Here is a 72,089-nt window from a genome sequence, read left to right as displayed (position 1 = left end):
GGCAACACAATGTCAATAAGCCTCTATGTAACTCCTTCTGTCACAACTTTCACAAAGAGATTAACAGTTGTGTTTCAAATAGATTATTGCTTTTGTTACATTTTGTTAAATGTTTTTCTTTTATATGGGGAGGCAATGGTCTAGTGGTATTATTGATGGACTGTTAATCCAGAGACCCAGATAATGTTCTGGGGACCTGGGTTCAAGTCCCGCCATGGCAGATGATGGAATTTGAATTGAATAAATATCTGGAATTAAGAGTCTAATGACGACCATGAATTCATTGTCGATTGTCAGGAAAAACCCATCAGGTTCACTAATGTCGTTCAGGGAAGCAAACTGCCATCCTTACCTGGTCTGGCCTGCATGTAACTCCAGACCCACAGCAATGTGGTTGACTCTTAACTGCCCTCTGGGCAGTTGGGGATGGGCAATAAATGCAACCTAGTCAGCAACGCTCTCGTCCTGTGAATGAATAAAGAGCGTTATTGTGTAGAAATTAGGAGTTCTCCTTTGAGGACAGAAATGAACAAGAGTTTTTTGTCTCAAAGGATTTTAGAATCGCTGCCTCAGAAGATGATGGACATAAAGTCTTTGCATGTTTTTAAGACAGATATGGATAGATTCATATGAGGTAGCGCAATTAAACATTATGGAGTAGATGGGAACATAGCAGTTAAACCACACACAGATCAGTCAAGGTGTTATTGAACAGTGGTGTAGGCTTCAGGGCCTGAATGATCGAGTTCTGTGCCTAGTTAGAGTGCTCATAAAGCAAACCTTCTGAGTTCCATAGTTAAATCGCACTCAAATGGCATTCTGGGTATGCCTACAGCAAGTGGGCTGCAGCAGTTCAAGAGGTCAGCTCACTGTCACATTCTCAAGGGCAACTAGAGGTGGGCAAGAAATGCTGGCCTGGGCAGCGAAGCCCACATCCCACCCATGAATAAAACATCTAAAACAAAACCTCTGTTTTTCTCTCCACAGATGTTGTCAGACCTGCTGAGTTTCTCCAGCAATTTCTGTTTTATTTATGCTCCTGCACTGTTGGGACCATAAATGTATTTTAGCCATGGTTGATTAATCTGATGCTTTGCAGATACTTTGACTTAATTAGCTGTTCAAGGACGTGTGGGCACGCTGCCTGATGACATTCCTGTCTACAGTATTAAAGGCAACAAACCAGGATGGCTGGGAAGCCAGGGCAAAAATGTTTTGTTCTTCAAGCAGCCAGCCATCTTCAAGTACAGTGGCAGCAGACTCATTAAAAACCACCGCAGAGAGTAGAAATAATAAATGAGTGGCCATTAGGTCAACAGCGTGTAACCAATAGTCTAACACAGAGATCAATGCTTCAGTCTCAGCTATTTATTAACCATATCATTCACTTTGACAAAGGGTACTTTATCCATGCTAGCACAATCCTGGGAAGATTCCCAAGTTTTGTCATGGTCCATTTAGGAATGAATAACTTTTTGTACAAAGTAGATGAAGTTGGGTAATTCCACATCCTTCATATTAGAACAAAACCACAAGTTTTCCTGAGTTTTAGCAATCAAACATTAACTTTATTACACCAAATCAGGAATGTAAAATAGCCTTCTGACATTATACTTTAATACCCAGATCAGCATAGGGTAAGTGTGAAGGTAAGAGAACTATCTATCAATATGAGGCATTCATAAATTAATCCACAAATTACCTTGCATATTAAATAGCAGATGCGAACTAGACAAATCCGACGCAACCCACCCAGATGTCAGTAATTACTAAAAGATACAAAAGTGTTATTAAAATTCGGATCTTCCTCCACAGAGATTTCAGCCTGGAGTTTCTCATCTTGACTCTTCTTCCTACCTCCCTAAAGGCTGTTCTGATTTCAGTTCCTGAAAACTTGCTCACATTCCAGTGGTGCAATCCTGTCTTCTGGATGCTGCTGGCTGGCTAGCATTCAGCTTCCTCTCCAGGGTGTCCCATAGCCCTGTTCCTGTGGAGCATGTCTACAGCACCAAATTACTGCCTGGAACCTCCTTCTCAGTTCCTCCATCTCCGGTTTCCTCTTGGTGGTTCCTGCCAAGTCACTTATTCTGAATTGCCCATTCCTAATTGCTGCGAGGGAGTTAGAGTCAACTGAATCGCTGTGGTTCTAAAGATACATGTCAGCCAGCCCAGATGGATTCTTACCACAATCAGCTATGTTTCCATGATTGGCATTGGTTAACTTTTTATTGCAGATTTTTGTTGAATTCAAATTTCATCATCTGCCATGGTGGGATTCAAACCCATACCCCCAGAACATTAGCTGGGTTTAGGCATGTTTTACCAGTGACATTAAAACTGCATCACTGTCTCCTCATTTGTAATGTAAAACTTTGGTCTTCTCACTGAAGGAAGGTGATATTTAGTTTAGAGAGAGCGCAAGGAAGGTTCACGAAACTTGATTCCTGGGATAGAACATAGAACATAGAACGTTACAGCGCAGTACAGGCCCTTCGGCCCTTGATGTTGCGCCGACCTGTGAAACCAATCTGAAGCCCCATCTAGCCTACACTATTCTATTATCATCCACATATTTATCCAAAGACCATTTAAATACCCTTAAAGCTGTTGAGCCTACTACTGTTACAGGCAGGGCATTCCACGCCCTTACTGCTCTCTGAGTAAAGAACCTACCTCTGGCTTCTGTCCTATATATGTCACCCCTGAACTTAAACCTATGTCCTCTCGTGCTAGCCATCACCATCCAAGGAAAAAGGCTCTCACTGTCCACCCTATCCAATCCTCTGATCATCTTGTATGTCTCTATTAAGTCACCTCTTAAACTTCTGTCTAATAAAAAGAGCCTCAAGTCCCTCAGCCTTTCCTCAGAACGCCTTCCTTCCATACCAGGCAATATCCTGGTAAATCTCCACTGCACTCTTTTCACTGCTTCCACACCCTTCCTATACTGCGGCGACGGAACTGTACGCAATATTCCAAGTGCGGTCGCACCAGAGTTTTGAACAGCCGCAATATGACCTCATGGCCCTGAAACTCAATCCCTCTACCAATAAAACCTAACACATAGTACACCTTCTTAACAACCCTATCAACCTGGGTGGCAACTTTCAGGGATCTATGCACATGGACACCGAGATCTCTCTGCTCATCCACACTACCAGGAATCTTACCATTAGCCCAGTACTCTGTATTCCTGTTACTCCTTCCAAAGTGAATCACCTCACACTTTTCTGCATTAAACTCCATTTGCCACCTCTCTGCCCAGCTCTGCAGCTTATCTATGTCCATCTGTAACCTGCAACATTTTTCCGCACCATCCACAACTTCACTGACTTTAGTGTCATCCGCAAATTTACTAACCCATCCTTCTATGCCCTCATCCAGGTCATTTATAAAAATGACAAACAGCAGTGGCCCCTAAACAGATCCTTGTGGTACACCACTAGTAACTGAACTCCAGGGTGAACATTTCCCATCAACTACCACCCTCTGTCTTCTTACAGCTAGCCAATTTCTGATCCAAATCACTAAATCACCCTTAATCCCACGCCTCTGTATTTTCTACCATGGAGAACCTTATCAAACGCTTTACTGAAATCCATATACACCACATCAACCGCTTTATCCCCATCCACCTGTTTTGTCACCTTCTCAAAGAAATCAATAATGTTTGCGAGGCACGACCTAACCTTCACAAAACCATGTTGACTATCCCTAATCAAATTATTCCTTTCTAGATGATTATAAATCCTATCTCTTATAATCCTCTCCAACACTTTACCCACAACTGAAGTAAGGCTCACTGGTCTATAATTACCAGCGTTGTCTCTACTCCCCTTCTTGAACAAGGGGACAACATTTGCTATCCTCCAGGCTTCTGGCACTATTTCTGTGGACAAAGGCTCTGCAATCTCCTCCCTAGCTTCCCAGAGAATCCTAGGATAGATCCCATCCAGCCCACAGGACTTACCTATTTTCACATTTTCCAGAATTGCTAACACCTCCTCCTTATGAACCTCAATCCCGTCTAGTCTAATAGCCTGTATCTCAGTATTCTCCTCGACAACATTTTCTTTTTCCCGTGTGAATACTGACGAAAAATTCTCATTTAGCGCCTCCTCTATCTCTTCAGACTTCACGCACAACTTCCTACTACTGTCTTTGACTGGCCCTAATCTTACTCCAGTCATTATTTTATTCCTGTAGAAAGCTTTAGGGTTTTCCTTGATCCTACCTGCCAAAGACTTCTCATGTCCCCTCCTGGCTCTTCTTAGCTCTCTCTTTAGGTCCTTCCTGGCTAACTTGTAACTCACAAGCACCCTAACTGAGCCTTCACATCTCATCTTTACACAAGTCTCCTTCCTCTTGATAAGACATTCAGAGATTCACACGGATGATCCCTGGAATGGTAGGTTTAACGTACGATGAACGGCTGAGGATCCTGGGATTGTATTCATTAGAGTTTAGAAGGTTGAGGGGAGATCTAATAGAAATTTACAAGATAATGTATGGCTTAGAAGGGGTGGATGCTGGGAAGTTGTTTCATTAGGCGGGGAAACTAGGGCCCGTGGGCATAGCCTTAAAATTAGAGGGGGTAAATTTAAAACGGAAATGAGACAACATTTCTTCACCCAGAGAGTGGTGGGCTTGTGGAATTCATTGCCACGGAGAACAGTGGAGGCTGGGACGTTAGATGCCTTCAAGGCAGATGTCGACAAATTCTTGATCTCACAAGGAATCAGGGGCTACGGGGAGAGTGCAGGGAAGTGGAGTTGAAATGCCCATCAGCCATGATTTAAATGGCGGAGTGGACTTGATGGGCCGAATGGCCTTACTTCCACTCCTATGTCTTATGGTCTTATGGTCTAAACCACAGTTCCCTCACTCAACCACTTCCTCCCTGCCTGACAGGTACATACTTATCAAGGACACGCAGTAGCTGTTCCTTGAACAAGCTCCACATTTTAATTGTGCCCAGCTCCTGCAGGTTCCTTCCCCATCCTATGCATCCTAAGTCTTGCCTAATCGCCTCATAATTGCCTTTCCCCCAGCTATAACTCTTGCCCTGCGGTATATACCTATCCCTTTCCATCACTAAGGTAAACGTAACCAAATTGTGGTCACTATCACCAAAGTGCTCACCTACCTCCAAATCTAACACCTGGCCTGGTTCATTAGCCAGTACCAAATGCAATGTGGCCTCGCCTCTTGTTGGCCTATCTACAGGAGGATGAGGGGTTTGTCCTATGAGGAGTGATTGAGTAAACTAGGATTATATTTGTTCCCACTTCAAAGAATAAGAGGAAATCTCATTGAATCATATAAAATTGATAAGGGGCTTGATAGAGTCGACACTGAGAAAATGTTTCTAAACAGAGGAATCTAGACCTAGGGCCACAGTCTCAGAATAAGCAGCCATTTCAGTCTGAAAGGATCCTTTTAACTTCTTTATAATCACCAATATAGTCCACCATAATAAGAAGGTGTGGACAGTTTCTCATTGAGTATATTTGAGTCAGAGATCAACAGAATTTTAGATACAAGGGAATTACAGGAAATAGGAAGGAACATGTAGGGATCTGAGAAATGGCAAGATGTGTGGTAGAATGAGGTAACAAAGTGTGGAGCTGGATGAACACAGCAGGCCAAGCAGCATCTCAGGAGCACAAAAGCTGATGTTTTTTCGAGCCTAGACCCTTCATCACCTCTCTGTGTTCATCCAGTTCCACACTTTGTTATCTTGGATTCTCCAGCACCTGCAGTTCCCATTATCACTGGTAGAATGAGGTGACAAGTCCAGCATGGCCTACTTCAACATCAAGAATAACGTGCACTATCTTTTCTGCCTTTCACAAGTGGTAGTGTAGGATTGTCACAGGGCAGTGAATGGATGTACTCAACAGCTTTTTTTGCTCATACAATGCCTCTTTAAGAGCACAACTCACCTCATTAATACTGAGCCTTCCATCTTACCAAATAAGGGACTCTGGGATATCCTCTGAGTGGAAATTTCTCCAGGAATGGCGTATAGGTAACTTGGGTGGAAATCAGTCATGAGAAACGCGATAGGGGCAAGACATACAATTAACGAGCTAAGTTTGGTAAGATACTACAAGAGGTCCAACAGGTTTATTTGAAAACACAAGCTTTTGGAGCCTCACTCCTTCTTCAGGCTCCGAAAGGTTGCATTTTCAAATAAACCTGCTTGTTGGGCTATACCCTGGTGTCGTGTGATTTCTGACCTTGTCCACCCCCAGTCCAACACTGGCATCTCCACATCATGGTTTCAGTTGACACAGGAGCTAAAGAAAAATAACTGATTTATAATAGAAAAAATGGAATCTTCTATGACACAAGCTAATTCCACATTTCTAGTCCCCTGTGGGACATTTTACACGCCCTTAGCCTTTCTCCACCTCTGCAAGGAAGGCTGGAAAACACATGCATTGACCCCCTGCTTGGGTTGATCCTAAGCATTTTACAGCCACCTTCCAAGTGTATTCACTGTTGTAAACTCTCCCATGTTGACAAAGGGCCAAATCTGGTCAGATATATTCCTGGTGTTTTCATCAGAAGGACCTTTAATGGTCAGTCTAACCAAATGGCCATGGTTTATAATCCTTTTTCAGATTCCTAAAGTTATTAAATATAAAAGTTCAATGTAGGAAACACATTTTGGACATCCCTACAATTTATTACAATTACAATTCCCTTATTTGTAGCAATGTCTGGTGGGTTAATTGTTTTTTCCTGGTGACTCCAGGAGAGTTGGCAAACCTACACATGGAGAATGGTGACTCTCTCTCTCCACTCCTCCAGCCACTTAACATGACCTTTACCCTCAAACCGATTCTTTCAATTAAATGTTAATTGTATTGTATTTTTCAAAGCTTCCAGTAGGAACATTCATTGTCACTTTCAAAAAGTTAAATGCTCTATCTTATCACTCTAAAGTAAATGGCAGTCTGACTAAAACAAGATCTGAAAACAATCCCAGTCCAAGTACATGGAACTGGCTGTAGGGCACGTAATATTGTGTTTCTGAGGCAGGAAAAGAAAGAACAAAATTGATGATGGATGTGTTATACCAGGAGGAAATTGCTTTGACCACAAAATGGACTCAATATGAAAGAAAAATCCTGCATTTTTTTGCTGATAATATGTATAAAGAAAAATATATAAATAAATGGTGCCAAATTGTTGAGATTCTTGGATTACTGTGCAAAATGTGATTCCAGATGCATTACTGAGAGGTTCATTTTTTTTTCCTTCCAGTCAGAAAGAAACCATTATAAAGATTTACAAGAACAATGAAATGAATGGAGTTGCAGCAAGGAAGATTAATTTGTTATGAATGATGTCAGCTCAACTAGGAGCTTCTATAGAGTTATGGGAGCCAATAATGAAAAGGAACATGCATCCAGGGGTATTCAATCTCTGTCTTTACAAATGGTTACGAGGGGATATACATATATATTTTGCCTTACATAACATCAGGGTGCCCAAGTGCTTTATGGCATAATGTAGCACTTTTGAACTGAAGGAATAGTTGTAAAGTGGGAAACACAGTGATTAATTTGCGGGCAACAGATTCCACAAACAGCAACGAGATAGTGACCAGGTGATCCATCTTGGTGATATTTCATTGATGACACTTCTGCTCTTCATCAGAAGAGTAGTATTTTTGATCCACCTGAAAGAGCAGATGAGTTCTTAGTTTAACATCTCATCTTCCAGAACTGCGCTGAGACATCAGCTTAAACCACATATCGGAGGTCTCAGTTTAACATCCCCTTCACAGAAACCATGTGTGTCTGGAGCTGTGATAGGACCCACAACCTTGTAACTGAGAGGAACGAATGCTGGGCTGAGGCATGGCTGGCACTAGTGCTCCTTCAACAGAACAGCTCATTCCGTACAAATGTATGCAGCTAATTGCCACAGTTCCTGGCATCATTTAACTTCACGTGGTTATTTTTTTCAACATTGAGACCACTTTGGCAAATAAAGGCACAGAACAGGGCAGTAAATGACAGGCTTGTCTGACAAATCCATGTGTCATGCTATGCTTACGTTGCCCACAGCTTCACATATTTCCTGGTGACATGTACAGTAGATCTTTGTATTGCTGTCAAGGTAGCATATTGTCTGAGGCAAGCCCTTCTTCTACACTGCCCGCACTCCACCAGACCTGTACTTGGAGGTGTCGAATGACAGCACACACAGTACACCCCATTCTGGCTGCCTGGAAAAGTTGTAGTCAAACATTTATACCAACTTTCTAACTCCCAAAACGAATCACTTTGCACGGTCAACACATCTGTGCTAGCCTTGAGGGCGGTGGTTGATCACTGGAGAGTTTGCAGGAAGGATGGTGGTGGGAGGACGAACAGACAATTTCGAGATCATTTGCTGTTGTGCTTATGGCTGCGAGAGAGAAAAATACTTGACTGTGTTGAGACTTGGAACAGCTGCGAGTCAATGTGGCATAGAGACAGAAAGTGTGAAGTACCACCACTTCCTCAATGCAAACAGGCTCTGTGAAAGAAACCCTTTTTTTCTGGTTTGCGCTTAAAACCATTCCAAATTTCATCTTCGTCCACAATGTGAAAATTTAGAAGAAAACAGAAAGTTCTGGAAACGCACAGCAGGTTAGTCAGCATTTAACAGAGAGCTTAATATTTCCATTGCATTGCCTCATCAAAACAGGAGAATTACTGGATTTGCAATAAAACGAAGGATTGTATTTACACAGCACTTTTTATGACCACCAGGCATCGCAAAGAATTTTAAAACCAATCAATTTTTGAAATGCACTCACTGTTTTAATGTAGGAAAAAATGGCAGCTTCTTGGTGCGCAGGAAAGTGATGGCCACATCACTATCAATTCAGAAACTCAGTGAATGTTCTGCAGGCCCAGATTCAAATCCTGCCATGGTAGATGTTACAATTGGAATTCGATAAAAATGATCTGGAATTATGAATCTACTGATGCCCATGAAACTATTGTTGATTGTCAGGGGGAAAATCTCATCTGGCTTACTCGTGTCCTTCAGGAAAGGGAATCTGCCATCCTCAACTGGTTTGATCTATGTGTGGCTCCAGATGCACAGCCACTCATTTGTATCCATCGCTATAAAGTCTCAACAAAGAAGTGAAACCAGATGTATCACCTGGCATCGACGGAGGTACTGAAAAAGACAATGGCAGAACCTGCTTACTAACATCTGGGGGCTAGTGCCAAAATTGGGAGAGTTGTCTCACAGACTGATCAAGAAGTTGCCTGACACAGTTATACTTTTAGAATCGTATCTTACAGACAATGCTCTGGATACCACCATTGCCATCCCTGGATATATCCTGTCCCACCCACAGAATAGATGTACCAGAGGTAACAGAGCAGCGCTACAAAGACACATAGGAGTTACACTGGGAATCCTCAACATTGACTGTGGACACCACAATGTCTCGTGACATCAGGCTGAATGTACAAGAGCAAAGAGACTTCTTGCTGATTATTACCCTGGTACACGCACTGGCCTCCCCTTTCAGCTGATGAATCAGTACTGCTCCATGTTAAACTCTTGGGAGAAGCTTTGAGAAAAGTGAAGGTGCGGGATGAACATTCAGACTTCAACATGCAGCAGCTAGAGTGGCTCGGTAGCATGCCTATTGAACGAGTTGAAAACCAAATCTGACAGATTGATCCATGGATGGGTGGCAAAAAAAAACAACGATTTGAGCAACTTGCTACTGAAAGCAATCTGGACAAAGAGAGACATCCTTCTTTCCTGTGTTATCTTTGAAATGCTAGACAAGCAATGGCAGTCCGGCATTGCCTCTCACCGGCAACATAATGGCACAGCAGCTACAAAGCCATGTCTCCTGGTGCATTGGGAAGGGTCTGAAATTCCCTCACATGTGCAACCCCATTCTCTCACCCTGGTCACTGTTTATCAACCAGGCCACACAGTTTAGCTCCCTATAGTTACAGCCCATCTGGACATCATCTCTAAGTCAATATAACCCTTCACCAGTGCCCGCTGTAAACCCACATCTTGTCATTGTCCAGTGGAAGAATATCACATACAAAAAAGCAACTGGACAAATACAAAGACAAATGTGAGCATTTACTCAGAGAAAGAAAATGGGAACACAAACTAAGCCAACTGAACTTTGCCTCTGTAATACTAAACATCACTTTTTAACATTGACCCCATTTGGCGTTCTCCATATCATAATCCTTAGCCAAGTTAAAAAGTAGGACCTCAAAGGTAGTAATCTCAGGATTGCTACCAGTGCCACGTGCTGGTCAGTGCAGAAATGAAAGAATAGCCAGGATGAATGCGTAGCTTGAGAGATGGTGTAGGAGGGAGGGATTCAGATTTTTGGGACATTGGGACCGGCTATGGGGAAGGTGGGACTATTATAAATTGGACGGTCTACACCTGAGCCAGACTGGAACCAATGTCCTTAGGCGTCCTTTTGCTAATGTTGTGGGGGAGGGTTTAAACTAACGTGGCAGGGGGATGGGAACCAAATATTGGACAGAAAAGAGGTAGTAATGACAGCCTGTAGGGAACTAGATAATGGAGTCAGTGTGACTAAAGGGAATAGAAGTCGGGGAGCAGATGATGAACACAAAGGGACAGGTGGTCTGAGGTGCATTTGTTTTAATGTGAGAAGTGTAGTAAACAAGGCAGATGAGCTTAGGGTTTGGATCGGAACCTGGAGGTATGATGTTATTGCTATTACTGAGACTTGGTTGAGTGAAGGGCACGATTGGCAACTAGTTGTCCCAGGATATCGATGCTTCAGGTGGGATAGAGAGGGAGGTAAAAGGGGTGGAGGAGTTGCAGTACTGGTCAAAGACAATATCACAGCTGTACTGAAGGAGGGCCCCATGGAGGACTCAAGCAGTGAGGCAATATGGGTAGAACTCAGAAATAGGAAGGATGCAGTAACAATGTTGGGGCTGTACTACAGGCCTCCCAACAGCGAGCGTGAGATAGAGGTATCAATATGTAAACAGATAATGGAAAGGTGTAGGAGAAACAGGGTGGTGGTGATGGGAGATTTTAATTTTCCCAACATTGACTGGGATTCACTCAGTGTTAGGGGTCAAGACGGAACAGAATTTGTAAGGTGTGTCCAGGAGTGTTTTCTAGAGCAGTATGTATGTAGCCCAACTCGGGAAGGAGCCATACTGGACCTGGTGCTGGGGAATGAACCCGGCCAGGTGGTTGATATTACAGTAGGGGACTACTTTGGAAATAGTGACCAAAATTCCGTAAGTTTTACAATACTCATGGACAAGGATAGGAGTGGTCCTATAGGAAGAGTACTAAACTGGGCCGACTATACCAAGATTCGGCAGGATCTGAGGAATGTAGATTGGGAGAAACTGTTTGAAGGTAAATCCACATTTGATATGTGGGAGGCTTTTAAGGACAGGTTGATTAGCATGCAGGAGAGACATGCTCCTGTGAAAATGAGGAATAGAAAAGGCAAGATTAGGGAGCCATGGATGACAGGTGAAATTGTGAGACTAGCCAAGAGAAAAAAGGAAGCATACATGAGGTCTAGGCGACTGAAGACAGATGAAGCTTTGCAAGAATATCGGGAATGTAGAGCGAATCTGAAACGAGGTATTAAGAGGGCTAAGAGAGGACATGAGATATTGCTGGCAAACATGGTTAAGGAAAATCCCAAAGCCTTTTATTCATATATAAAGAGCAAGAGGGTAACTAGAGAAAGGATTGGCCCACTTAAGGACAAAGAAGGAAAGTTATGCGCTGATTCAAAGAAAATGGGTGACATTCTTAATGAGTACTTCGCATCAGTGTTCACCAAGGAGAGGGACATGACGGATGTTGAGATTAGGGACAGATGTTTGCTGACTCTAGGTCAAGTTGACATAAGGAAGGAGGAAGTGTTAGGTATCCTAAAAGACATTAAGGTGGACAAGACCCCAGGTCCGGATGGGATCTATCCCAGGTTACTGAGGGAAGCGAGAGATGAAATAGCCGGGGCCTTAGCAGATATCTTTGCAGCTTCCTTAGACACGGGTGAGGTCCCAGAGGACTGGAGACTTGCTAATGTTGTCCCCTTGTTTAAGAAGGGTAACAAGGATAATCCAGGTAACTATTGACCGGTGAGCCTGACGTCAGTGGTAGGGAAGCTACTGGAGAAGATACTGAGGGATAGGATCTATTCCCATTTGGAAGAAAATGGGCTTATCAGTGGCAGGCAACACGGTTTTATGCAGGGAAGGTCATGTCTTACCAACTTAATAGAATCCTTTGAGGACATGACAAAGTTGATTGATGAGGGAAAGGCTATAGATGTCATATACATGGACTTCAGTAAGGCGTTTGATAAGGTTCTCCATGGCAGGTTGATGGAGAAAGTGAAGTCACATGGGGTCCAGGGTGTGCTAGCTAGATGGATAAAAAACTGGCTGGGCAACAGGAGACAGAGAATAGTAGTAGAAGGGAGTTTCTCAAATTGGAGACCTGTGACTAGTGGTGTTCCACAGGGATCTGTGCTGGGACCATTGTTGTTTGTGATATACGTAAATGATTTGGAGGAAGGTGTAGGTGGTCTGATCAGCAAGTTTGCTGATGACACTAAGATTGGTGGAGTAGCAGATAGTGAAGGGGACTGTCAGAGATTACAGCAAAATATAGTTAGACTGGAGAGTTGGGCAGATAAATGGCAGATGGAGTTCAATCCTGGCAAATGCGAGGTGATGCATTTTGTAAGATCTAATTCAAGGGCGAACTATACAGTAAATGGAAAAGTCCTAGGGAAAATTGATGAACAGAGAGATCTGGGTGTTCAGGTCCATCGTTCCCTGAAGGTGACAACGCAGATCAATACGGTGGTCAAAAAGGCATATGGTATGCTTTCCTTCATTGGGCGGGATATTGAGTACAAGAGTTGGCAGGTCATGTTACAGTTGTATAGGACTTTGGTTCGGCCACATTTGGAGTACTGTGTACAGTTCTGGTCATCACATTACCAAAAGGATGTGGATGCTTTGGAGAGGGTGCAGAGGAGGTTCACCAGGATGTTGCCTGGTATGGAGGGTGCTAGCTATGAAGAGAGGTTGAGTAGATTAGAATTATTTTCATTAGAAAGACGATGATTGAGGGAGGACCTGATTGAGGTCTGCAAAATCATGAGGGGCATAGACAGGGTGGATAGCAAAAAGCTTTTTCCCAGAGTGGGGGACTCAATTACTAGGGGTCATGAGTTCAAAGTGAGAGGAGGAAAATTTAAGGGCGATATGCGTGGAAAGTTCTTTACACAGAGGCTGGTGGGTGCCTGGAACGCGTTGCCAGCAGAGGTGATAGACGCAGACACGTTAGCGTCTTTTAAGATATATTTGGACAGGCACATGGATGGGCAGGGAGCAAATGGACACAGACCCTTAGAAAATAGATGACAGGTTAGACAGAGGGTCTTGATCGGCGCAGGCTTGGAGGGCCGAAGGGCCTGTTCCTGTGCTGTAGGTTTCTTTGTTCTTTGTTTGTTTGTTATCTTCACCAATGCTCCTGTTTTCCACACCCTCTTCCAGCCTTGATTCCTCCACCATTCTCTCAACGACTCCTCCACTGTCCACACAGTCCCCTCTCAGACTATCCGAAAAGGTAAAAAGACTGACATCAGGATTGGAAATGCTCTAAACCTCTGAGCAAATTCAATGAACAGAAGGTGTAACACTTGCCCCTTCACCTTCTCCCTGCTCACCATCCAAGGGCCCAAATAGTCTTTCCAGGTGAAGCAGCATTTCACCAGCATCTCTTCAATTGGGTCTATTACATTCACTGCACCCAGTGTGGCCTACAGTGGAGAAAGCAAATGCAGTCTGAGTGATTGATTTGCTGAACACCTCTGGTCGGTGCACAAACATGACCTGACATTCCCAAAGCCGATCACTTGAACATAGTATCTTACTTGCGTGCCCACTGTCTATCCTTGACATGCTGCAATGCTCCAGCAAATCACAGCGTAAACTGGAGAAACAACATCTCATCTTAACACTAGGCAGTTTACAACCCTCTGGGCTCAATATTGTTGGTCTTAACACCTTCAAATTGTGAACCAACTTCCATTCGTTCCCTTTCTTTTAGCTTTACTTGTTACACTAAGTCACCATTCTCTCAGCTTTCTGACCCATAGGCCACAATCAGTAATGACAGGAAACTGCCCCTCTTCCACAATAACACTCAACACTGGAACCCCCCCCCCCCCAAACCAAGGAGCTTCCTCAGCCCTCTACTAGGCTGTACACCTAGGACCATGTTGCCAAATTCCAAACAAATGCCACCCACAAGGTCACTGATGACACCCACCTGGTGGGACAGATATCGAACAATGATGAGTCAAAATACAGAAGGAAGATAAAGAGCTTGGTGACATGGTGCAATGAAAATAATCGATCTCTCAACGTCAGCAAATCTAAAGAACTTAGAAAGAAAGGAGGAGAACACACTCCCATCTATATCAACGGAGTTGCGGTTTAGAGAAGGAGCAGCGTTAAATTCTTCGCAGTGACGATAACTGATGCCCTGCCCTGGGCTTCCCGTGTAGATGTGACAGTCAAGAAGGTCCAACAATGCTTCTTCTTCCTCAGGCAGCTCAGGCAATTTGTCATATCCAAAAGGTTCCTCACCAACTTCTACAGATGTACCATTGAAAGCATACTGTCCGGATGCATAACAGCCTGGTACGGCAACTGCTCTGTACAGGCCTGTAAGAAACTACAGAAGGTGGTGCGCTCAGCCCAGACCATCACAAAGCCAGTGTTCCATCCATGGACTCTGTTTATATGGCTCGCTGCCGCAGAAGGGCTGCCAACATTGTCAAAGACCCATCATACCGTGGTAATGAATTCCTACACCCTCTTCTGTCAGGTAGAAGATACAGAAACCTGAACACACACAAAAGCAGGTTCAGGAACAGCTTCTTCCTGCTGTTATCAGACTGTTGAATGGACTCTAAGCTCAAATAATGTAACCTGCAAAGTAATCACATGCTTCTAAGACTTTTTGATCTGTACATCCTTTGCTTGTTGCCATCTGCCTGTACTGCTCATAAACAAAGCTTTTCATTGTATTTCGGTACATGTGACAATCGATCAATCAACCATGGTCTGTCTCCCCTCCCCCCACCCCAATGGGATTTGTTCTTTCCAGTCTGGAAGTTAGACACACCATTGTTCTGCCATTCTCACATTCCGATCACATAATCTGTACTATCAACACAATTTCTTCCCAACATTAACACTTTTGCATAATGCTGCTCCCTCCACTCTTCAGCTGTAATGAAGAATCACCCAGACTCAAAACATTAGCTTGCTGTGTCTCCGTGGATGCTGCCTGACCTGCTGTGATTTCCAGCAATTTTTGTCATCAGTACAGATTCCAGCATCTGCAATGTTTTGCTCCTTCAATGAGCAGGGCTTAGGCATGATTGATCAGACTCTGGCTGCCTTGTCTGCAGCTCCCCAATTCTTTAGGACCTACCAATGGTCACATGCCCTGGCCCCCTCATTGCTCTGAGGCAGATCTCTAACTGTGTGTGTCCAAAGCAGACCAATGACCGTGGCCAAGCCCCTGGATTGTGTATGAACTGTGACAAATGGAATGGGGACTCTGTGACCCACAGTGCACACCCCACCCCTCACCACCACCTGTCATGCAAGTCTGTACCAAGCAGACTATCAGTACATTGAAGACGTGTCAGAATTGTTGTGATGGATTGTCTGATTCTGGATGTCAATGTGTAGCCATCTGGGGCATTAGTGGAATGTTGAGATGTTGTTGCCCAGCGCCCAACATGAAGGTCCTTTGGAACCAGCGGTGAGCTGTATCTGCCAGCTATTTGCTCTTGTAGCCATGCCAAGTTTTCCCAACGTCAGGCTAGTTTGGCGAATTTGGTAAGATGGGAGGCCAAATTTTTATGAAGTCAGTTGTGCTGTTAACAATTAATAATAATTGTTGAGTGGCAGCTCACTGCTGTCTAGTGAGAATCTTGCCGCTCTTCTTCTCAAAAACTGAGTGGAACAGGGTGCTTTCAATGCTAGGTTGGGCCTAGCCAGACTTGTCACACTCACCACTCACTTCACCATAGCCCTCATTGTTCAGGCCCCTATAAGATTCTGCCCAGAGTCCCATCTTCAACTTAATGATACGAACATTCTAAATGGGATGGATTCAGAAATGATCCTGTAACTCAAAACTTGGCATCCATGAGGCACTGTGGGCCATCAACTGCCAGAGAGACATATTTACTATAATCTGTAATGTCATGGCTCAGCATTTCCCCCAGCTCTATCATTGCCATCAATCCAGGGGATCAAACCAGTTCATTTAAGAGTATAGGACAGCATGCCTGGAGCTGTATTTTTTGAAATGCCTAAAAATGAGTTGTCAACCCAATGATACGACAGTACAGGTTAAACAGCGTTATGAGCATATGAGGTTCCCCAAATTAGCGTGTGACCACGCAGCTATTTCAAAAGTTCAAGCCCCCAAGGTGAGGGAAGAGAACTACTTCCACTTCTTCATTCACCTGCCCTCTCAGTTGTTCACAATAAGGTTTATTTACAAAGGAACCCCTCCTTATGGAAATCTTTCCCAAAAACTGAATGAATTTATACCTTAAAATGAATTAATTAGTCTGTGCTTTCTTGAGTTAACAAATGAATGAGTTTATTAGTTGCTGAGCTTTAGGCAAAATAATAACACAAAACACATTCATGCAGGTTTGAAATGAGCGTAAAAACAGAAAGAATTTAACAGATCGCTCTTTATTGGTGATTAGTGGTGGGTAGACAATAGAATGTTGATCGTCATGCAGTCAATTTTGAGATTCTTGGTTTTGCAGGTTGATTGAAATTCTTTTGCTCTGTTTATTTTGACTGATTTATGGGGTAACTTCTAGCTCTCAGCTCAAGAAGCTTCATTACCTTCAATGAAGGGGTGACCAGAAGATAATTATTTGACTGAGACTTCTGCTGCATGCTAATATTCAAACTCTTGCTTGTACACATGGGTACCTCAGCCCACAGGCAAACACAAACCCCTCAGCTCACAAGCTCACTTCCTTCCACTAGCACACATAGGCCAGGATTAAACTGGCTTTTAACCCCTGTTCTTGTGCATTTTTGAAAGTGGAAGACTCAAAGCATGTCACTTGCATAGACTGTTGACTTTTCTCCCACTATGTTCAGAGTCTTAGATAACACCCAGGAGATTACAGCTCAGTTTGTACTGGATTTCTCCCTTTTAGGTCCATCTCTTTGAAACTTCTTTTACACCTCATTAGGCATGACATTCCAGGATCTTTCTCTTTCCCTACAGAGCCATTAATTTTACATCCACAGTCATTTGCTTGACTGTATTTTTTAAAAAGAAATTCTAGTTAAGATAAACAATAATAAACAAACTAGGTGCTAGGTTGTGTTTTTTTTCTGGCCTCCCACACCAATAGCAAGTACAGAATGCAGCATCACAATGGCAAAGATCTGAAAGTCGAACTGAGGAAGGTTCTAGTCAGATAAGGTGAAGGGTCAGTTCCCTTAGATTCATGACAAGAATTGGAAATTGTTCCCAGTGTAAACATTTCTTGTAACAATTCAGACTACAGCCTAGGTATCAAGCTATTTCTCCATAATGTTGAAATTGTTTGGTTTGATTTGATTTTTTATTGTCACATGCATCTAGGGACAGTGAAATGTTTAGTTTTGTGTGCAGTACAGGCGGCTCATACAAAGTGCTTCAGGATAATAAGTCAGAGCGAGGAATACAATATCATGGCTGCAGATTTATAGAAGTGTGCAGCCCTTCAGTCCAACTCATCCAATGTTGAATTGATCTAGTCCCATTTGCCAGCATTTGGCCTATGTCTCTCTTAACCCTTCCTATTCATGTACCTATCCAGATGCCTTTTAATTGTTATAATTGCACCAGCCTCCACCAGTCCTTCTGGCAGCTCATTCCATAAACACACTCTCTGCATGAAAACATTGTTCCTTAAGCCCCTTTTAAATCTTTCCCCTCTCACTTAAACCTATGCCGTCCAATTTTGGACTCCCTTACCGTTGGAAAAATACTTTGGTTATTCACCCTAACGATGCCCTTCATGATTTTATAAACCTCTATTAGGTCAACCCTCAGCCTTCAATGCTCCAGGGAAAACAGCCCCAAACTTTTCAGCCTCTCCCTATAGCTCAAACCCTTCAACTCTGGTAACATCACGACAAATATTTTCTGAATCCTTTCAAGCTTCATAACATTTTTCCTTTAGCAAGGGAAGATGCACAGGGAGCGAGGTCAACATTAAATTTATAATTTGAGAGTTTCATTTAAAAGTCTGATAACCGCAGGGAAGAAACTGCTCTTAAACCTGTTCGAATGTGTGTACAAAATTTTGTATTTTCTGTCTTGTGGAAAAGGGTGGAGAAGAGTACAACTGTGGTGGGAGGGGTCTTTGATTGCGCTGCTTTCCTGAGGGGGCGGGAAGTATAGATGGAGTCAATGGACGGGAAGGCTGGTTTGCATTTCTGCAGCCTATTACTGCAGAACCACTAATTAGCAGACCACAGCTCAGTTGATTGTTTTCAAAAGTGAACTATAATTCACAGGCAGTGGTTGGACGTTGACTACAGTTGCTGGAAGGTAACAATGAGTTTGAAGAATACATTCTGGGGATCTGTTTCCTACAGGAAACCGCTGAGTCCTTTCTTTATTTGCTTCATGTCCCTCTATGGTGGAAATCCTACAATTCTCAGCCCATGGGGAAAATGAAGTCTGACATTCCCAGCCAGGTCTCACTCTATCAATATATTTTATTTAAGTGATAATACTGCTTCTCTTTTAACTTTTATTTGCCTTGTTTCCACTGGCACTTTCCTTCTGAGTTTATCAAGTTCCTCTTATCTTATAACTGCAACCTCTGAGAAGTTAATTTATCATTTTCATGTGTTACACTCACATAATCTATGGACCAGTCAGCCTAGCATCAAATAATTGATTGCCGTGGCCATTAGATAATGCACACATTGGTTGTTCATCAGTCACCTTGACACTTATGTGCTGTGGGTATTGTGGATTTCAAATGTTGTGCCCCTTTACTGTTCTGAATGTGCAGATGTGCAGAAAAAGGTTAAAGAGATGGAAACGCATTTTTAACATATTAAACAGTAATAAATTCAATTACACACAAGTCTCTGTTGAGAAGGGTGTTCAAAGATTGGGCTTTACCCACATACATGCTTCATGAAGTGCTGTAGAGCATTGTGATTAAGCAAATTACCAACTGACCCTTTGTTAATAATTGACCGTTTGCAGATCAAGGCAAATGAAGGCTGTGGAATTAAGACAGTGGAACTGAGAGAGAAAAAATTAACTTCAAATCATCAATCATTGATTATCACAACAGATGTTGTTAAGGGACGACTGGGTCACTATGACACCAAAGGGAAACTCAGAGAAGTGTATTCCTGGGAACAGACAGGACATTTTCCCTCTTTCACTCCCACATCTGAGTTTACCTACAATGCTAGGAACCCCAGCACTCCGCTAACCTATTCTTGCTAGATAGTAACTAGACAAATATAAGTTGACTACAAACCAAGAAAAACCGAGAGATGTTTATTTGGGAGCTGCAAAGAAAATGCAGAAATTTCAAATATAGTTGGCTTGCAAACAAACTTCTTTCTCCTCCATGACATATGTGTATGCTTTTATAAGAGGCCACAAGGAGATACTGATTACACAGGAGGCCTGCACTATGGGGGTCAGAATACAGATAATACTGAAAACTGGACAGTGACGATCCAACTCAATTCTGAAACTGACCTAAAATTGCCTGTATCAGGTCCTCTTGCTGACTATTTTCAGTTCAAGGTGTTATTACAGGTTTAGCAGGCCAGGCTTTGAGCCGACTGTCTATGATCACTTCAAGAATGCAGACCCAGACACCAAACATCCCATGGCTTTAAATAGCAGTCTGTGTTTTCCATTACTTTGAAATTATAGTGCTGTGATCTCAAAGGGCTGTTGTGTCCTGTACTGTTCTGAACGCAATAACAGATGATGATGAAGCTTTCATTTCCAATGCCCCAATAAGATGCATGTGGCCTCCTGGAAGATCCTGGAGATGAACGATGAGTATATCTAGCTCCTGATAAGTCATTCATATGGCCCTGTGAGACAATCGATATCCCATTCTGAGCAGTTTACAGGGCCAGGATGAGTCTAACTGATTCACAGTATTGCAGTTTGGGAAGCAGGTGCTACAAAGTGAAATGGGCACATTCACACACCCTCTGATAATGGTTGGAACATGAAGAGATTCTGCATTGCGATGCATCCATCTGACCAATGTGGGGTGGCCCATTCCTCCAGGAATCTCCAGTGAGGAAGGATTCATCATCTGGGATGCAGCTATAAAATGCCACCCGAGGACAAAGGTCATATGTTGCGCTCTTTTCATTTATTGGGAACATTTTTGTTAATTGGTTTTAAAAAGTACTGCAAATTGATGCTTGACTGGCTGGAGGCACGAGGTTATGTGATGAAATCTCCGGGGAATTATCCCACTACAGCAACTCCCTACCTACAGCAGAAATACAGTTACATGGGACTTACATCATGAAAATGATTTCCAACATAATGGTGCTGTTGAAACTTGAAAAATAATTCACCATTTTAATAAACATTGATGACAAACACATTTCAAATGATGGACAGCAATGTCAAAATCTTGTAGTCAGCTTTTGCATTTACCTTTGGCGGGTCTGAGTTTTTGACCCTCTGAAGGTGAACTTTGTACCAAACCTGAAAAAACATCAAGCACTGGTCCCCAATTTGGGCAAGATGCTATCACCATGGCTGATTTGCTTCCTTGATGTGTTGTGTAACTTTCCACAGAACTTTGGCTCTTAAACAAACAAGTATCTGTTATAAATAGAATGAGTCAGGATTCTGCGGAAAGGTACATGAAACAGAGCAATAAAAATGAAAGTGAGGTACCAAAGAGTAAACAAAACAAGCAGCGTTACATCGCTTTAAAGATTAGACTAAATAAAAACATCATTCATACATTATAACCTTACCGTGTATAAGGAGCTGGGTTAAAAATATTTTCTTTTCATCAGGAACTCCCGATATATCCGTACTGGGACATTGGGCACTGGTATTCAGAAATTCCTCAATAAAGGCATAGACGTTTAGTGCAAGCTAAGAGAGGACAACATGGCTGGTTTATTTGGTCACATTTTCAAAGCAATAGATAGACTTAGTTTAGGAGGTCCCACCCACCATCAATGTGCAGAAATAGTTCATCCTTCATTCTGCTATGCAGAAGTATAATTCAGTGTACTGCATTGAGAAGTGAGCCATGATTTAGCTTGATTTTTCCTAAAACAAGAGGAAATTTGCACTCTACAATTCATTTCTTATAATAACATTCAGTGAAGAATCTTTATAGTTTAAAAGCATTAAGTACTTGATTCACGTTGCATATATTTCTTTTTAACTTGCTTCAGATATGCGCCTTGAAGTTTCTCACACTTACTGGTTTGAGCAATCTGATGTCTCCTAAGTGACTCAGTGCCAATTGTTGCTTACAGTATCCCTGTGAAGTGCCTTGGGATCGAAATGGTTAATACTGAGGAGTCCCATGAGCGGCTGTTTGATGATGTCACTGTGACTGGTTGGCCGAACAGTTTGGGATTGTGATCTGACCCTCTTCAAAGTCTCTGTAACAACGGCTATCATATTAATGAAAGCTGTTAACATGCAATAAACTACATCTTGTTAACTAAAAGCACTCTTTTAGTTCAATCTTGAAGTGCTTTCCTGTGATCACAAGAAACCAAGCAGGCCTTGTGGTTTCCTACATTGCAAAAAGATAGTGACAGCAACCATCACCATAAGCAGCAGCTCACATAGTGTTGTGAATTTGTATGCACACTGTTTATTTGTAGCAATATTCTGCATTGTCTTTTTCAGTACATAACCTATCTTATACACTTCCATAACTGTTTCCTCACCAAGTGAAAATCCCAAATTTCTTCAATCTGCCATCATAACTTAGATCTTCAGTTACTAAGGAAGAACATTTTCTTTGGCCCATTATTTTATTAGCGCACTCAGAGTTCATACCAGAGGCCAAAAGCCTGAGGCCCACTTTCAAATGAGCTAAATTACTATGAGTCGTAGCATTTTGTCTCAACATACATTGAAAACTCCCAAAAACAAAAGAAAAATACTGTGGATGCTGGAAATGTGAAAGTGAAAACAGAAATTTACAAATGTTACAGATACCACAGCACTACACTTTTATTTTCCCAATTAATGCACTGCCATTTCTCTTCCAGGAATGCCTATGTTACAGAGATTCTGCTCTTTTTACCAACGGGATTTCTGTTTAGGTTTTTCGCCTTCATTTCTTTCCCTTTCCTTCTAGTTGCTTGATAAGGTATTAATTGAAACTCACTCTCACATTGACAGTTCCTTGCACAGTGACTGCCTCTGGGTCCAAAATTACTCCATGTGGACTCCAATTGAGGTTCTGGCCTTCCTGTTTTGAACCTGTCCAAGGTATTTTCAAGACTCGAGACATTATTCTGACTGCTGTTCATGACACATCCTTGGATGCACACTGCAATAATCACACTCAGTAAGCTGAAGGATCTCTTTTGGTTCTGGAACACCCGCATGACTCTCTGACATGTGCCACCACGTGTATATAGTTGACCTCTCCCTCCATCAGAACTGGCTTGCCCTATTTCAAAGCTAAGTTCTCAGGAGGAGTTGAAACGTTACTTCTGCTTCTCTCTTCACAGATGCTGCCAGGCCTGCTGAGGCTCTCCAGCACTTTGTGTCAGATTTCTTCTTGCTTTTTGATTCTTTATTGAGATGATAACCTATCTGATAGGCCTCAAAGGCTCTCTTGCTTCTATCGCAAAGCTGTACCCTGTTCCACAGTTTAATATCATACTCTGCACCTTCTGATGTTTCTGTTCGTTTCAGATGTTAAGGAACCAATTTCGAAGAAGTTCCAACTCGATTTCTGCCTCCACAGATTCTACGAGGCCTGCTGAGTATTTTCAGCTCTTTCTGTCTGAGTTATTGAATACTCCCATGTCAGGCTTTGTGAATGGCCTTTACCCCCAATATCAGTTACATTTCCTTGTGTTTTTGTGATGGGCCAATAGGATATTTAAAAGACCTGTTTGTAATGTTAATTATTGAAAGTTAAATGTGTCACCATGAACAGGCCCTTTGATTCTCAATTGCGTACAATATACAGACCACCAGGTGGCTCTGCAGCAACATGTGAACAAGAAGGGTACAGCAATGAAGAAAAACTTCTTCGGAACGTTTGCTATTCATAATTCCTGACACTATTAATTTTGATCATATTTCTGTGGAGAGAGCACTTCTGCAGCCTTGGCTGCAGCGACCCCACCCATAGCAATTACTGCAATGAAGATTTTAAGTGTCGCTGACAGCATCTCCCTTCCTTTGACCTCTGACCCAGCCCCTCCAGGCCCACATTGGCTGACTAATGGGACGAATGTGGGAGGAATGCTGCTGACTAAATGTCATCCTCACTGAGATGGGTTTTTGCAGGGACTGAGGCCTCCAACTCCATCCTCCGACCACTGAGAAGAAGACCCTGACCCCCCTCCATGGAAATGTTTTAGTTTGTTGGAGGGGGAGGGGGGATAACATCAGGAAAACCAACTGCACTGCCATCCACTGAGGAGGCCTTCCTGTCCTGAGGGAGATCCAAACTCCCCTCGTAGCATTGCTGCCATAGCCTGAAATAATTCTACTCCCATCCTCTCCTCCCTGCTATGTCTCCTGTTCCAGCTCTGCTTCTCCCTCATCTTGTTCCCATCCTCTTTGTCCTTTCCTTATCCCTCTCCACCTTTAACATTTTTCCACCTTTCCCTAATCACTAATTGACCCCCCTGCCCCAAACCCCTTCATTTTTCTCTCCTAGTCTAGGACCAGAAGACATGATCTCAAAATGAGGGATCATACATTTATACAGTCTTGGAGCTGTACAGCATAGAAACAGACCCTTCAGTCCAACTCGTCCATGCTGACCTGATATCCAAAATTAATCTAGTCCCATTTGCCATCATTTGGCCTGCATCACTCCAAACCCTTCCTTTTCATGCACCCATCCAGATGCCTCTTAACTGTTGTAATTGTACCAGCCTCCATCATCTTCTTTGGCAGCTCGTTCCCATACACCCACCACCCATGTTTGAAAAAATTGCTGCTTCAGTTCCTTTTAAATCTTTTCCCTCTCACCTTAAACCTATGATCTCTAGTTTTGGACTCCCCTACCAAGGGGAAAATACCTTTACTGTACCCCATCCATGCCCCTCATGATTTTACAAACCTCAAAAAAATCACTCCTCAGCTGTGCTCCTGAGATGCTGCTTGGCCTGCTGTGTTCATCCAGCCTCACATTTTATTAACTCCTCAGCCTCTGATGCTCCAGGGAAAATAGCCCCAGGCCATCCAGCCTCTCCCTATGGCTCAAGCCCTCCAACCCTGGTAACATTCTTGTGAAACATTTCTGAGCCCTTTCAAGTTTAACATCTTTCCTACAGCAGGAAGACCAGTATTCCAAAGGTGGCGTAAGCAAATTCTGTATAGTCCCAACACGACCTTCCAACTCCTATATTCCAAGACCAATAGAGGCAAGCATACCAAAAGTCTTCATCACAATCCTGTTTACCTGCAACTACACAAGGAGGAAATTATTCTCTCAGCGAGTGGCAAAATGTTTACTGCAGAGGGCTGTTGTGACTGGTTGTTAAGTATGTTCAAGGCTGAGAGACAAACATTTTAATCTGTAAGGGAATCGAGAGGCATGGGGAACTGGCAGAAGAGTGGCTTTGAGATCTATCAGATCGGCTGTCATCTCATTGAATGGCAGATCAGATTTGATAGGTTGAATAGTCCATTTCTGGTCCAACGTCTTATGGTTCCCCTCTCAGCTCTTCAAAATGACACAAACTCAACCGTCTTCCCCCTTGTCTTTCTATTTCTGTGCCTCACCCTTCCATTTCATCCCATGTTTAACCCTCCTCCTGATGTTTTTCCTCTTCCCATTTTGTCTTACCCAGCTTTAACCCGACTTTCCCTGACCTCAATGTGATCTCAACAGTGCTCTTGGATTTCCCTCCCAACGTGAGTGATGTATAAGTAATGAAAGGATGTAATAGTGAAGAACAGGCATTTGTCTTTTTTTTTAGTCTGTTAATCTTAACAACCACTTTAGATCTTATGTTGTGACCTCACTCCTAACTATTTGCTCTTTTACTATTGAATAAACCTGTTTGACTGTTTAAGTCACAATCTGGTGTCTTGTTGAGTTTCAAAATCAAGGAGGATTAGGTGAGGGTATGTAGTAAAACCAGTCCGACAAAATAGATCAAGGTGGGTTACACTTGTTGATAATTTTCTCTTATAATTGAGCAAGTGAAAAATATTCTCCACTATATTGTGATTGAAGGTCCACCTACGGGAATTGCTGAACACAAACAAAAATCTAAGAGAAATAACCAAAACTCATCCAAAAATTTAGCAGCCAATTCTTTTACAATAACTCTTCATTTGCTTACACTATGTGAAAGTCAGTACCACTTTTGGTGCAGACCCACCATGTAAGCTTCTCTTAAGGTTAACAGAGATAACAAGGTGTGGAGCTGGATGAACACAGCAGGCCGAGCAGCATCAGAGGAGCAGGAAAGCTGACGCTTCGGGCCTGGGCCCTTCTTCAGAAAATGGCCTAATTATGTTCTGAGACAAATATGGCAGCAATATCCTGGTCCTAAATTGCTGTCCTTGTCCATCGAAATCACTGTTATTACAGCAATTTAGTGGGACCTCGGCGGCTCTGGTTCCAGACCAGAGATTTGGTGAATTCATTTACACCTGACCTGAGCTGCATTAGATTAGAATAAATTGGAGACAAGGCCTGACCTTAAAACAAAGCGATGCACAATTGTTTAACATGTTGGGTCCCCAGCTCATTGTGACAGGTGACAGGAGATCACATAAACCATAAGATAAAGGAGCAGAATTAGGCCATTTGGCCCTTTAAGTTGCCCTGCCATCCAATCATGGCTGATATGTCTCTCGACCCCATTCTCCTGCCTTCTCTCTGTAACCCTTGGTCCCCTTACCAATCAAGAACCTATCTATCTCTGTCTTAAAGATGCTCCATGGCTGGATGTCCACAGCCCTCTGCTGCAGTTTCACAGATTCACCGCCCTCTGGCTGAAGAAATTCCTTCTCATCTGAATTCTAGAGCATTATCTCTTCACTCGATGGCTGTGCCCTTGGGCCCTAATCGCTCTTACTTGCTGAAATATGTTTCATGCCTGCCCTCTCTGAACATTAGGATATTTATTTTCCTGCTTATGCACCAAAAATGACCAGGATTCACCCCTTTAGTTGGTTTACTGCTCTAATTTAGCAATGAAAAGAAAAGCAGCATTGTTACAGAATCATGGCAGTAGTCTAATAGAGATGGAGAAAGTGAGAAATCATATGTTTCATCTAGACAGTGCTGTACTTTCTTAATTATTCACTTTTGATTCAAAATCATTCACTGTTCAAGGTCTTTTCATGAAGAAACCATCAAGCAAATCTGATTAAAAAGTTTGGGTGGTTTGGGGGAAATGAATTATATTAAGAACTCGCTACAATGGAACAATGTGCCTGGTCCTTGTTAAAAAAATCTCCCTTTTATCAGGGAGGGTGCAGTTTTAACAGAAAAGGGCTGACAAAGGTTGGGGGCTGATGGAGGTAATCCTCTTTATGTTCACTTATCCCGTCAAAGGATCTTCAGTCCTTTTAACGTGTGGAAATGTGTCAAAATTCTTGAAATCTGAACAGTTTTCATGGGTTTTTAATCTCGTCCCAATTTCCTGCTGGGCGCCTGTCAATTCCTGGAGATAATCTCAACACTTCGCATGAACCCTCAGGCTTGTCATTTACCAGCAAATGCTAATTTGTTCTGCTGTAGCTTGCTAGAGTAAACACCATTAGAATAAAAGTCAGCTTTGTCTCCCTAGCACTGAATTACCTGCAGCGTGGAGAGAAAACATAAGTGACATTCTTGTTAAAAAAAAGAGGCTTGACAGATATATGGTGAAACTATTCATTGTGTGCCTTGTGCATGAAGGCTGTCTTAGAAAGAAGCTAAAAAAAATCGAACTTACAAACATTTCCATGGGGACTAAATATACTATTAACTTACTGGCTGCAGTTTGTACTTATTTAATCATTTAATCAGACCGTGGTTTTAGCTGGAAAGATCCTGATGCTTCTGTTGCCTGAAAGCTCACTGGAAACTTCAGTGAGGAGCTTTCATTTTGTCGCCTTCCACTTCATTTCTCACCCATGTGCTATGGCGTTGGTTTGACATGCAGGCTGGTCACACTCAGCTCCATCTCTCAACCAGTCTCTTGACTCCAACACACTCGCTGAATTATCAGGGTGTCTGCTACATCTTCAGTGCCAGAGCACAGAGGTTTCCTTCAGTTCTGTCACAGAATCATAGAATCCCTACAGTGTTCTGAGAAGCCATTTGGCCCATCAAGTCCACACCGAAACTCCAAAGAGCATCCCACACAGACCCAGAACGCACCCTATTCCTGTAGCTCTGCTTCCCCCTGGCCAATCCACCTAACCTACACATCCCTGGATAAAATCTGAGGGGTAGAGACAAGGTGAATGGCAGTGCTTTTCTCCCCCAAGGGTGGGGGATTTCAATATTAGGGGGCGTATTTTAAAGGTGACAGGAGAAAGATTTTTAAAAAGCATTAAGGGCCACATTTTTACACAGAGTGAGGTCATATATGGAACAAACTTCCAGAGGAAGTGACGGACGGGGGGTACATTACGATGCTTAAAATGTAGATATTTAAATGAATAAGGAATACTTTCAGGGGTATGGCCAAGGGCAGGCAGATGGGACTAACTTAGTTGGGAACATGGCCGACAGGGACTAGTTGGACCGAAGGGACTGTTTCCGTGCTATACGATTCTATGGCTCTATCACTATGTGGCAATTTAGCATGGCCAATCCACCTAACCTCCATGCCTGGTATTTGTTGGGAAAACTGAAGCCATTGTTCTCTTTTCCCACTCCAAACCCCCTTCCCTAGTTCCCAACTCTATCTGTCACCAGAGTACATTAGGCTGTTCACTACCTGTTCACTTTTAATCCCACTTCTGAGCATCTAAACTCATACTTGTGCATCACTGAGGGGGTTTATTTCTTGCTCCTCACTGGGGTTGGGGTGTTGCTCAGAGGAAGGGAATGAAGGCTGAGGGTGTGGGGGCACTGACAGGAAGGGAGTGAGGATGGGGGAGGGATTGAGAACGCAAGGCAGGAGTGAGGAGTAGTGAGAATGGGGAAGAGAGGGATGGAATAAGGATAGCGGAGTGAAAATTAGGGGAGTAGGGATGGAGTGATTGAGAATGGGAGAATGAGGATGGAGTCTGGATACTAGTGGGGAGTAAGTACAAGGGAGTAGGTGAGTGAGGACATAGGAGACAGTGAGGACATGGGAGAGGGTGAAGGCCTGAGAGACATCCCCTCCCCAGTGTAATAATTAATTACATTGATCAGTAATTTTTGTTCAGGCCAATGAAAGGCCTAAACATTAAACTTGGCACCAGGATTCAAGCAGCACTCCATCACTTCACCATTCATTTACGCATTAGTCATGGTATCAATTAAGAGATTATGTTCGTGTTTAAAGGATTTCTTTCAGTCGTGGTTTTGCCTCCTCCTCTGCTGAAGGCAGCAGCGCGCGGTGAAGCATGATTGAACAATCCTGGCCCAGTGATGCTTCATATATGAGGCCCAGTAATTCTGTGAGAGTGTCTGGACAATTCAATTAGTTGTGCAATCCACTCCTGCACTCTCACTGCCCAACACTAGGCACGGTCCGTGGATATCAGCAGCAGGGATACTGGCTGATTTTTCAGCCCCTCCCTAGCCCAAGGCACTGATGGTAACTGTAGCTAAACAAACAATGTTTAAGCTGTGCTGAGAAACATTACACATCATTGGTGTGTCACTGCAACGGGGGTGACACATGCATTTTTTGAGATTGTAACAGAAACCATTTGTTGAACGCTTTGTGAGGACATTGGGCGCAGATCTGATTGCAATTCAAAAATTTGTTTTTCTGGCACATGTTCTTTTCACATTAACTAAGCCATGCAGCTAGCACAGGCTGGGAATCTATGTTGCAGGGCAGTAATTCTGGCTTGGCTGACACCCTTTAAAGGCAATAGCACTCCCTTAAGGAATTATACACTCTGTATGCAGACAGAATGAAAGGTGTTTAAAGAAACCCATGGTGAATTATATTCCTGAATTACTTATGGATATATTGAACTTTTAAACAAAACATGATTTTAAAAGAAGACCCACGAGTCTAGAATGGCTGATAATGTTAATCCTGAGAAATGAATCTCCTGATGGCTAAAAGTCCTTGTGTGACCCATTGAATGTCACTGTGGAGTGTCAAGGAAACTTCAAACAGAGGGACTTAAGAGGAAGAGATGCAAGGCAAAAACTCAGCAGGAAAGCCGTGGTTTATATCTCAGATAGTGGATATGAGTTGAAAGACATGTTCGTCTTTTATTGTGGCAGAAATACACAAGAGCAGGGATAACTAAGCCCTACAGCGTGAGTCTCAGTGTGCCAATGGACTGATGTACTATCGTGAACTAAAGTGCTGTGAAGATCACCATGTGAAGACAGCACGTAGACATCCCTGTGCTGCAATTCTCTCCTGCCTTGTGTGTTGGAAGCCAGGCAAGGCAGTTAAGTCACCACCAAAAAGGAATCAGGTCTAAAGCTTACCTATTGACTTGCAGAGCTAAGATCTCAAAACCAAGTGCTTCGCTCCCAATGTCAGTGTTACTGGTTTCATCCAATTTAACAACCAATACAATCACCCACATACCCTTCATAGAATTCAGAGATTAATCTTTTATCTTTTTAAATGTTACGAATTCATATTTCTAATCTGTGTTTCTGCATGTGACATTTAACAGTATTAAATTAACCAAAGACAGACTGGTTTATTTGGCTCCATTTAAAACACAGCTGCATTCACACTGGGAAATGTGTCCACGAGGGAAAGCATCCAATCAAATTAACCTTCTTGTGTCCAATCAAGAGAGGAGTTGAATAAAGGAAGGTGATTTCACCTAAATGGGGTGAAACCTGTGATCCCACATATACCTTAGCTAATCCACCTGAGCTGCACATCCCTGGATGTAATGGGCAACTTAACATGGCTAATATGCCTAACCTATACATCTTTGGACTGTAGGAGGAAACAGGAGCACCTGGAGGAAACACACACAGATACAGGGAGAACATGAAAACTCCATCCAGACACTCAACTGAAGCTGGAGTTAAACCTGGGTTCCTGGAACTGTGAGGCAACAGTGCTAACCACTCCCACTTGCTTGTAGTTTCTATGTCAATATGGGCAATTTGACGATAACAAGGTGTGGAGCTGGATGAACACAGCAAGCCAACAGCATCAGAGGAGCAGGAAAGCTGATGTTTCGGGCCTAGACCCTTCTTAAGAAATGGTGGAGGGAAAGGGAATTCTGAAATAAATAGGGCGAGAGTGGGAGGCAGATAGAAGATGGATAAAGGTGAAGATAGGTGGAGAGAAGACAGACAGGTCAAGGAAGCAGGGATGGAGCCAGTAAAGGTGAATGTGGGTGGGGATGTAGGGAGGGGATGTGTCAGTGCAGGGAGGATGGACAGGTCAAGGATGCGGGATGAGGTTAGTAGTTAGGAAATGGGGCTGAGGCTTGAGGTGGGAGGAGGGGATAAGTGGGAGGAAGGACAGGTTAGGGAGGAGGGGACGAGCTCTCAAATTGGAGACCTGTGACCAGTGGTGTTGCACAGGGATCTATGCTGGGACCACTGTTGTTTGTGATATATGTAAATGATCTGGAGGAAGGTGTAGGTGGTCTGATCAGCAAGTTTGCTGATGACACGAAGATTGGTGGAGTAGCAGATAGTGAAGGGAACTGTCAGAGATTAAAGCAGAATAAGGATAGACTGGAGAGTTGGGCAGATAAATGGCAGATGGAGTTCAATCCTGGTAAATGCGAGGTGATGCATTTTGGAAGATCTAATTCAAGGGTGAACTATACAGTAAATGGAAAAGTCCTCGGGAAAATTGATGAACAGAGAGATCTGGGTGTTCAGGTCCATTGTTCCCTGAAGGTGACAACGCAGGTCAATAGGGTGGTCAAGAAGGCATATGGCATGCTTTCCTTCATTGGGCAGGGTATTGAGTACAAGAGTTGGCAGGTCATGTTGCAGTTGTCTAGGACTTTGGTTCGGCCACATTTGGAGTACTGTGTGCAGTTCTGGTCGCCACATTACCAAAAGGAAGTGAATGCTTTGGAGAGGGTGCAGAGGAGGTTCACCAGAATGTTGCCTGGTATGGAGGGTGCTAGCTATGAAGAGAGGTTGAATAGATTAGGATTATTTTCATTAGAAAGACGGAGATTGAGGGGGACCTGATTGAGGTCTGCAAAATCATGAGGGGCATAGACAGGGTGGATAGCAAAAAGCTTTTTCCCAGAGTGGGGGACTCAATTACTAGGGGTCATGAGTTCAAAGTGAGAGGAGGAAAGTTTAAGGGAGATATGTGTGGAAAGTTCTTTACGCAGAGGGTGGTGGATGCCTGGAACGCGTTGCCAGCGGAGGTGGGAGACGCAGACACGTTAGCGTCTTTTAAGATATATTTGGACAGGTACATGGATGGGCAGGGAGCAAATGGACGCAGACAGTTAGAAAATAGATGACAGGTTAGACAGAGGATCTTGATCGGCGCAGGCTTGGAGGCCCGAAGGGCCTGTATCTGTGCTGTAGGTTTCTTTGTTTCTTTGTTTGGGCTGGTTTTGGGATGCAGTAGGGATAGCGGAGATTTGAAGCTTGTGAAGTCCACATTGATACCATTGGGCTGCAGGGTTCCCAAGCAGAATATGAGGTGCTGTTCCTGCAACATTCGGATGGCCTCATTGTGGCATTGCTGGAGACCCAGGATGGACATGTCGTCTAAGGAATGGGAGGGGGAGTTAAAATTGTTCATGACTGGGAGGTGCAGTTGTTTATTGCGAACAGAGCATAGGTGTTCTGCAAAGCAGTTCCCAAGTCTCCGCTTAGTTTCCCTGATGTAGAGGAGGCCACAACAGGAACAGCGGATACACTATATCACATTAGCAGACGTGCAGGTGAACATTTGCTTGATGTGGAAAGTCTTCTCGGGGCCTGGGATGGGGGTGGTATCAATGTAGGCTTCATAAGTTTCAAAATCTCCCCTCCCCCTACTGCGTCTCAAGACCAGCCTAGCTCGTCCCCGCCTCCCTAACCTTTTCTTCCTCTCAAATATCCCCTCCTCCCACCTCAAGCCCCACGCCCATCACCTGCCTACTAACATCATCCCATCCCTTGACCTGTCCATCCTCCCCGCACTGACCTATCTCCTCCCTACCTCCCCACTTACACTCATCTTTACTGGCTCCATCCCCACATCTTTGACCTGTCTATCTCCTCTCCACCTGTCTTCTCCTCTATCCATCTTCTATCTGCCTCCCCCACTCTCCCTATTTATTTCAGTACCCGCTTCCCCTCCCCCATTTCTCAAGAAAGGTCTAGGCCCAAGACGTCAGCCTTCCTACTCCTATGATGTTGCTTGGCCTGCTGTGTTCATCCATCTCTCCCCCTTTTATCTCAGATTCTCCAGCATCTGCAGTTCCCACGATCTCTGAAATTGACGGTAACATTTGGATTGTCAAAACACTTCAGAAGCATGCTCACTGACCGCAGTTAACCGTAACCAGAGGAGGTCAGCGCCATTAAAAGCTGTTGTCACATTGAAGGAAACATGCTGCTCGTTAAGCGCAGACAGAGGCATGGTGCTGAAGGGCTGAGAGGGACAGTTCAAGAGTTCGGGAATGTTGGTGATCAACACAGCCCTGTCCCCATTCCCTCTTGCTGCACGGCTGGTGTAAAGGAGTTTGTTTCTCATCGTTGTGAAGGTAAACACAACACATTGGCTAACTACAAACCCGAGATGCTTGGTCCGGGCCCTGCTGCAAAGCACCCCCCATGATGTCCAGACAGCAGAAGCGCAAATGGAGCTCAGTAACCCTTTCTGGTGGCACTGTGACTCTTCAGCTGTACCCAGTTTCCCAACAGGAGTGTGAGTTGCCATCTGTTGTCTGGTAGCCAGCGTGTATCCGCATGGCCTTCTCCAGAGCAGACCTAAACCCAGGGAGATAAACCATGGCAACTGCCAGGTAAATTGGCACAGACCTATGCTGTTTTTGTGTCCACAAACAAGCTGGGCGTTAAGGGAGCACAGTGCTTACCTGATATGGAAGGAGGGAATGGGGAGCACACAGTGTACCCTGGGAACACTGACAGTGTGAGTGAAACCCTCCTCCGTTGTACACAGTCCATTTCTAACAGCGAAGGCCAGAATGAGGTGAAGCCGCTAATGTTACCTCATGCAAATTGGAAAGACCCTGTGGAGGGCATAGGAGACAGTGACAACCAGAGGAAATCACTGCTCATGGTTTACTCCAAGGTTCGGCTTATAGCGGAAGGAAGTGACATAGCTCACCTGGAAACCTCCTCAATGAGGTGAGGATGACCCACACAGTTTCTATTAGGGAGGCTTAGATATAGAGACCAGCAGTGAGTACAATCTCCTGCATAGTGCCCTCTTCTTTCTCCCTCACCCTCCTCCTAGATTCTGCCGATGAGATCGTGGGAACTGCAGATGCTGGAGAATCTGACATAACAAGGTGTAGAGCTGGGTGAACAAGGCAGGCCGAGCAGCATCAGAGGAGCAGGAAAGCTGATGTTTCGGGACTAGACCCATCTTCAGAAAGACATTTTCTGGAGAAGGGTGTAGGCCCGAAACATCAGCTTTCCTGTTCCTTTGATGCTGCTCGGCCTGCCTTGTTCACCCAGCTCTACACCTTGTTATCTCCTAGATTCTGCAGTTCTCTCCTGTCTTCATGGGTGTTCCCATCATTTCCCCCTATACCCACTCCTGAAGGCAAATCGAACAGTCCATTCATGGCAGCATGTTGTGAAGGTAGACAGTAACACAACTGTCTTAGCAGATATTGGAGGCTGGTGGGGAGTGGGGACAGTATTGCTTGCAATCATATGGGCATGAGCATCCCGCTAAACAAAGGCTACATAAAAATATTTAAGAAATATAAATTATTGCCAAGTGGACACCAGCGTTGAGTGTAGCATGAGTGACACAAATAGGCAGGAAGAGAGATATGATGGCTCCAAGGAGATACAGAAACCTTCAAGAACCACCCCCAGGAGGAAGCGGGAGCAGGTGGTGACTCTCCGGGTCTGTTTTGGGAGTTATGACAGCAGAGCCGCAGTCAGTGTAGATTCACACAACAACATCAACCCACAGTAATATCAGCCCATCACACTGCTGATAGCAGAGCACCCCTGTTATCCAGGAGCACTCACTGGCACTTGGGACTCTGATCGAACATCCGCCTGCTGCCATTCTCAATCCCCCCCCCTCACTGGCTCCTCTGATCGGCTAAGTTAGGCACAATGTCAAACACAATGCAGTGCAATCATTAACGGTCTGCCGCGTCTCCAGCAGGGTAAGGTGACACACAACATCTGTGAACAGAGATAGAGCTCTGTATCTTGGCTGTGACACAATCTGTACCAATGTTGAAAACATTGAGTATTGCTGCATTTTCCTCTCTTGCTCCCTTTCTTAGTACCCAACATCTTTTCACCCTGTTCCCTGGCATGCTGAGCAAACTGCAGGCGGCTCCCTTGTTCCCCATCCCACTTCCCTCATGCCAAACTTCTCCATGCTGCATGTCAAACTGTACCTTCTGAGATTCCCAATTCCTGAAACCAGCCAGCCACAGTGACGCCAGGGAGAGGGGAGAGAACAAGGGGCACACTATGGGACAGGAGGCCCTGTTCCTTTCTCTGAGGCTGTTAACCACCAGTCCAGCATTGGAAACCTGTGACAGAGTCAGGATCAGCACAGGGCAAGCCATTATTGCACAAATAGGCTGCAGTCAGGCCCAGGCACGATGTGTTGTTAACTTGTCAACTCATTGGAGGGCAAGGCCTAGACAAGTAGAGAGCTCAGAAGAAGACTGCGAAGAGATGGAGACATGTGCATCTGAGATTCTGGATGCACTGCCCATCAATGTCAAGGATTGTGGAGGACCTCGCTCCAAGTTGACTAAAGGCATGTTGTGACCTCTCCTCGTCCTCTGCTCCATTATCCTGTCGTGCCCCAGGCACACAGGCACTACCATTGCTGCCTCCTCCACATGTCGCACCCCTCCACAGAACCTCCAGAGACTGACAAAGCCCTGATAAATTATAAAACCCACAAACAGTGTGCCCTGGTTCTATAGTAAAGCCAGTGTAGGATCTGACTTGTTTCACCTTTGCTTTCTCTATAGATAACAGAGAAGAAGCAGCTGTACACTTATCGCCCAAATTTGAGTTCCTGGGCTGATGCCAGCTGGCTGAGCTGTGTGGCATTACAGTAACACCAAATCATTGATCCTCCTGTGTCTGCCCTTATCCTCAGTCAATGCCATGTGGGTTACCTGGAAGCTGCCAGTAGAGCAAGACACACATGAGAAGTGGCACAAACCTTCTGTAAAACAGCACCACAAAATACAATTCTGCATTTACTGTTGAAATCCAGAATTTTTAACCTCAAATTCTATAGCAGCAGGGCTGACATGTGAAGAGACAGTGGATCTGTATTCACTGGAGCTCAGAAGAATGAGGGGGATCTTGTGGATATCTATGAAATTCTAACAAGACTAGACAGGGGAAACACATGAAGGATGTTCCCAATGACCAAGAAGTCAAGAACCAGGGGTGACAGTTTAAGAATAAGGGTTAGGTCATTTAGGATTGAGAGCAGAAGAAATTTCTTCAACCACAGAATGTCAAGTGTGTGGAATCCTCTGCCACAAAAAGCAGTTGAGGCCAAAACATTGAATGTTTTCAAAAAGGAGTTACGTATAGTTGTTCGAGCTAAAGTAATCGAAGGGCATGGGGAGAAAGTGGGTACAAAGTGTCAGGTCGGATGATCAGTCATGATCTTTTTTTTAAATTCATTCATGTGATGAGGGTGTAATTGGCTGGGCCAGCATTTATTACCCAGGGGGCAGTTAAGAGCCAACCACACTGCTGTGGGTCTAGAGTCACATGTTGGCCAGGCCAGGTAAGGGTGGCAGTTTCCTTCCTTAAGAACATTAGTGAACCAGATGGGTTTTTCCAGCCATTGGCAATGGGTTCATATTCATCATTAGACTCCTGATCCCATATATTTATTGAATCTCCATCATGACAGGGTTCGAACCAGGCCCACCAAACGTTACCAGGGTCTATGGATTAATGGCCTAGTGATAATACCACTAAACCATCACCTTATATTGAGTCATAACAATGGGTTGAATGACTCTGATTTCTTTGAAAAGGTGGTAATGTTGAAACATAGAGTTCAAGCTGGTGCTTTTAGGTTTTGAAAATGGGCCCCTGCTGGCTAAACTCAACAGATCTGGCAGCACCTGAGGAGAGAGAAATACTGTTTTGCCAAGTCCAGGTGATTCCTTTGGAAATGCAATGGAAATGATGCTGTTGATAAACTGGGAAGGAGCAAGTGGAACATAATGGAAGACCAGGTGAATGTTCAAGGGTGAAAGAAATTAGAAATCAAGTGTGTCATAGAACAGAAGGCAAGTGGAGTTGGAATGATTGCAGAGACAGACAAATACATGTAAAGGTCATAAATAAAAATAGAGAGTGCTGGAGAAAGCCAGCAGATCTGGCAGTTTCTATAGAGAAAACACCACATCAGAATGAAACGTTAACTCTGTTTCTGTCTCCACAGATGCAGCAGACCTTTTGAGCTTGTCCAGTTCTGTTTTGTTATTTCATATCTGCAGCATCCCCTGTCTTTTTGCTTTTATTGGAATAAAGTACAGTGCTGAATAAAACCAAAAGCGTTAAAACATGTTACAGATGCTGGGGGAAAATAAAAAAAGGGCATCAAAATGAAAGCCAAAGCTCGTGGTCCGAAATTGTTGATTTCAATGTTAAGTGCACAGAGCTGTAAATTGCTTCAGCGATAACATGAGGTCCCTGCAAGTTACTACGTGAGCACAGCTGCACTTAACATAAATCAAAGGGCCTGCACACTTACTTATACATGCGTGCAGAACAATAAGGGATGAGAAGGAATGTTGGTCTCTGGTGATTTCATACTACAAAACTATATAAAGGACTGACAGGCCCAAATCTCTCGTTGTCCCACAGCCATCACTGTGCATTTCTTAAACAACTCATTGAAGGGGGAGGCTCCACAAATATCTCCATTTTCAATGATAGAAGAGGCCAACACATCAGTGCAAAAGATAAGGTGGAAGCATTCACAGCAATCTTCTGCCAGAACTGTCAAGTGGATGATCCATCTCAGCCTCCTGCAGTGGCCCCAGCACCACAGAAAACAGTCTTCAGCCAATTCAATTCACTCCATGTGAAGTCAAAAAATGGAGGCACTGGATACTACAAAAATTAAAGGCCCTGGCATTGTTCCAGCAATAGTACTAAAGAACAAAAACAAAGTTGCTGTATAAACTCAGCAGGTCTGGCAACATCTGTGAAGAGAAAACCAGAGTTAACATTTCATGTCTGGTGGCCCTTCCTCAGAAAGCATATGTAGTTCTTTCAGTTTTTAAGTAGTACTGAAGACTTGTGCTCCAGAACTTACTGCTACTCTAACCAAGCTGTTCCAGTACAACTATAACACTGGTATTTAACCAACAATGTGGAGAATTGCCCAAGTATGTTCTGTACATAAAAATAAGGACAAATCCAGCCAATTACCGCCCCATCAGTCAGCTCTCAATGATCAGTAAACTGATGGAAGGTATCACTGACAGCGCGATCAATCAGCACCTGCTCAGCAATAACCTGCTCAGTGATGGCCAGTTTGGGTTTCACCAGGGCCACTCAGCTCCTGACCCCATTTCAGCCTTGGTTCAAATTTGGATATAAAAGCTGAATTCCAGAGGTGAGGTAAGAGGGACAGTCCTTAACGTCAAGGCTGCATTCGATCGAGCGTGGCATTAAGGAGCCCTAGCAAAACTGGAGTAAATAGGAATCAGGGGCAAACTCTACACTGTTTGGAGTCATACCTGACACAGAGGAAGATTTTTGTGGTTGTTGGAAGTCAGTCATCTCAGCTCCAGGACATCTCTGCAGGATTTCCTCAGGTTAGTGTCCTAGGCCCAACCATCTTCAGCTGCTTCATCTATGACCTTCCTTCCATCATAAGGTCAGAAGTGAGGATGTTCGCTGATGATTACACAATGTTCAGCACCATTCGTGACTCCTCAGATACTGATGAAAATGTGTTCAAATGCCTCAAGATCTGGATAATATCCAAGATTGGACTGCCAAAGGCAAGTAATATTCACACCACAAATGCCAGGCAATGACCATTTTCAATGAGGGACAGTCTAAGCTCTGCCCCTTGACATTCAATTGTGTTACACACTATCAACATCCTGGGGGTTGTCATTAACTAGAGGCTCAACTTGACTCACCACATAAACACAGAGGCATCAAGAGCAGGTCAGAGGTTAGGAATACTGTGCCAAGTAACTAACCTCCTGGCTCCCCAAAACCTGTCCACCATCTCCAAGGTGCATGTGATGGAATACTGCCCACTTCCCTGGATGCATGCAGCTCTAACAACATTTGAGAAGGTTGAAACCATCCTGGACAAAGCAGCCTGCTTAATCAGCACCACATCCACAAGCATCCGTTACCTCAAATCACTGATGCTCGGTAGCAGCAGTGTGTACCATCTACAAGGTGCACTGCAGAAATTCACCAAATTTTCTTTGCACCTTCCAAACCTACCAAACCTATCCCCTCCCCACCTCCCCACCTACACTCTCCTCTCCACCTATCTTCTCCTCTATCCATCTTCGGTCCGCCTCCCCCTCTCTCCCTATTTATTCCAGAACCCTCACCCCATCCCCCTCTCTGATGAAGGGTCCAGGCCTGAAATGTCAGCTTTTGTGCTCCTGAGATGCTGCTTGGCCTGCTGTGTTCATCCAGCTTTACACTTTGTTATCTTGGATTCTCCAGCATCTGCAGTCCCCATTATCACTGATACAATTTTAACCTCACTGCGAAGCCTCTTCCAGGGACGCCTAACCTGAAGAAGTTACCCTCCTCCCTCCGAACCAACCTCACGGGATCTCTCTCTCACTGCAACTCTCTTGTAATCTCTTCGACCTTGAAACTGCTCGACCATGTCCTGAAGCAAACCAGGTACCACAGCCTCCTTGAACCATCCGTCCTCCCCGGACTGACCTATCCCCTCCCTACCTCCCCACCTATACTCTCCTCTCCACCTATCTTCTCCTCTATCCATCTTCGGTCCGCCTCCCCCTCTCTCCCTATTTATTCCAGAACCCTCACCCCATCCCCCTCTCTGATGAACGGTCTAGGCCCGAAACATTAGCTTTTGTGCTCCTGAGATGTTGCTTGGCTTGCTGTGTTCATCCAGCTTCATACTTTGTTATCTTGGATTCTCCAGCATCAGCAGTCCCCATTATCTCAAACCTACCATCACTTCCAGCTAGAAGAACAAGGGCAGCAGATACATGGGAATACCACCAATTCTAAGCTCCCCTCCAAGCCACTCACTATCCTGACTAGGAAATATATTGGTGCTCCTTCATTGTTGCTGAGTCAAAATCCTGTAATTCCTTCTCTAAGGATTTTGTAGTTAATCTGCAGGACAGGAACTGCAGCAGTTCAAGAAGGCTGCTCACCACCACTTTCTCCCGAAGAACAAGGGATGGGTAATAAATGCTGGTCAGCCAGTGACACCCACATCTGAGGAGTGAATAAAATAAAAATGAGGTCATTGTCACTGGGAGTGAGCTCCGGCCTAGATATTCCTCTTTCGGGGCCTTCCCTTACAGTTCTCAAGCTAACTTTCGTAGCTTGATGGACATTACATGCTGACAAGAGCTGACTCAGAACCCAATGTGGATCAGGTTTAGCTAATTCCTGGCAGTGAATGGCCCACGCTTTCCCAGTGGGGTCACAACTTCCTGAATGCGACGCAAATGCATTTTTATCAATCTCCTTTCATGAAAACTTCGCTCAGCATACATAACATCAGTGTGCAGTAAGACTCAATCCTTCAAGAATCAAGGTATTTATTTCTTTGAAAATAATGTATTTGTAATTATAGACAGATATCTGATCCAAACAAAACATAGGCCCATGGATGGAATTCTAATACCCCAAACACTAAATATTAACTCCCATTATAAAGGCAACCTGATCCAAACATAACAATTTGATACAAAATGCTGATTAAGGTATAAAATGTTTACTGGCTAGTTTTGAATGGTCAGCACACCCAATGCAGCGAAACTACTTCCAAATTATATCCTGACTTAACAGCATTATTTGTAGATTAAGAAAGAAAACAACCTCTACTTGGAACCATTTGTACAGGGTCTGAGGAAGGCGGGATTGCTTTTCCTATAGGAAAGCTACTGTCAGAAAGGAAAATTATTCTATATCTTCAGACCGTTCCAAAACAATTCAATTCATTGTCTACAGGAATAGTGCCAGATGACTGGAGGATAGCAAATGTGGTTCCCCTGTTCAAGAAGGGGAGTAGAGACAACCCTGGTAATTATAGACCAGTGAGCCTTACCTCAGTTGTTGGTAAAGCATTGGAAAAGGTTATAAGGGATAGGATTTATAATCATCTAGAAAAGAATAAATTGATTACGGATAGTCAGCACGGTTTTGTGAAGGGAAGGTCATGCCTCACAAACCTTATTGAGTTCATTGAGAAGGTGACCAAACAGGTAGATGAGAGTAAACCGGTTGATGTGGTGTATATGGATTTTAGCAAGGTGTTCGATAAGATTCCCCACAATAGGCTATTGTACAAAATGCGGAGGAATGGAATTGTGGGAGATATAGCATTTGGATTGGAAATTGGCTTGCAGAAAGAAGACAGAGGGTGGTAGTTGATGGGAGATGTTCATCCTGGAGACCAGTTACTAGTGGTGTACCGCAGGGGTCGGTGTTGGGTCCACTGCTGTTTGTCATTTTTATAAATGACCTGGATGAGGGCGTAGAAGGATGGGTTAGTAAATTTGCAGACGACACTAAGGTCGGTGGAGTTGTGGATAGTGACGAAGGATGGTGTAGGTTGCAGAGAGACATAGATAAGCTGCAGAGCTGGGCTGAGAGGTGGCAAATGGAGTTTAATGCAGACAAGTGTGAGGTGATGCACATTGGTAGGAGTAACCAGAAGGCAAAGTACAGGGCTAATGGTAAGATTCTTAGTAGTGTAGATGTGCAGAGAGATCTCGGTGTCCATGTACACAGTTGCCACCCAGGTTGACAGGGCTGTTAAGAAGGCATACAGTGTTTTAGCTTTTATTAATAGAGGGAACAAGTTCCGGAACCAAGAGGTTATGATGAAGCTGTTCAAAACGCTGGTGTGGCCGCACTTGGAGTATTGTGTGCAGTTCTGGTCACCGCATTATAAGAAGGATGTGGAAGCTTTGGAAAGGGTGCAGAGGAGATTTACTAGGATGTTGCCTGGTATGGAGGGAAGGTCTTACGAGGAAAGGCTGAGGGACTTGAGGCTGTTTTCATTAGAGAGAAGAAGGTTGAGAGGTGACTTAATTGAAACATATAAAATAATCAGAGGGTTAGATAGGGTGGATAGGGAAAGCCTTTTTCCTAGGATGGTGATAGCGAGCACGAGGGGGCATAGCTTTAAATTGAGGGGTGAAAGATATAGGACAGATGTCAGAGATAGTTTCTTTACTCAGAGAGTAGTAAGGGAATGGAATGCTTTGCCTGCAACGGTAGTAGATTCGCCAACGTTAGGTACATTTAAGTCGTCATTGGACAAGCATATGGACGTACATGGAATAGTGTAGGTTTGATGGGCTTGAGATCGGTATGACAGGTTGGCACAACATCAAGGGCAAAGGGCCTGTACTGTGCTCTAATGTTCTAATGACAACTTGTATATGGCAGGGGTCCATATCTAAATGAAGTAAGTGATCATTTGAGCTTGCTTTTCATGTTGTTGGTTAAAGGAGATGTTATTCTCCCCCCTCATCCAGCCAAAAAGGCAGCCAGAGCTTTAGATATTGTCCCCTTGGCAAGGCTGCGCTTCTGACAATGCAACATTTGCTCATTTCAATGAGCAGGTTGAGTTGCTCAAATGGCAAGTCAGCACTGAAAGTGACCATTCAGCCCATCAGGCTAGTGCCTGGCTTATGTTAGTGTGATCCAGATAGCCCAGCTCCCCTACTGTGTTGGAAAACCAGCATTTCTGGGAATTGAACACAGTGGTCACACTGGACTTCCATTTTGATGTGTATGAGGTGAGTCGGACTAGTGTGTGTCTCAATTGTCAGTTTTATTGATTTAACTTCTGGATTCTCTTTCTTCCTGAGTAATGAACATTTTCCCTTCAGATATTTATACAATTTGAGAGTTATTATTAAGCACTTCTCAACTTCCTCCCAAGACAGCATTCCTAATCATCATCATCTTTTTCTGCAGATAACATCCCTGAATATGGGAGAGCTGATGAATTATGGCTTATACTACAGCTTTTTGCTATGGATCAGGGTAATCAGACAGGCCTCAAATCTACATCAGCTGGTGAGGGCACATGAACCCTGCACTCTTGGCATTATTCTGAGTCACACACTAATTGCCTAGACAAAACGAACAGCCTTTCAGATCAGTGCAACTGATAAATTATATTTCCCCTCCTGTTGCCTCTGGTTGTTTTACCAATTATCTAAAAACTATTCTCGGGTTATATTCTATTCTACTCCTGGAAATACATCCTACTTACTTACTATATTATACCATTTTGAAACTCTTATCAAATCTCTCCTTGACCTTCCCTGCTCCAATAAGTACAACCTCAGTTTCTCCAAGAATTCAATGCAACTGAAATCTTTAATTGATGGTACTTTAACAGCACATAATTCAAAACAGAAAACGGTGTATAAACTTAGCAGGTCCGGCAGCATCTGAGGAGAGGGAGTTAACGTTTTAAGTCTAATATAGCTCATCTTCGGAAGAAATCATATTGAGTTTGAAATGTCAGCTCTGTTTCTTACTCTGCAAATGCTGCCAGACCTGCAGTTTCTCAGAAAACATGGTGTAGAGCTGGATGAACACAGCAGGCCAAGCAACGTCAGAGGAGCAGGAAGGCTAACATTTCCGGTCGAGATTCAGGTTCTTTTTTCTGCAGAAGGGTCCCGACCCGCAACATCAGCTTTCCTGCTCCTCTGATGCTGCTTGGCCTGCGGTGTTCACCCGGTCTACACCATGTTATCTCAGATTCTCCAGCATCGGCAGTTTCTACTATCTCTGCAGAGTTTCTCTATCATTTTCTGTTTTTTTTTAATTTTTGACCTCTAACATGCACATTTTTTTGCTTTTACCATATTATGTGCATTCAGACGAACATTATATGAATTCAGCCTGGACTTTATTTGAGGCTCAGCCACATCAACGGCTGCAGGTTAAGTCATTGAGAGACGTGCTTATGAAATAATAATTTGCAATGCCCTCAAATAAGGTGAAATTTTCAGACTGAGAGGCTCGGTGAAGAGGCAGCTACCAAATTAGTAACATTTGAAAGCGTAATCGTTTCTTTTCTATATCAACTCAATGGTCTGATTTAGTGCCCCTGTTTTCTTTTATATGCTGCGGTTGAATTGCCGAAGAAAGGAAGCGTAGTTTCAGCACTAGCCAATTCCGTGCTCCCATAGAAGTCCTGACTCACTTGTAATCCTGATCCAACCATAACAGTTTAAAATTATGTTTATTGCTAAGAAGCAGCTCAATCCGTGCACTGTCTCCCCAATTAAAGAACATGCAGCAAGTGGCTCAATGTACAGCATGGGCCTTGTATGTTAGACAGAGTTTATCAATAGATATTAGCTCCTGAAAGCACAGAGCTTTACATTTTACAGGCATCTGACAGGCAAGTATACTCAGTATTGCTGACACAAGATGTTTTTAGTTTTGCATTGAGTGAAACCGTGAATTTCAGACAAATCTGTTATGCATTCATATGATAATGTCTTCCAACCGTATTTTAGGGCTCACCTAATGTAATTTGGGCTCACAGTCGTCTGGATCCAATTCGAAGAGGTGATATGGTGCCACCTCATCAAAATTATTCCACATTGTTTGAGTGGACATTCTCATAACCAGGGATCTTAACTCCAAATCCTCTGTGGACATATAATTGTTTTTAGTTCCAAAATCTTTTTTTGAAAAAAGTGGACTGCTACAGCTGAAATAATTGCAGGTATAGATTTAGTGGCTGCTTGAGGGAGAGCCTGGAATGTCACACCTGCTGAGATATCGAGGAACCTGAGAAGAGGAAGACTTAAAAGGGGAGAAATACACAATCAATGGAGCTGTAATCTCCTGGGAGTTATAAAAACATAGAAAATAGGTGCAGGAGTAAGCCATTCAGCCCTTCAAGCCCGCACCAACATTCAATATAATCATGGCTGGTTGCGCAATTTCAGTATCCCATTCCCGCTTTCTCTCCATATCCCTTGATCTCTTTAGCCACAAGCGCCACGTCCAGTTCCTTCTTGAATATATCTAAGAAATGGGCCCCAACAGCTTTCTGTGGTAGGGAATACCAGAGGTACATAACTCTCTGATTGAAGAAAGACTTTTTCATTTTAGGCCTGAATTGCTTATCCCTTATTCTTAGACTGTGACCCCATAGTTCTGGACTTCCCCAACATCAGGAGCTTTCTTCCCATGCCTAGCCTGTCCAGTCCCACCAGCATTTTATATGTTTCTATGAGAATCTCTCCTCATTCTTCAAAATCCAGCAAGTACACACCTGGTCAATCTAGCCTTTCTTCATACGTCAATCATGCCATCCTGGGAATCAGTCTGGTGAATCTTCACTCAACTCCCTCAATAGCAAGAATGTCCTTCCTCAGAATAGGCAATCAAAACTGCTCACAATACGAAAGGGTGTGGCCTCACCAAGACCCTGTACAACTGCAGCGAGACATCCCCACTCCGAAACTTAAACTCTCTCATGATGAAGGCCGGCATGCCATTAGTTTTCCTCTGAGGAAAAGACAGCAGCCTCAGTGAATCAGAGATAATGGGAACTGCAGATGCTGGAGAATCCAAGATACCAAAGCGTGGAGCTGGATGAACACAGCAGGCCAAGCAGCATCTTAGGAGCACAAAAGCTGACGTTTCGGGCCTAGACCCTTCATCAGAAAAGGGGGATGGGGAGAGGGTTCTGAAATAAATAGGGCGAGAGGGGGAGGTGGACCGAAGATGGATGGAGGAGAAGATAGGTGGAAAGGAGAGTATAGGTGGGGAGGTAGGGAAGGGATAGGTCAGTGAGGGGATAGGTCAGTCCGGGGAGGACAGACAGTCAAGGAGGCGGAATGAGGTTAGTAGGTGGGAAATGGAGGTGCGGTTTGAGGTGGAAGGAGGGGATAGGTGAGAGGAAGAACAGGTTAGGGAGGCGGGGACAAACTAGACTGGTTTTGGGATGCGGTGGGGGAAGGGGAGATTTTGAAGCTTGTGAAGCCCACATTGATACCATTGGGCTACAGGGTTCCCAAGCAGAATTTGAGTTGCTGTTCCTCCAACCTTCGGGTGGCATCATTGTGGCACTGCAGGAGGCCCAGGATGGACATGTTGTCTGAGGAAAGGGAGGGGGAGTTAAAATAGTTTGTGACTGGGAGCTGCAGTTGTTTATTGCAAACCGAGCAGAGGTGTTCTGCAAAGCAGTCCCCAAGCCTCCGCTTGGTTTCCCCAATGTAGAGGAAGCCATACCGGGTACAGTGGATACAGTATACCACATTAGCAGATATGCAGATGAACATCTGCTTAATATGGAAAGTCATCTTGTGGCCTGGGATAGGGGTGAGGGAGGAGGTGTGGGGGCAAATGTAGCACTTCCTGCGATAGCAGGGGAAGGTGCCTGGTGTGGTGGGGTTGGAGGGGTGTGTGGAGCAGACAAGGGAGTCACGGAGAGAGTGGTCTCTCTGGAAAGCAGACAGGGGTGGGGATGGAAAAATGTCTTGGGTGGTGGGGTCGGATTGTAGATGGCGGAAGTGTCGGAGGATGACGCGTTTCATGACGTGTTTTGCATCTTCTTTGTTCAAGAATACGGAGGAACAAGGGTGAGAATCCACTCCAACCCAGGTCAGCCTATGTCACGGAAGAAGGTATGTTAATGAGCTGAGGTACTCGTGTAGTAGCCTGGGTTTGATTACTAGTACGCTGTGATGATGACATTTGAAGAACCATCCACTTGTCACCCTTGCATTGCAGGTAAATGAGTGTCTCATCTGGAGTACTAGAAGTCAGGTATCCAGTAAACAGGTCAAAGGGAATGAGGAAACTCGACAAAAGGATTTCAACCATTCTGGAAAGTTAAGGATCCTTAAATGAATCGTTCCAATTATCAACATTTCACTCGCCAATCTTGGTGAATGTCTCATAGAGATTGTTTCAGATATTTTTAAACTTTTATCATTTAGTTTTGGACTCACTTCTCATTCCTGACCTGTATGCATGTGTGTTGTGTTGTTATTTCTTCCCACGTTCACCAACTCACAAACTCACACAAGAAGGCCTTGCTAAATTGGTTCCAATTAAATGTAAAATCGTTTGATTTGGAAAAAAAAGGCATCCACAACAAAAGGAATCCTTTGTAATTAACTGAGGAGCTGGGTAAGTAAAGAAAGAGAGCCAGTTCACCTCTCTTAACCAAGATCTTGTCAATGTGGGATATCCTTTCAGGAACTATAATTATGTCTGGAAATTCACCCAGGGTCTGGTTTGTAATAGCATTGAACTACCGTATGACTGCAGCCCAACTTCCTGCAATGTTCCCAGGTGGAAACTTTTAAAATGTGCAATTTCAAATACTTCCAATGTTACTGAATTTATTTCTCCAGTTTTTTCGGCTGTAGCAGTTCACTTTTCAAAAAAGAAATGTTGGAACTAAACAATTGATATGTCTGGAGAGGATTTGGAGTTTTGGTCCCTGGTTTTGACAATGTCCACCCAAACAATGTGAGGTCAGCGGGCCAGAGCTACAATATTCGTCACTTAATGACAGTTTGGATCGCGGTGAGCCAATTTCCGAACAGAATTCCCATTGCTTTGGATTAAGAATAGCAGGATGTCAATGTTGCTACCAGGATTTCTAGCCTTCAGAGTCACAGCAGTATTTGTCCTGCAGAGAACACTGGACTTCGGGCCTTTCGAGGCACTGACACTAAATTGAACCTGCTGTTTCTAGAAATTACCCCATGAGACCACACACACATTCTCATTTTTCGCAGATAGCATAAGACTATTTGACAAGATCTGTGTTACCAGATGTGCAATGAAGTCCTTTCACAGTACTTCCATGTGATAAAACACTTATCTCTGAATTGTAACACGATCACGTCCACACCATAAAGTTGCGTCTAAGATTTAGGCTTGCTGCAGTGCAGTGCTGGGGAAATGCTGCGGGGTCAGGTATGCTTCGAGAATTAAATTAAGGCATGATTTGCCCACTTTAAGAGATAGACAAGATGTCACAGAAGGGGTTCAGGCAACTGCAAGCAGAGTGTTTTAATCAGTGTCCAGGCTCATATTTCGGACTCAACCAATATCACCAGATATAGAGATTATCTGATCATTAACTCACTGACGTTGGTAGGAGTTGGAATGCATGATGTTCCTCATGGCTTTCCTCCAATGAAATAGCAATTGCACTTAAAAGAAATCACATAATTAGTCATAAAGTACTTTTGGACCATCCTGAGACCATAAAAGATGTTCAAGTACTGCAAGTCTTTCTTGCTTCAAAAAGAAGAGACCTGTCTCAAACAGGCACCTGCAGCCTGAGCATGGCTTTACATGACTTTATATTGTATGAGACTGATAATGATGTGGATGGCAGTAACTTGAATCTATAAATGGATTTGGTGAGGCCGGGAGTCTGGGAGACCAGCTACAAAACTAGCAGCTAACCCCTGACAAAAGCACCTTTCAAAGAACTTCAAAGAGAATTTTGTGAACTATGTATTTTGAAACACAGTCTGACCCTATTCCCAAAACTCATCAGAGCAAATGCAGAGTGTACAAGTGGATTAAGGTGTTGTATAATATTTAACCCATGTTTGGATTTAGGAGGGCCAAGGATGACGGACACACACACACACACACACACACAAACACACACACACACACACACACACACACACACACACACACACACACACACACACACACACTATATGGAAACACATACACATGCATATATATAGATAGGTAGCCATGGGTAAAGAGAGTGGGAATGTGATCCTGCCATTGATTAAATGGTTTGAAAATCAACATACTTTGTCATATCTATTTCACACAGTTTGGCCTCTTTTTCATGCCTCTCCTCTGCATCATGTCTATTAAAGAACAAATTGAAACTAAGACCTTGTTCTAGGCAGCAACCTACTGAGCCACGATTTCACAGTTTTCAAGACTCAATGAAAAATCGCCAGAAACCGGCTCTTGGGCCTTGGGATCTCCCTGACAACCACAGGCCAAGCGTACTGTAATTCAATTTACACACCAAACTCACAATTCTTCTGTGAGATTTGTCAAGGCCTCCAGTCCTTGGGAACCATTGTCAGCTCATGAACCTTTGACCAGTGAGAGAAAATGTGCACCGGTGTGAATCAGAGAGAGAGCATATTGGGACTGTTTTCTTGTTCAGTCTATGGTACATTTAACATTCACCCTATAGGATCCTATCTCCATTCTAACTGAGAATAAAAACATTAAGCATCTGTCACTGCTTGTGTTGAAACCTGACTGCCAGGCCAAAATATTGAGTAAACTGCTCCTTTCAGCCAGAAGATCTGCTTTTGTGTGGAAATCCAGTGACATAGCCTCAGGCATACTAGGAGACATAATGTCATGGGAAATATAAGCAGGACTGACCCAGGACATCAAGCTTACTTCCCAGCACAGATCCATATTAACATGCTTTACAGAGTTTTCAGAAACACAATCTGTGAAGCATTGATCTTGCAACTTAAACGCTGATGTTTTTGATCTGTATTGAATTAATTTAAAAACATGATGGCCTGGCAAAATTAAGTGCTCCAGCATTACAAGGAGACCATACATTCAAATAACTGTTCTTACACAGTGGAACGGTTCATTTAGTTACAATTCACTGCTTTTAACTTGAAATCTTTTTCCACAATTATTCAAGTAGATCAGTCATTGAAATGAAGCATTCTAAAGGACACAGAACATGGGAACTTTCTTCTATTCAAAGATTCCTATTCAAACCAGCAGATAACTTAGAACAAAAACATATGTGCTGGCACAAGCTGCTTCGCACTTTTTAATTTGAGCTAATTAGAGACTCAGTGAAATCATCAATGCTGAAATTTAGAAGCTAAAATCATAAAAGTGGAGAGTGCCTTTTAAAAGTGCAAATTAGTTGAACATTTCTATTTTTTTTCACTGTACCTAGGTACATGTGACAGTTATAAATCAAATCAAATCAAATCAAATCATCAGTTTGGACATTATTAGCTGCTGGGTCTAACAATCAAATGTCAATCGAAACCTGTTTATCTATAGGCCACAGTTACGTTACTCTGAACCCTTGACTAATACCTCTCTCATTCACTTCTCTGCACTAATTTTCCCCAGAGCCTTTTGTCGACATATCTCATTTATTTATATTTTTCTTCTGAACTTGATTTTGCTTCTTTTCCAAACGTAGATATCCAGGGTAATTTCGATAATTTTAGTAATAACTGGTGCCTGATTTGTCTTTCTGGTAGATTAGGAGACAGCTACAAATCCCTCTGAAATCCTGGCGTGAATCCTTTATTCATGAAAGGGTTTAAGGCAATGCCCATCCCTAATTGCCCAGAGGGTAGTTTGGTGTTAACGATATTGCTGCGGGTCTGGAGTCACATGCAGGCCAAACTGGGTAAGGATTGCAGTTTCCTTCCCGAAAGGACGTTAATGAATCAGGTGAGTTTTTCCAAAAATCAACAATAGGGTCATGGTCATCATTAGGTTAATTCAAATTCTACCATCCACCATGGCAGGATTCAAACCCATGTCACCAGAACATTGTCTGGGTCTCTGGATTAACAGTCCAACAATAATACCACTAGGCCATCCCCTAGTGTCTTTCTTTGAACTGTGTTGTTTCCAGTGCACAAATTTGGGGCTTATTAGAAATGATAACCATTGACTAAAGCAATGCCCATTCTTTTCAATGGTGGGCATTTTATGAAAAGAAAATTGTTAACTATATTAGTAAGGCAAGCATCATTGATAGTCAGACACTTCCATCCTTCTGGTTCACATACCAATTGGGGGCCAAATGGTTCCATGTTACCAATTCCTAACTGTTTCTCAAGCAGCCATTATTTCTTATCTCTTCCATTTTTATAACCAATGAGTCAACATGTTCAACAAAATTGAAAATAATTTAAATCTCCCTCTCGTTTTGCTCTTGGCTTGCATATGGCCGTGATCCAGAAATTAAGCTTTAATTCCAGAGACCCAATGGCACTTTGGTCGGGTTGGTTTTTCCATGTCCAGGTGGTTGAAAATTAGGCATTTTTGTGAAGCAGATTTGTCTGTTCAGTAGAAAGCAGAGAGTATGGATAAAGGGAGATAACAAGGTGTAGCGCTGGATGAACACAGCAGGCCAAGCAGCATCATCGGAGCAGGAAGGCTGATATTTCGGGACTAGACCCTTCTTCAGAACAATAGGGATAAAGGGGTCTTATTTGGGATTGCAGCTGGTGACTAGTGAAGTTTTGCAAGAGTCCATGTTGGGACCACAGCTATTCATATAATACATTAACAATCTGATACAGGAACTGAGGGTATTGTTGCTAGGTTTGTAAATGACACAAATACAGGTGGAGGGGCAGGCAGTGTTGAGGAAGTAGAGAGATTGCTTAAGGTCTTGTACATGTTAGGAGTTTGGGCAAAGAAGCGGCAGATGGAATACAATGTAGGAAAGTGTGAGATTATGCACTTTGGTAGGAAGAATAGAAGCACATAATATTTTCTAAATGGGGAAATGCTTGAGAAATCTGAAGCTCAAAGGAACTTGGGAGTCCCAGAGACATACAACTGAAGCTGTTTCAGGCTCTGGTCAGACCATATTTGGAACTTTGTGAGCAGTCATGGGCCTCATATCCAAGGAATGATGTGATGGCTTTGGAGAAGGTCCGCAGAAGTTTATAAAAATGATTCTGGGGATGAAAGGCTTGTTATATCAGGAGAGATTGACGACTCTGGGTGTGTACTTAACAGAGTTTAGAAGGATGTTGGGGGATCTGAATGAAACTTACAGAATACTGAGAGGCCTGGATAGGGTGGACATGAAGAAGATGTTTCCACTAGTAGGAGAGACTAGCACCTAAGGGCAGAGCCTCAGAGTGAAGACACAACACTTCAGAACTGAGATGAGGAGGAATTTCTTCAGCCACAGGGTGGCGAATCTGTGGAACTCATTGCCACTAAAGGCTGTGGAGGCCAAATCATTGAGTGTATTTAAGTTAGAGATAGATAGGTTTTGATTAGGAAAGGTATCAAGGGGAATGGGGAGAAGGCAAGCGAATGGGGTTGAGATATCTGCTATGATTGAATGGTAGAGCAGATCCAGTGGGCTGATGGCCTAATCCTGCTCCAAAAACTTCACTGCATTCCTTCTATGTCAAGCATATCTTTTATTGGGCAAGGAAACTGCACACAATACTCCAGGCATGGCCTTACGAAAGACGTGTACATCAGTTGTAAAGGCACCATTCGTTCCAACTCAAATCCTCTTTGATTGAAGGCCAATATACCATTTGCCTTCCTAACTGCTTGCTGCACTTGTCTGCTAGCTTTTAATGACTAGGGTACCATAAGCCTCATATCTCTTTCAACACCAACATATCCCTATTTATTACCATTTAAATAATATTATGCCATTCAGAGGAGGAAACCCACCCAGACGGGGGAGAATGTGCAAGCTTCGCACAGAGAGTTGTTCACGCTAGAATTGAACCTGGATCCCTGGTTCTATGAGGTACCAGTGTTAACCACTGAACCATCATACCACCCTCGGTTACTTCATGGTTACTAATACTGACATTAATTTTCAATTCCAGATTTATGAATCAATTGAATTTAAATTCTGCCAATTGCCATGATAGGATTTGATTCCATGTCCCGTATCATTAGTCTACCCCACCAGCACCACTACACCACAAACTTCCCACAAATATAGTTCCAACTTCAGTTTATTTAACCTTTACATTTCTACCAATGCCCATTCTGTATAGTTTTTGTTGTGTTCAATCATTACATAACCACCTTCTAAAGGTGTTTTTTTTTCCTTTATTCTTTCACGGAATGAGAGCATTGCTGGCTAGGCCCTTGTCCCTAATTGCCCAGAGGACATTTAAGAGTCAACCACATTGCTGTGGGTCTGGAGTCACATTTAGGCCAGACCAGGTAAGGGTGGCAGTTTCCTTCCATAAAGCGCATTATTGAACCAGTTGGGGTTTTTCCAACAATTGACAATGGATTCATGGTCATCATTTGATTCTTACTTCCAGACATTTATTGAATTCAAATTCCATCATCTACCTTGGCAGGATTCGAACCCAGGTCCGCAGAAAGTTACCTGGGTGTCTGGGTTAACAGTCCAGTGATAATATCACCAGGCCATTGCCTCCCCTCTGATGAAACAATTGAAACCAGCCACATTGCTTTGCATTCACCAACTCAGCACCTAGGGTGCCCAGCCCTTTCTTTAGGAATTTCTGGAGTCCCGCTTTCCCAGTACATGTGCAGCAAAGTGGAATAAACTGAACCCAGCTAAGGCCAAGATTGACATCTCACTTTACGTTCTAACAATGGAATGTTTACATCTGCCAGGCCATACCCATGACTGCTGACCTGACTAGAACAGATCCAACCTTTGAAGGCAGGCTCAGCTACCTTCGAGATGTACATTTTGTTCAATAGTTTAGATCCCATTGGGACCACTCCAGCTAGCTTATAAGGCAGTAAAAGGTCTTGGGGCTTTTCCAAGGAATTTCTTTTGGAAGTTTCTGAGTTCGTTCCAACGCTAAGAAAATGTGTCCATCACCAACCCCCTCTTAATATAGCAGAATACCAACAGAATCAGGACGAAGAAGTTACCTTCCCCCCTCTGGACAAAAGCCTTCCTGCTCCTAAGATGCTGCTTGGCCTATTGTGTTCATCCAGCTCTACACCTTGTTATCTCCCATCTATATTCCCTTTGCCTCCACCATCTCATCTCCCACTTATATCCAGTCCATCACTTAGTATTCAGCCTCCCTAGCACTAGAACACAGCAGCGTCAGTGGACTGCAAGATGGACTGCTGCAGCTTACCCTGGCTCCTTCAACAGCACCTTCCAAACCTGTGACTTCTACAATCTAGAGAACAGAAACACCAGTTCCATGACCTGCAAGTTCCCCTCCAAAACCCTTACTGGGTTGAAACTCCTGGAACTCCTTTTCTAACAACACTACACTCAAGTATCAGTTAGGGATGAGCAATGAATGCTGTGCTTTCCAATGACATTCACAGGTCATGAATGAATTTTAAAAAGATCTTCTCAAGACTCTTTTGGAGCCCTCATGTTAGTTTATAATAAGTGTCCGAAAGCTGCTGCTGTCTCCACAATGTAAATTTGCGTTGCACTTGCCATCCAAGGATATAATTGTCATTCTTGACCAAGCCATCTCGTGAAGCACAGGGAAATTCTTGGAATAAAAATACTCATATTTTCATTGGTAACAGTCATCCACAATATCAGCATGAGACTTAGAACCTCGGGAGATTCCTTGACACAAAGTAAAGGAAATCAAAGATTGGACCTATAATTAAAGGACAGACACTTAATTTTACCTGTCACTCTGGTAGAAATAGTAATATTATTGTACATTCATCAGGAGCATTGAGATCTCCACTTCAACTTATTCTCTAATGGATGGCTGACCTCAGCAAATAAGAGGGAGCACTGAAATTTACTTGAAACAATGACCAGCATTGTAAAGCATTGCAGTTTTGCTGCAGAGAATATATGATGTATCACCAGTAATAGAAATACTGAAATAAAGATTATTCTTTAACAGCTATACACTCATTACACCTACTGGTCCTTTCATTGATACTATAAATATCATCTACACTTTTATCTACATGTAAAATTCAACATAAGTGTGGCTTTGTATTAAGTAGAAATTATACTCTGTGATGAAAGAAAATTGGGGCTAGTTCCTTTGAGAAAAAAAAATGACTATGAATATTGTTCATGTTTATGTTGCTGAAAATGCATGACCGTCAGCTCTGATTTCCCTTTGACTTCTGAGTCAAGACTTGGTCTCTCTTGATAGTGCCATGACAGGGTCAGTTTGCATGGGATTTGTGGTCAGCAATATTACTGCTGGCATAGTTCTGGTGTCCATCTTGTCCTTGTAGCCAGGTAAACAGGCCAATTGAAATCTTTGAAAGAAATATCCTCCCTGGGATGTCCTGAGAGAGGCTGATCCCCAACAGACCTGAGAACCTCGCTCTTATCCTTGCCCTAAGCACGGTGAGCAGGCAGCAGATTTCCTGGTCACAAGGGAGATTGCAAGAGTTCATGCCAGGAGTGGCATCAGGTGAACCCAGAACTGACGTGTCAAACTTGTAAAGATGCAGCACAGGGCTGTGTGTTTTCCAAACAGTGGGACTTGCACACAACAAATGGGACGAAACAACCACTGGTTATACGGTCACCATTAGGCTTGTTCATTCTTGACTTCAAATTTCACCATATTCGAACCCATATTCCTCAAACATAAGCCTGGACATTATCACTACGCTCTTGAAACCAGTGTCAATGATAAATCATCTGTTCTGGTTGTGATTCGACTTTGCTTTCCACGTGCTCCTAACAGAGTAGATCAGCACAGAAGGTTTGAGAATGTCTTTGTAATGTTTCCCTTGGTCCCCATGTGAAAAGGCTCCTTGGTACAGCTCTAAGAAGAACGTCTGTATTACTATTCTTGAATTGGGTGTTCTGACATCAGGTCCCTTCCTTCTCAGTTGATGGGAGTTTTTCATGGCTTCTACACTTGAACTATTTGCATCTTGGTGAATAGGCATGTTTGTTTATTTGTGGGTTTAAACTAATTCAGCAGGGGGATGGGAACCAAAATTGTAGTCCGACTATAGAAAAGGTTGAGAGTAGGATGGTCCGAAATAAAGTTTCAGGGAAGCAACATGGCACCGGCAAGCAAGAAGTTGGATTGAAGTGTGTCTACTGCAATGCCAGAAGCGTCCGGAATAAGGTGGGTGAACTTGCAGCATGGGTTAGTACCTGGGACTTTGATGTTGTGGCCATTTCGGAGACATGGATAGAGCAGGGACAGGAATGGTTGTTGCAGGTTCCGGGATTTAGATGTTTCAGTAAGAACAGAGAAGAAGGTAAAAGACAGGGAGGTGTGGCATTGTTGGTCAAGGACAGTATTACAGTTGCAGAAAGGATGTTTGGGGATTCGTCAACTGAGGTAGTATGGGCTGAGGTTAGAAACAGGAAAGGAGAGGTCACCCTGTTGGGAGTTTTCTATAGGCCTCCGAATAGTTCCAGAGATGTAGAGGAAAAGATAGCAAAGATGATTCTCCATGGAGTGAAAGAGACAGGGTAGTTGTCATGGGGGACTTCAACTTTCCAGATATTGACTGGGAACACGATAGTTCGAGTAATATAGATGGGTCAGTTTTAGTCCAGAGTGTGCAGGAGGGCTTCCTGACACAATATGTAGATAGGCCAACAAGGGGCGAAGCCACATTAGATTTGGTACTGGGTAATGAGCCTGGCCAAGTGTTAGATTTGGAAGTAGGTGAGCACTTTGGTGATAGTGATCACAATTCTGTTATGTTTACTTCAGTGATGGAAAGGGATAGGTGTATACCACTGGGCAAGAGTTATAGCTGGGAGAAAGGCAATTACGATGAGATTAGGCAAGATTTAGGGAGCATAGAATGGGGAAGAAAGCTGCAGGGGATGGGCACATTAGAAATGTGGAGCTTATTCAAGGAAAAGCTCCTGTGTGTCCTAGATAAGTATGTACCTGTCAGGCAGGGAGGAAGCTGTAGAGCGTGGGAGCCGTGGTTTATGAAGGAGGTGGAATCTCTGGTCAAGAGGAAGAAGAAGGCTTATGTTAGGATGAGATGTGAAGGCTCAGTTAGGGCACTTGAGGGCTACGAGGTAGCCAGGAAAGACCTAAAGAGAGAGCTCGGAAGAGCCAGGAGGAGACATGAGAATTTGTTGGCGGATAGGATCAGGGTAAACCCTAAGGTTTTCTATAGGTATTTAAGGAATAAAAGAATGACGAAAGTAAGACTAGGCCCAATCAAGGATAGTAGTGGGAAGTTGTGTGTGGAGTCAGATGAGATAGGGGAAGCGCTAAATGAATATTTTTCAACAGTATTCACTCTAGAAAATGACAATGTTGTCCAAGAGAATACTGAGATACAGGCTACGAGACTAGGTGGGATTGAGGTTCACACGGAAGAGGTATTAGAAATCCTTCAGAAGGTGAAGATAGATAAGTCCCCTGGGCCAGATGGGATTTATCCTCGGATCCTCTGGTAAGCCAGGGAGGAGATTGCCGAGCCTTTGGCATTGATCTTTAACTCGTCATTGTGTACAGGAATAGTGCCAGATGACTGGAGGATAGCAAATGTGGTTCCCCTGTTCAAGAAGGGGAGTAGAGACAACCCTGGTAATTATAAACCAGTGAGCCTTACCTCAGTTGTTGGTAAAGTGTTGGAAAAGGTTATAAGGGATAGGATTTATAATCATCTAGAAAAGAATAAATTGATTACGGATAGTCAGCACGGTTTTGTGAAGGGAAGGTCGGCCTCACAAATCTTATTGAGTTCATTGAGAAGGTGACCAAACAGGTAGATGAGAGTAAACTGGTTGATGTGGTGTATATGGATTTCAGCAAGGCGTTCGATAAGATTCCCCACAGTAGGCTATTGTACAAAATGCAGAGGAATGGAATTTAGGAGATACAGCAGTTTGGATCGGAAATTGGCTTGCAGAAAGAAGACAGAGGGTGGTAGTTGATGGGAAATGTTCATCCTGGAGACCAGTTACTAGTGGTGTACCGCAAGGGTTGGTGTTGGGTCCACTGCTGTTTGTCATTTTTATAAATGACCTGGATGAGGGCGTAGAAGGATGGGTTAGTAAATTTGCACACGATACTAAGGTTGGTGGAGTTGTGGATAGTGACGAAGGATGGTGTAGGTTGCAGAGAGACATAGATAAGCTGCAGAGCTGGGCTGAGAGGTGGCAAATGGAGTTTAATGCAGACAAGTGTGAAGTGATGCACTTTGGTAGGAGTAACCGGAAGGCAAAGTACAGGGCTAATGGTAAGATTCTTAGTAGTGTAGATGAGCAGAGAGATCTCGGTGTCCATGTACACAGATCCTTGAAAGTTGCCACCCAGGTTGACAGGGCTGTTAAGAAGGCATTCAGTGTTTTAGCTTTTATTAATAGAGGGATCGAGTCCCGGAACCAAGAGGTTCTGGTGAAGCTGTACAAAACTCTGGTGCGGCCGCACTTGGAGTATCGTGTACAGTTCTGGTCACCGCATTATAAGAAGGATGTGGAAGCTTTGGAAAGGGTGCAGAGGAGATTTACTAGGATGTTGCCTGGTATAGAGGGAAGATCTTACGAGGAAAGGCTGAGGGACTTGAGGCTGTTTTCATTAGAGAGAAGAAGGTTGAGAGGTGACTTAATTGAAACATATAAAATAATCAGAGGGTTAGATAGGGTGGATAGGGAGAGCCTTTTTCCTAGGATGGTGACAGCGAGCATGAGGGGGTATAGCTTTAAATTGAGGGGTGAAAGATATAGGACAGATGTCAGAGGTAGTTTCTTTACTCAGAGAGTAGTAAGGGAATGGAACGCTTTGCCTGCAGCGGTAGTACATTTGCCAACTTTAGGTACATTTAAGTCGTCATCGGACAAGCATATGGGCGTACATGGAATAGTGTAGGTTAGATGGGCTTGATCGGTATGACAGGCCGGCACAACGTTGAGGTCCGAAGGGCCTTTACTATGCTGTAATGTTCTATGTTCTATCTTCAGATAACTTACTTTAGGTTGAGGTAAGCACATTGAGATTAGTGGTGCATCCCTTCAATCATGTCAACATTTGAGGAGAGATAGCTTCATTGATATGGGAATGTAGAAACATTTCCCAACACTACTATAACATTCCTATACAATGGTCTCAGTGCAGACCCTTCTCTGCCAAAGCAGGTGCCAAATAAAAGAGTGTCATGGCACCAGCATGATTCACAATCTTTTTGGTAGCAATGCTGTAACTCAATACAAAGAGGGTCCACAGGTATGATCATTGCTTAACCATTCCTGGTGAACCCAGTCTCAACTGGCTGAAGGTTAAAACCAAACTAACAATAACTTCTGTGATACAAATGCAGTAGCATACTAATGATGCATGAGATGCATTTAGTCTGAAGAAGTCAGAGTTGATGTATTTACTGAAGTGTGTACCTACCCATAGCAAGCATATTAATTCCAACACCTTCAATTGGGATAGGTTTCTTCATGTTATATGCAAGGGACCTAGCAATATTTCAGGTAACTGCCCAAAATATCTAAAGTTGGGCGTGGTAAATTTAACAGGCATGGGCCATTCCCATTTCTAAATTGATAATTTGTATTTGATTGACTTCAATTCCAAAAGAACTGAAGAAGGAATATAGAGCTCAAAGAGACAAATAGAAATGAATTACTGTCTCAGTAGGTTCACATTCATAAATCTGTTTCTCTATATCACCTCATTATGAATGTTTGGTTGAGCTCCAAGACCTACTAATGGATTAGCTCAGCAGATGGCTGTTTACACTGGAAAATCTATCATTGAAATGATGGAGAAACTAAAGAATTACTTCATATCCAACATCACAGAAGAATACACAGCAAATATCCCAGAAATACAAGGAGACAAAGGGAGTTGTGTAACTCAAGCACAAAAGGAAATTAATACTAGTACATGGGTACTGTTTGAAAAATAAACTGGATTGAGGGCTGATAAACCTCCTGGACCAGATGTGCTTCATCCTATATGGTTGAAAGGAAATAGCAATTGAGATAATAGAAGCTTTGGTGGGTAACTTTTGCAATTATATAGATTCTGGACAGGTTCTTGTTGACCGGATAATAGCAAATTATTTAAAAAGGAAGGCAAAGGGAGAATGGAGAACTGCAGGCCTGTTAGTTTCAGGGAAAATGCTAGAATCTATTATTAAGGATATTTTGTTATATTTATTCACTTGCGAGATGTGGGTGGCACTAGCTGGGCCAGCATTTATTATCTGTCCCGATTTCAGAGAGAGAATTCTGGGATTTTGACACAGCGACACTGAAGAAACAGCAATTTATTTCTAATTCAGATGATGAGTGGGTTGGAGGGACAAATCCAGGTGGGGAATGCATCTGCCATCCATGTCCTTCTAGATGGAAATAGCCATGGGTTTGGAAGGTTCTGTCTAAGGATTTTTGGTGAATTTCTACTGAGCATCTTGTAGATAATACACACTGCTGCTCCAGAGTATCAGTAGTAGAGGGAGTGGATGCTAGTGAATATATTCCCAACCACATTGACTGCTTCATCCTGGATGATGCCAAGCTTTTTCAGTGTGGTTGGAGCTGCACCCATCCAGCCAAATGGGGAGCATTCCATCACAGTCCTGACTTGTGCCTTATAGATGATGGGCAGGCTTTAGAGAGCCAGGAGATGAGTCATTCACCACAGTATTCCAATCTTCTGATCTTCTCTTGTAGCCACAGTGAGTGGGTGCATTTCTGATCAATGGTAACCCCCCAGGATGTTGAGGTGGGAGATTCAGTGATGGTAACACCATTGAATGTCAAGGGGGAGTGGGTTAAATTGTCTCTTATTGGAGATGGTCATAGCCTGGCATTTTTGTGGCACAAATGATACTTGCCATTTGTCAGCCCAAGCCTAGGTATTGTTCAGATCTTGTTACATTTGAACATGAACTGCTTCAGTATCTGAGGAGTTGTGAATGGTGCTGAACATTGTGCTTTCATCAGCGATCATCCCCACTTCAGATCTTATGATGGAGGCAAAGTCATTCATGAAGCAGCTGAAGGTTGGGCCTAGGATACTATCCTAAGGAACTCCTGCAGAGATGTCCTGGATTTGAGATGACTGACCTCCAACAACTGCAACTATCTTCCTGCATACCAGATGTGATTCCAGTGTGGCTCAGGCATTTGACTGACATTTAGAGAAAAATGGTAACATTGGACATAGTGAGCGTAGATTTATGAAAGGGAAACCATTTCTGACAAAGTCATTATGGATTTTTGAGGATTTTACTCATAGCATAGATAAAGGATAAACAGTGGATTTGATGCATTTGGATTTTTTTGAAGGCATTTGTAACAATTCCACACAAGTGATTAGTAAATAAAATTAGAGCAAATGGGATTGTGGAATAGCTTAGTATGTATTGAGAATTGGTTAATATATAGAAAGAAAGAGTAGGAATCAGTGGATTATTTTAGAATGGAAGGCTGACCTTATTGGGGTGCTGTAAGGTTCACTTTTCAGTCCAGGACTGTTCACAAGCTGTATAAATGATTTGAAGATAAGGATCAATTATAATATTTCCAAATTTGCTGACGACACCAAACTGGATAGGAGCCCGAGTTATGAGGTGAATGCAAGGAGGCTTTGAGAAGACTTGTCAAGGCTAAGTGAATGAGCTTGAACATGGCAGATGGAATATGATGTACATAAGTGTGAAACTATTCATTTCAGTAGAAAAAGTAGAAAGCCTGCTTCTTTCTTAAATAGTGAGAGGCTGGGAAATGTGGATGGCCAAAGGGATCTAACTTGTCCATGAGTCACGACGTCCCAGCATGGAGTTGCGGCAAGCAATAAGAAAGGCAAATGGCATGTTGGCCTTCATTTCAATGATATTTGAGTACAAGATTACAGCTCTCTTGCTGCACTCATATCATGTCTTTGTTAGATTTCACTTGGAACATTGTGTACAGTTTTGGTTTCCTTGTCGAAGGGAGTGCAATGGTGGTTAACCTGATGAACCTCTGGGATGAGGGATTATTTTATGACAAAACTGGGGTCTGCATTCTCTCAGGAGCTGAAGAATGGTGATCTCTTACAAATTTGCAGGGCATGATAGGGTGGATGTAAGAAAGATGTTTTTCCCTAGCTAGTCACTCGAGAACAAAGGGATGTCATGTAAGATTGAATTAGGCATGAACATGGCAGATAGAATATGATATACATAAGTGTGATGTGATTCACTTTGCCACAAAAAAAACAGAAAAACAGTGCATTTTTTTAACTAGAGATAACAAGGTGTAGAGCTGCATGAACACAGCAGGCCAAGCAGCATCGGAGGAGCAGGAAGGCTGATGCTTTGGGCCTAGACCCTTCTTCAGAAATGGGGGAGGGGAAAGGCGTTTTGAAATAAATAGGGAGAGAGGGGGAGGCGGATCGAAGATGGAAAGAGGAGAAGACAGGTGGAGAGGAGGCAGACAAGATAAAGGGGCGGGGATAAAGGTGAGTGTAGGTGGGGAGGTAGAGAGGGGATAGGTCAGTTCAGGGAGGATGGACAGGTCAAGGGGGCGGGATGAGGTTAATAGGTAGGAGATGGGGGTGGGGCTTGAGGTGGTAGGAGTGGATAGGTGGGAGGGAGAACAGGTTAGGAAGGCGGAGCAATCTAGGCTGGTTTTGGGATGCCGTGGGGGGGGGGCTAGTTTTTGAAGCTTGCCGCACCCCCGCACCGCCCGCTTCTATCTCCTTCCCAAACCTGACTGCCCTGGTCGACCCATTGTCTCCACCTGCTCCTGCACCACCAAACTTATCTCCACCTATCTTGGCTCCATTTTCTCCTCCTTGGTCCAGTAACTCCCCACCTAGGTCCAAGATACCACACACACCTTCCATCTCCTCCAGAACCTCCAATTCCCCAGTCGCCAAAACCTCGTCTTTATCATGGATGTCCAGTCCCTATACACCTGCATTCCCCATGCAGATGGCCTAAAGGTCCTTCACTTCCTCTTGTCTCACAGGTCTGACCAGTCCCCCTCCACCGACACCCTCATCTGCCTAGACGAACTCGTCCTCACCCTCAACAACTTCTCTTTTGATTCCTCCCACTTCCTACAGACAAAGGGGGTGGCCATGGGTACCTGCATGGGCCCAAGCTATGCCTGCCTCTTTGTAGGTTGCATGGAACAATCCCTCTTCTGTACCTACACTGGACCTAAACCCCACCTGTTCCTCGGTTACATTGATGACTGTATCGGCGCCGCCTCGTGCTCCCACGAGGAGCTCGAACAGTTCATCCATTCACCAACACCTTCCCCCCCAACCTTAAGTTCACCTGGACCATCTCCAATACCTCTCTTTCCTTCCTGGACCTCTCTGTCTCCATCTCAGGCAACCACCTAGAAACCGATATCCATTTCAAGCCCACCGACTCCCACAGCTACCTAGAATACACCTCCTTTCACCCACCTTCCAGCAAAAATGCCATCCCCTATTCACAATTCCTTCGCCTCCGCCGCATCTGCTCCCAGGATAAGGCATTCCAGTCCAAACGTCTCAGATGTCCTCACTTTTCAAGGACCGCAGCTTCTCCCCCATCCAATGGTCAAGAATCACCTCAACAGCGTCTCCTGCATTTCTCGCAACTCATCCCTCACACTCCCTCCCCACACTAACAACCAAAACAGAATCCCCCTCATCCTCACATACCACCCCATCAACCTCCGGATCCAACGCATTATCCTCCGACACTGCTGCTTTCTACAATCCGACCCCACCATCAAAGACATTTTTCCATCCCCACCCTTATCTGCTTTCCAGCGAGACCACTCTCTCCGTGACTCCCTTGTCCGCTCCACACTCCCCTCCAGGCCCACCACATCCGGCACTTTTCCCTGCAACCGTGGCCATTTATAAACAGACAGATTTTCCAAATTGGGACATATCCTGATTCAAGTTTGCTGCCTTATTAGTAAAACTCCAAAACCCTATAGAGTAAGGTTGTCTATCCTCTAGGAAATAACGGCTCATCTCTTGGACACTACTGCAAATAACCCAGTAGAAAGATCAAAGAAATGTGGAAAAAATTATTTAAAATTACCTTTGAAGCTATTTTAAAAATATTGGAGCTGGAAAGTGGCGAACAAGATTTAGTTCAATTAGGTGAGGGAGAGTGTTTTTGTGTGTGTATGAGAGAGAGAGATTGTGTCTGCATGAGTGTGTGTGTGTGTGTGTGTGTGTGTGTGTGTGTGTGTGTGTGTGTGTGTGTGTCAGCGTGTGTGTGTGAGAGAGTGTGTCAACGTGTGTGTGTGTGTGTGAGTGTGTGTGTCAGTGTGCGTATGAGAGAGAGTGTGTCAATGTGTGTGTGAGAGAGTGTGTCAACATGTGTGTGTCAGTGTGTGTGAAAGAGAGTGTCAATGTGTGTGTGTGTGTGTGTGTGTCAGTGTGTGTGAGACAGAGAGTGTGTCAATGTGTGTGTGTGTGTGTCAGTGTGTGTGAGAGTGTCAACGTGTGTGTGTGTGTGTGTGTGTGTGTGTGTGTGTGTCAGTGTGTGTGAGACAGAGAGTGTGTCAATGTGTGTGTGTCAGTGTGTGTGAGAGTGCCAACGTGTGTGTGTGTGTGTGTGTGTGTGTGTGTGTGTGTGTGTGTGTGTGTGTCTGAGTTTGTTTGCAAATGTGTGTGTGTGTGTGTGTGTGGGGGGGGGGTGGGTTGGGGGGAGGCGCGGTATGGCCTCATTGTAAAGTGTCATGGCCACAGTTGGATCATCTGAAATTTAGAATAACAATACAAAAGAAACAGACATAATAGAGGTACAGAGTTATATTTCTGCTGTCAGACTGAAGCCTTTCCACTTCCATTGGGGTTTACATAGTTCTTTTTCTAGAGTGTCTAAGCTTTGCTTCTGTCAACAGTACTGTACTCATTGGATAGGTAAGCACGGAATAGGATGCCTCACTGTTTATGGAAAGGAGGTCTGATTGCTGGAATAGCCCAATGGAAAAAGGATGTCAACTTCCAAATGAAAGTCAGCACCGTGAGTCCATGGACAAAACATTTACTCCAGGCTGAATCTGCCAAGCGACAGTGAGAGAAGACAGTCAGCTCCATTTCTTGAACTGAAGCTAATGCCAAGTCTCCATGTGAAAAGGGCGACAGTGTTGGCTTCTATTTTCACAGTCTGTATCAACTGGCAACTAGCTCTTTGTCTCCTAGTGTAGTGTAATCAATTAGAAGTTATTTCCATTGAGTTGTCTTTAAAAATCTGTAAAAATTTAAATATTAATAATCTGTCTTTTTTCTTATAAGCCTCTCAGGTAGTTGAATGCTATGTCTTCTGAAAATTAATGTTTATTAGACGTGCAAATCCTCTTACACTTTAACTCTTTGAGAACTCAATTCCTTTCCAAGAGATAACGAGGTTTTCTTTATATCGGAGGTGGTGGATAAAATATTTACAGCACTGACATGGGCCATTTGACCCATCAAGCTATGTTGGCTGTCCACAAGAATAAGGTCAGTAAGTCTGCCAGCTGCTCTTTACCCATAATCCAGTCACATCTCTTTTGGTGCTTTTGCAAAGTTCTAGTTGAATCTGCCTCCAATGCATTCTCAGGCAGTGTGCTTCAGATCCTAACCACTCACCACATTGCTTCTTTTGCCAATCATCTGAAAGCAGTCTCCTCTCATTCCCGACCCTGGTGTCAAAGGGAACAGTTTCTCACTAATCTAACCCCCAGGCCTCTTGTGATTTTGAGTATATCCAGCAAAGGACTGTGGACACTGAAAATCTGAACCAAAAAAAGAAATTGCTGGAGAAACTCAGAAGGTCTGGCAGCACCTGTGGAGAAAAAACATTGTTAATGAGAAGAATGGTCACTGGACTCAAAATATTTCTTCTCTAAAACCTCCCTTCTGGAAAGAGGACAATTCCAACATTTCCAAATTTATTCACTGATGCCCCTGATCTTTGCAACCATTCTTGTGAATCTTTTCTGCTTCCTTCTCTAAACACTTCACATCCTTCCGAATATATGGTGCCCAGAATAAAGCACAATATTCCATTTGAAGCCAATGATTTATACAGATTCGCCATGACTTCCTTGCTTTTGCATTTTACACCTTAGTCAGAAGGCCCAAGATTGAATCTATCTTATAAAGCACTTTCTTAACCTATGTGGACACATTAAATGATTTGAAGCTGAGTTGCATTGGTTTTAGAACATGGCTGCATTTACAGTCATCATTTACATTTCATGTTTATATTTTAAATGCAACTTGTTCCACAAAACTTCAGCCTCCTCTGTTGTACCTGAATGTCCCATCCTACATGCCGCCAATCAACTTGCATTTCAGGTGCCCAAAACAAAATTACCCTAATATGAATTATAAATGAATTTCAACAGAAATCTAGCTTAATCAAAATGTATCTAAAACTATTCTAATACATTAAAATAAACCGCAATCTGAGTGTGTAGCCTTAGTCATACAACATTCTGTGTTAGAAGTTCTTTCAGTGGAGGGCAGTAATGAGTTCATGAACAGGTTTGACCTACAGCTGCAGGATTGTGGCCTTTTCCTGGATATGTAACATTACTGATGAGACACAGGATGATTCTTATTGTTCACAACACTCTGTACTTTCATGAAAGGCAGCAAGTAAATCTGCAGGTCTCTTGTAACCATCTGATACTCAAGTTACACAAATCATCAAGAGCACTGATTCACCACTGTGTTAACTAATGTCTATCTTAGTACGTTTATTTTGTTTCTGATGCGGAAGTTGTTGAAGTGTTGGGAAAGGTGCAGAGGTGATTTACCAGGATGTTGCCTGGAATGGAGGGAAGGTCTTACAAGAAAAGGTTGAGCGAGTTAGGGCATTTCTCTTTAGAACGACGAAGGATGAAAGGTGACTTGATAGAGGTATACAAAATGATCAGAGGTATAGATAGAGTGGACAGTCAGAGAATTTTACCTAGGGTGGAGGTAGCTATTACAAGGGGCAATAGTTTTAAAGTGAGTGGAGGTAGATATCGGGGAGATGTCAGAGGTAGGTTCTTCACTCAGACAATGGTAGGGGTGTGGAATGCATTGCTGGAGCAGGTAGTGGAGTCGGCCTCATTAGGGCATTTAAGTGGCTATTAAGTAGGTATATGGATGATAGTATAAGGTAGGGGTGGAGGTTAGATAGACCTTAGGTTTAAAGTAAAAGTTCAGCACAAAATCGTGGGCCAAAGGGCCTGTACTGTTCTATGCTCTATATTCTATGATTGATACATTGAGGTCGACTTGGGCTGCCTTCATCTCATGTTAGCATGTGAAGCTGCAGATCCCATTCTGAGGCTGTTATCACTCCATCAGCACTAGTTTCATTTAGCAAGAATATCCAAGGAATCTATCCATTTCAGGCAATAACTACCTTTCAATGTGAAAATCAGCATCCTCTGATGGTTCAAGGAACCCCAATTGCCATGTTATGTTGGAAGCAGTTGATAAAATATAAGGAGGTTGATAAATCTAAATGTCGATAATTAACCTGCCTGCCCTGTTCCCCATCCCTTCTCCCTCATGAATAGATTTTGTTCGCTGGTCACCATGGAGAAATTTTAAGATTTCAATTTAATGAGCCACACCAGATGTCTGAGAAGCGCTCTATAGCTCACAAATCGAATTTAAATGAGGCTGGGCCCTAAAAGGGACTTCTTTCTCAATGGAATGGGTGACCAGTCAAAAATCAAAATGGACGCCACTTTAATTATTCAGCATTGACTGTCCTCAGCCCGTATCTATGACCCACCCTAGTCAAGACATGAGTTTTGCTGGCTATCTTGAAATTCTGCAGTTACAGTCTTAGCTGTTTGAAGAATATCAGGCACAAACTATTATTTAGTTGAACTGAACATTTTTACACAATGGTTCACTTTGATTCACAGTGTTCTGCAGTTTTCAAAATGCAAACAGGAAGACATGAAAAGAACAAATTCATTCTGTCCAATTTTAGCTGATTGATGATGGGAGGTTGCTATAGTAATCCAGCTGTGGAAACACAGAGAGGAACAGCTATCTCCCTACAAACAAAATGGTTGTAATGTATATGGATGTAACAAAGTAACTTTTCAAACAACATTGACTTTTAGTTTTCAATTGCCTTCTAACACAAACTTCTCACATACCTTTCAATTTTGTTATTATGAGTTTTTATGCCATTGATTGAGATCAATGTGAATGTACAAAAATTCTGCCTTTTGTTGATGAAGCCATTTTGACAATTTCCCACTGTCGTCTGGATGAAAAATCTTTTCCTCAAATCCCTTCTAAACCTCCTCCACTTATTGTAAAATTATGGCCCCTTTTAATGATCCTGCAACTGTGGGTGACAGTTGTTTTCTATCCACCCTCTCCATGCCTTTCATTTTCTTTTACATTTCTATCAGGACTCCCCTCAGCCTTCTCTGCTCCAAACAAATCAACCTGAGTTTGTCTGGCCTCTCTTCATTGTTAAACTGTTCCATCCCAGGCAACATCCTGGTCAATTTCCTCTGCATCCCTTCCAGTGCAATCACATTCTTCCTAAAGTGAGGTGACCAGGACTGCAGCCTAACCAAATTCCTGTACAGTTCCAAAAAAAGCCACCCTGCTCTTGTGTCAGAGATAATGGGAACTGCAGATGCTGGAGAACCCAAGATAACAAAGTGTGGATCTGGATGAACACAGCAGGCCAAGCAGCATCCTAGAGCACAAAAACTGACGTTTCGGGCCTAGACCCTTCATCAGAAAATCTTTTCCTCAAATCCCTTCTAAACCTCCTCCACTTATTGTAAAATTATGCCCCTTTTAATGATGCTGCAACTATGGGTACCAGTTGTTTTCTATCCACCCTCTCCATGCCTTTCATTTTCTTTTAAATTTCTATCAGGACTCCCCTCAGCCTTCTCTGCTCCAAAGAAATTAACCTGCGATTATCCAGCCTCTCTTCATTGCTAAACTGTTCTATCACTTTCAGTTTTCTGATGAAGGGTCTAGGCCCGAAACATCAGCTTTTGTGCTCCTAAGATGCTGCTTGGCCTGCTGTGTTCATCCAGCTCCACGCTTTGTCACCCTGCCCTTGTAATCTGTGCCGCAACTGAGAAAGGAAAATGTTTCATGTGCCTTCTTAGCTACTTGATGAACCTGCCCTGCCACCTTTTGTGGAAAAGCACCCCAACATCCTTCTCTTTCTCTCAGCTTCTGAATGTTCTACCATTCGTTGAGTGCTTCCCTTGTCATGTTACATCTTCCAAAGTACATCACCTCACACTTTTCGGTGTTGAATTCCATCTGCCGTTGCTCAGCCCATTTGACAAATCCATTTATATCCTCTTGTAAGCTAAAAACTTCTTCCTTACCATCAACCACCAGGTAAATCTTTGTGTCATCTGCAAACTCACTTGCCGTCTCCACATCCTCATCTATGTAATTTATATATATCACAGACAATATGGGAACCCAACACTCGCCCATGTGGCATGCTACTATGTTTGTGTGATGCATTAGCTTTTTTTCTCCAATTTAGTAACAAATAAACTCACTTTTTGAAAGCCTGGTTTGAGTTAGCTCCTTTTAAAACACAGATTTATTTGGTCAGGAAGAAAGGTATCCGCAAACTATCTCCCCTCACCCAAGGACATTAGTGAACCAGAGAGTGTTTGTGTTAATCAATGATTGCTTTACATTCCGGACTAAATTTAAACCTCTTCAGCTGCCTGTTGGGGATTTTGTACATAACCATCTCCCACAATTATCAATATGGCATAAAAACCTGCGACTTTAAAAAAATTCCATTCCTAACATAACTCATGTCCACAGGGATAGGCTTATACTATAGATTACTTAGTCAGTAACATTATCACAACACTATCACTACCTCCTATCCAGTGCTGACAACTTCATGAAATTTGGTTCAGGAATCATCTTGGAGTGGAAACAGTTGGTACATGAAATATAAGGCTAGGAGATATGACAAAATAACATTACCTTTCATAGATGAGAAACTTTCTTTGCTATCCTTCTCCTCACAGACAGGCGAGAAATGGACACTTTAAAAGAACGTCTATTGGAGCCTTAATAAAACTGAAGCCCTGAGACAGATTCATTTTTGTGAAGGGCTGGTGACATTTTGATTGACCTGTCTTCCAGGATTGGCTACTTTCAAAGAAAACCCCAGCCTGAGTCTAAGAGCAGATTTTTCAGTCTCAGTGGAAGTTTACAATAACCCAAAGAAGAGGTGAAGCAGGGCACTGGGAGAATGTCTAGAGCTGTGTATGAACTATCACCTTTACTCTTTTGACCTCTCCTTCCTTTGCTCGTACACTCATAGAGTTTGTAGGAAGGAGCAGGTGCCAAATCTCTTTTTCCTTTGTCAGTGTAAACAGTAAATGATTATCTTTGTGAAAAGACTGGAGGGTTAAAAGCTTTCATGGAGATTTTCTGATTGACATTGCCCTATAGGAAAATTTGGCTGCGATCTCTTCTGCAAGTTTTCAATCCACTTCATATCACACGCACTTACTTTGCTGTAGATGGAGGCCTCTTGTGTGAAAGCATTCACTGAAACAGATTTTACATTAGTATTAATTTAGGGTTAGGATCACTATCAATGCTATTTCATGTTGGTGTGCAGGAATCATTTTGAAATTGCTACCAAGGGTGATCGGCATCTTCGTTATTTTAGACATGTATAAAGAAGGTCATGAAAAGGTCGTAGTAATATTAACTTAAGCATTTCAGCCATTTCTTTCAAACATGTGGCCCCAGTCAGCACCAACTTCAGGTTAGTAAAACGGAATACACACACACACACACGCACACACACACACATATACACAAATATATGCACACTCTGTCTCTCTCTCTCTTTCTCTTTCACACATGCATGCACACACTCTCACACACACACACTCTCTCCCACACACGCATACACACACGTTTTTTCTCTCTCATGTACACACTCACAAATGCACACAAACACACACACACAGACACAATATTTTCAAAAATTAAACAAATTTGATTTCCTTCATTCCTTTGCTTTACTTGTAGTTCAAAACAGCTCCTGTCTTATCCATCACTGACACTGAATTCCCATGACCTTTTAAAGAAAGGCTTTAAGACTTGAAACATTTGAATAATAAAAGGATATAGCACAGAAGGCCATCACTCTGGCCATCGAGCCTGTACTGGCCCTTCAAAAGATCATTCCACTTCCCTGTTCTTTCCCTAGAGCACTGAAAATCTCTCTCACATCAATGTTTCTCCAAATCTTTTTTGAATGTTAGTATTGAACTTGCAACAGAGATACTGGGAGCTGCAGATGCTGGAGAATCCATGATTACAGGGTGAGACCCTCTGTGTTCATCCAGCTCCACACTTTGTTATCTAGAATTGAACTTGCTTCTGCTACTCTTTCAGGGAGCACATTCCAGAAAAGGAATATATTTATAACAATGGTTTTTATCAATTTCATTGTTTCTTTTACACCCATTGAATCATTGCTAATGTTGATTGGCTTCTCAACAGTTTCCCGTAGCTTTCTTAACAGCTAAAATCCATTATCCCCGGAAAGTTTCTGGTAAATCTCTTCTGCAGTCTTCACATCACCTCTAAAGTGTGAGGCCCAGAACTGCATGCAATACTCTAGTTGTGTCTTAACTCGTGCTTTATAAGGGCTCAGCTTTACATCCCTGCATTTGTGCTCAAAGCTCCATTTACCAAACCCAAGAACTCATTTGCTTTGCATGCTAGCCACTCTCAATGTATCTTGCCACATTCAAAGATCTAAGCCTGGCCACCTTCAAAGATTTTGAAAGATTCTGTCTAGAGAATGCAAATTCATTCTCATGCAAAAATTGCCAATTGTACCTCAATCAGAAAAATTCCTCCCTTTCCCATGCCCCTTGTATTAACTTGTTTATGGTATTTGTATTCAGGCAGGACTAGGTTCAAGGCAGCCGGCCCCTTTTCCAGAGAATGACATGCCTACAGCCATTGCTCATTGTGCTTCATGGGAACAGCACAATTGCTTTGGATTCCAAACAAGGGAACATTAAGATCCTATTTTGCATTAAAGAAAGATCTTCAAAGAAATGACTGTGGAACAATGGCAGATAGATGCTTAACATATTTTACCTGAAATTCCTCTTTCCCTTAATTTAATTTATTCATCAAAATAAACAACAGATCTCTGTTAAGACATAACTATCTGACTGCAATTTCAAATTCAAGTTGATTCCTGCTTGCAATTTTAAATGAAGATTTTAAACATAAAACTAAAACTTAAAGATATAGAATACTGTTAATCTGCAATTTCTGTCAGTCTTTCTCAGTGGTGTGCTTTATTGCCTAACATACAGAATATGAGAAAAGTACAAATAATAGATACTCATCTTGTATATTTCTCATTACTTAAAATGTAATTGGAGAACTAGCCTGGAGGCTGGACTACCATATGCCCTTTTTGTTTCTCAAATCTGTCACCCTTTGGTTCTGATGATTCTACAGAGCACATAGATTACATTCAAAGTGGGAATCTTCCGAGATGTTAGAGAAGGTCTGGTGCCTAAATATAATTGCTACCCATTAAAACAGAAAGTCCAAAACAAAATATGTGA

The sequence above is a fragment of the Stegostoma tigrinum genome, chromosome 1, assembly GCF_030684315.1.
Source record: "Stegostoma tigrinum isolate sSteTig4 chromosome 1, sSteTig4.hap1, whole genome shotgun sequence".
Classification (NCBI taxonomy): domain Eukaryota; kingdom Metazoa; phylum Chordata; class Chondrichthyes; order Orectolobiformes; family Stegostomatidae; genus Stegostoma; species Stegostoma tigrinum.
Note: the sequence above shows the minus strand (reverse complement) of the source record.